The sequence below is a fragment of the Pteropus medius genome, unplaced genomic scaffold (genome assembly GCF_902729225.1).
Source record: "Pteropus medius unplaced genomic scaffold, Ma_sr-lr_union100, whole genome shotgun sequence".
In the NCBI taxonomy this organism is placed as follows: Eukaryota; Metazoa; Chordata; class Mammalia; order Chiroptera; family Pteropodidae; genus Pteropus; species Pteropus medius.
The window spans coordinates 16,013,854-16,085,942 of NW_024349519.1; the positions used below are offsets into that span (position 1 = coordinate 16,013,854).

The 72,089-nt window shown below is 36.1% G+C and overlaps 2 pseudogenes; both read left to right on the plus strand.

The window, feature by feature from the left end:
* The first annotated feature begins 28,292 nt into the window (after positions 1-28,292).
* LOC120618602 (60S ribosomal protein L19-like) lies at positions 28,293-29,018 on the plus strand (annotated as a pseudogene).
* A 30,518-nt stretch (positions 29,019-59,536) lies between these two features.
* LOC120618677 (uncharacterized) lies at positions 59,537-59,655 on the plus strand (annotated as a pseudogene).
* The last annotated feature ends 12,434 nt before the right edge of the window (positions 59,656-72,089 follow it).

Sequence of the window (72,089 nt, forward strand, 5' to 3'; positions counted from 1 at the left end):
CCATATGCTTTGGACAGGGATCTATGTACAATGATACATTAGCATCATTCTATAGATGTAAGCTTTCTTTATATACTTTACCTAGCATTGTAAATATACAATTTCTCTGAATTATGGAGAATCAATGGCAAAAAGGAAGCAGAATTTTGGCAATTTCACTTAATACGTAAGGTCTTGCAGACATGAAGAAACTTACATAAATTTTGGAGTGTAAAATCACTACTCATCTATACTAGTCTGACCAGGCATGAAATGGTTTAAATTTATCTAGAAAACTTCTATAATGAACCATGACATCACTACTTTACTCCGGAGTATCTGGCATTTCTAAGCCAAGTTATAATTGTTGCAACCGCATCAATAAGGTTTGGGTATGTTCTACTCTCTCTAACTTGCAGATTCAAACATTCACAGAAGGGCAGCCAAAGAGCCTTTCATGTCTGCTTCCATCTGTTTGGATATTAGATAACCAGCAGTACAACCTGCCCAAATATCTGTACTGGGAATTATTGAGGCCAGTGTTCTAGCACTGAATCCTATATGCATATATTATTCCAAACAATCAACCAACAACTATGAGTGAGTGTTTCTGTGCTGGGTATTGTGTTTAGTAATGGGTTAATATCAATAAAACAATTAGAAAAGTGCTTACTCATTGTAAGCACTTAATAAATGTTAACTATTATTGTTATCGGTATTATTGTTTTATACAAGTTCAAATGGCTCATAATTCCTGCACTCAAGGAGCTGTAATCTAGTGAGACATTTAAAATAGAGTGTGGTTAATTTAGAGTAGAAGTATGTAGAGTTGTCACAGAAACCACGAGGTGGGTCATGAAAGCCCATCTAGTGAGTCAGAGAAGGTTTCCCAGAAGAGAAAGAATAGTAGTTAGTTACAGAAATCAGGCAAGAGATGTGGCCTTTTAGGGAGGCAATTACATATGAAACACAACACAGTACACATTTGGGTGACTACAAATAGGTGAGTATGATTGGAACAAAGATCACATGTGAAGTTTGACAGAGATGAGGCCAGAAAGGAATGAAGAAGTAGATTATGACAAGTTGTTAGATGTTAAACTGAAGAGTTTAAATTTTATCGTAAATGCCACAGATTATTTAAAAGACTTTTACACAGGAGAGTTCTGCCACTATTAGCTACATAATTTTGATTTATTCACTTAACCCTTTGGTTTTGTTTTTCACATGTGGTGACCAAATGAATGGGTGGAGTTCATGGCTGTTGAGGTCTCATTCAGCTTGAATTTTAAAAACTGATTCCATTGTTTTTGTTTCAAGAATGACTAAAATAAGAAGGCAATTAAAAATTTCTCATTTTTACTTTGCAGCAGCAAGTATAATTGAAGAGATATTCATATGACTTTTGAAGTTTATATTTAGCTTATCTCTGAATGAAGTAAACAAATAACTTTCTGACTATGGCTTACAGCCTCTACTCTATAATAATAAAATAAAGGCACTTAATAAACAAAGACAGGCTTCTCAAAATTCCAGATATCGCCTTCAAAATAATAATCAAAACATATTTGAAGTCCCACTTATAATTTGCGTAAAATATTTTTTTGTTTTGAATTTGAAAAAAAGAGGAAAAAAACCTACAAATTATTGCTCAATCATTAACACAGTCAGGTACCACTTCAGTGGATGATATTCAATCAGCCGATTAAAATGATCTAGTCAGTTACCTTATGATTTTCCAATTTTATAGTCAGATCAGTTGGAGATGTAAGTAATTAGTTCAAGTAATTAATTCATATTTAAACTATCAACAGTTTTAGTTTTGTAGTGAGTCTCACTAAAATTCTAATTTTGATTGACAAGAATAAAATTTAACTTTTTAAGACTTGAATATTTCAGTTTTATTGAGATTAAAAGGGTATTTCATAAGCTATATCCAAGACTCAAGCAAACAAATAAAATCTGATGAGAATGTTATAAATGTATTCTGGCCACCTTCTTCTACATTTATTCCTTATAGATAAACGTGGATATGGACTAGGAAGAGCATAGTTGTCTGTTTTTTTTTAATTCATCTCTTCTTACAATGGAATCCCCCTTCTGCTAACAGTGGGGTGAAGTGGAAATGACAAGGTCTTTAAATTTGACAACTAAAGGTATTTTACTTACTTGTCAGGGTCTCATTTCCTGTCTTTCTATCCTGTTTTCCCATCTTTTCTCTTCCTCTAGTAGAAAGGGTGTTTGAGTGAAAGGGCGTTATCCTAGAAAAGAAACTGAGTTCTTTACTCTGTGATATCTTCTGTGTCAGCCAATATTGGTTCTCAATATTTTAAGAGAAGTTCTTTTAGAATTTAGGAAATTCCTTTCTCTTGTTGGGAATGTTTTCTTTCCATATAATTAAATTAAAACAGTATTAATTCAGAACACTGATCAAGGTCAATTAATGTCTTCACAGTTTTAGGTGGTATCCTTTTTCTCTTAAAGCAATAAATGGATACCTAGGTAATGTGTTTTATGAGAAATTTTAAAAATACATCAGTCTAATAATGGATACAGGGGATATGGAAGATTGGAGCAGAAGTGGAAATATGAAAGAAGAAAAGGAAAAAAAAGAGATAGAAAACAAAGACGATGATCAGAAAGGAAATAGGCAACAAAGGAGGAGCTAGAGAGAGCAGCGAAATTAAGAAAGAGGAGGCCAATGAAGGTCAGAAGATGGGTGCCAACATATTAATGTTCCTCCAGCCACTGAGAAGCTGGAGGGGCTGACTGCCGCTCTCCTTCCTCCCACCATCCACACTGCTGACAGAGCCCTCTTTCCTTAAGCAAATCACAGCATGGCCCCTGTAGGACAGACCTCCGGTGGCTCCCGTGGCCCACAAGGTAGGTAATTCTCCACGGAGCCCTGCAGGGTTGTGCCATAACCACACCACTCTATGTACCGTCATGTCAACATCAGCGACATACATTCCCTCTCCTCTGTACTCCCTCATCCCCCTGAGCTGTTGAGCCATTGTATGAATTGTTTCCAATGCCTTTCTTGCCCGTTTAGTCTACCTGTATATTTCCTAGTCATTCTTAAAGATACTGCTCAAATGGCACATCACCCAGAATGCCTTTTGCATCTCTCTCTATTCTATTCTATGCCCTATGACAACTCAGGAATAATTCTTACAGTTAGAAATATGCATGTCTGTCAAACCCTTACAGCTATGCTACAGTCACTTTATTCTCTGCAGCCCAGTGCCTAATTAAGTGACTTATACACACATAGTAGGATCTAGGTATATACTTTTAAATAGCTAATTTCAATTGATTTTCTTATTCCTTAAGAGTCCACCCCACTGCACTGTGATACTGATGATGAAATCTATCTACCCTGCTACTTGGCTTGATCCTTATCTTATCTTACCATCCTGATTACCCTCATTCTCTGACTCTTGTGTTGTGGTTCTAGTCCCACATTCCATGCAGGCCCAGGGTGATACACATTAGTTACTTTCTTTCATCGGACATGAAATACAGTTCTAACATTCCTTGTTGATCCTTCATTCTTTAAAATACAAATACTTTCTGTCTCATCTATGCAAACTGTGGCTTTCATTGCTAATCAGAGGATCGCAACAATTTTTTTCATGTGTGTGCCTTCAAACCATTCCCATACCCTACACACTTCCATCATCAAAACCTTTTATCATTTAGTGATTTTCAAGCAGGTGCCTGCACATTCTTGGGGAAATGTTTCAGAATCCCAAGGAGGGAGGGTGAGGTACATACACTTTGAAAATTCCCACTGGGAGTGTAGACTCTGCAGTTTTAAAATCACTAACCAATAGGATGACACAAGAGGAGTGTAAAGACAGCCTTCAGTTAAAAATTAGGCATAGGCTGGGCCAGATCTGACGCTAATACTTTTCTGAAAGATGTTAGTGCCCAGGAAAAAAAGTGGTAAGTTTAAAAATAAAAACATGTCTAAACTGTCTCCCTTCCAAAGGCACAACTTTTTCAAAAAACAGAAAAATCTAAACTCTTTGGGATTTGCTGGCTGTTGTGTGATCGAAAGAGCAAGGTGTATAGTGTCAGAAGGTCCAAATGGTCATAGAGCAAACCAGTATAAATGCTACAAAGTCTCTGTGAACAAGACTATACTCTCAAACTTCCTGTGCCTACAAATGTATCCTACAATTGCAACAACACGGAGTAGGATATCCCTGGATAAAAGTGGTCCTAGAAAAATTCTGGGGCTTAAAATTACATGAACAAGTTTCTTCTACTTTTCAAAATCTCTCTATGTTCATTTTTTATTTCCTATCATCAAAAACTCCTAGATTCCCCAACTTTAGGTCAAAGTAACTATCTCATTAATATAAAATATTGCCTTGTAAAGTTACTCTACTACTTTATGACCCCTACGTGTGTGTCACACCTCACCATAACAGAGACAAGTTTTATTTAAAAAAAAAAAGGTAGTACTCAATAGTTAAAAAGAATAAAGATAGGAAAGGAACATTTCAGAGTCCTACATTGTATTAAAGAAAGATTTCTTATTCTCTTTGGTAGGGATAAAGGAGATTTTCAAAACAAAGTAGTTGTTCTCAAATAGTCTGCCCCCTGCTGGTAGGTTTCCTACTCTGATATCGGTGAAGTCACCTGTCTTCAGATCTGGGAGTCATTCCAGATGAATCTGGGGTTCTCTCCAACTAGGTTGCCAGATAAATTACAGGACATCCAGTTAAATTTGAATATCAGATAAACAGCAAGTATTTATTTAGTGTAACTATATACTTATGCAATATGTGAAACATACTTATATTTTAAAATATAAAATGTGAATAATCTTAAATTTAAAATGTAAAATGTGCACTGTTGGGGGGAATATACAACTACTACGGAAAAGAATATGGAGATTCTTCAAAATAAATTAATTAAAAATAGAACTACTATATGATCCAGCAATTCCACTTCTGGGCATTTATACAAAGGAAACAAAAACACTAACTCAAAAAAAAAAATATCTACATCTCCATATTCAATGTAGTATTATTTACAACAGCCAAGACATAGAAACAACCTAAGTGTTCATCAGTGGATGAAGAGATAAAGAAAATGTGGTGCAGGTGTGTGCGTGTGTGTGTGTGTGTGTGTGAGTGTATGAGTGTGTATATGTTATTCAGTCAAGTAAAAAAGTAGAAAGCCCTGCCATTTGCAATAACAGGGATGGCCTTTGGAAGCATTCTGCTAAGTGAAATAAGTTAGATAAAGAAAGACAAATAGCAAATAATCTCAAACGAACAAACAAACAAAAAAATCAAACTCATAAATACAGAGAACAGATTAGTGGCTGTGCAGGATAGGAAAAATAGGTGAAGGTGGTCAAAAGGTACAAATTTCCAGTTATAAAATAAATATGTAAAAAAATCTGTTGCTTATCTGAAATTTAAATTTAATTGGGCATCTTGTATTTTTAATTTGCTAAATCTAGTAACCTTATTCCAGACACTCTGGAGATTTTGGACAACCCAGCCAAACCATTAAATATGGTAACAAAATCACACCACCACTAATATCTCTCAGATACGTAAGACTATTCTTTATTTGGCTGCTAATCAATATTTGGGTTTCCATATGATAAATATTGTTCATCATTGCAGGTCCCGGAAAAAGCTACTGTCTAAGTTGGTGTTTAAAGTTGGCTGTACACTACTGGGCTCTATTTTTAATTATACTTGGAGTGAGGGTAATTCTAGGATAGATTCTGCTGCAGAGATATGGGAGCTCATGATTCCTTCTGCTAGGAACTGAGATTATACCAAAAAAAAGCAAACTCAAAACTTTCCTAGGCAAGTCTTGTGCTTTCAAATACCTCTCTTGTTACCTCAAAATCCTGTGAATGCTAGGCTCCTTTTCAGAGAGAGAGAGAGAGAAACAGAGACAGAAACAGAAACAGAGACAGAGACAGAGACAGAGAGAAGAGTGTGTGTTTGAGGGAAGGGATGCATTTGCTCTCTGATTCTCCTTTGGTCAAGAAGTATGGTAAGCAGAGAACACCTGCCTGATCAGTATATGTTCCTTGGGCTCAGAGACTCCCTCCTGTCTCTCTTAGGAATCTAGAGGTGCCAAATGGAGTGTTGACCCATAGAATCACTAAAAGAAGGAGGACCAGAATACAAAAGAAAGCCAAAGAAATCAGAACCGAGAAGAGATAAAAGCAGAAAATGATATGCTCAATACAAATCACCTCTGGTCTTGGATGATTATATCCAGCAGGAGCTTTTCTCCAAGTGTCTTTTGTATCCTCTCAACATGGCGATGAAAGGTAGAAACAGCAGAGGACTCAAAGATGATGCAGAAAGTTGCCCGAATTACATGATACTCGATGTCATCCTATTGTTTACTTTGTCACAGCCTGGACCCAACTTTAATGATACAGAACAGGAGCTATTTCCATCTTCAGAAGCAGTGTTGTCAGGATTTTGTAATGGAGCTTCTTTATATATTTGAGAATGAGCTTAAACTCCTTTCCAGATTACCATTCTCTAACCATCCCCCAAAACTATGTCCTATTTCCTAAGTCTTACAATATTTTCGTTAGTCTTCTCTGGAATCTTTAATTTCAACATATACAGAAGCCTTATCAGATACTAGGAAGTTGTTGTTGTGAAGAGAGCATTGGGTTAATAATCAGAGGCCTGATTTCTAGCCTCGGGTCCTAAGTTTCTGGTACAGGGTCTCTGCTGTGCCACTAATTTGCTGTATTATCTGTGATCAGTCACTTAACCCCTTTCGACTTCAGCATGTTGCTTATAAAACAGAACTACTGACACTGTTACTATTAATAATAGCAAAAATAACAATATAATCGTAACGTATATTATTAATAATACCAATGATAAAATAACAGTCTTGCCTGCAAGTAGCAGGTAAGATGTCCTGGAACAGATGAAACATATTTTCTAGTAAACAAATACAAAGGAAAATGGCTAATGCCCAAGGCTTTCTCTCCTCAAAATACTGACCCCAGCCCATCAAGGAATCCCTCAGGAATTCCCACTCTTGGGAGGGCAACCAAGTGGGGCATCTGTGGTTGCTGTACTTTCAGAACTCGATTTGCCCCTATATGGTGATGTTGGTCCTTGGAATATAAACTGCAACACATCCCTTATGCCTTCTTGTTAGTACTTTTTTTCAGAATTAAAAATATCATTCTAATTACCTAAATTTTACTAACTTTTAGCATTTTAAAAACTCTTAAAGATGCTCATAGATCCATCAACATTTAAGTACTTCTCTTATATATCTTCTGTTCCTTTCCTCTAATTTTCTCCCTAGTTTAATGATATAATTTTTACCAAAAAATAAAATTAATACATGTATTCATGATTGAACACACTAGCCATATTTATCATTATTCATTTCATTGTTAACTTGGTTCTTTTAATTTCTTATGCATTCCATTGTTTATTTAAATGAAATCCTTTTAGTTTTAGTTCTTGTTCACTTTATTTATTTATATTGCCTTATCTCTCTTACTTTTAATCTCCAAAATTTGTGATTATCTTTTTGTTTTGCATTATTGTTATTAACTTAGCTCTTTAAGAAAAACAATAAGGACTTGGGACTGGAATAAAGGGACAACTATGAAAGTAACTCAAGTCCTAGGTAAGAAGGCTAGATTTCTTCTTTTTTCTAGTTAAACCAACAGTGAAATTTTTAAGTACCCACCCCTTATCATTTCTTCCAGACTTCAACTTCTGACTTTAAAACTTTCAGGCTAGTAGACTCACAAGTGAAGTCTCCAGGATAACAAATGTTCTCCCAGTGGCAATGCAGCCGAGCAGCTGAAATGGTATTGTCTTTTCATATTATGTTTACAGGGGAATACTTGGGGAAATTTCTGCCCAGGGACGAAATCCCCAAGTTTCTGACATGCAGTGATTTTTCCTTTCTAAGGAAACACGGATTGTAGCCATTTTTTCAACTGAAGTCACTCTGTCCATCCCAGTAAAATATCTGCACAGAGGGAGAATAAATAACGTGAAAGTCCTCAGCTAAAATATAAAATTTTCTAATCTATTGAGAAAAGCCTTGACCCTTTTGTTTGAAGTCAGATGAGACTTTGCCTGAGAGTAGAATTTAAAGGAGACATTTTATTTTTATTGGACCAAATGGGGTAGATTGTGGGACACTGAAATCATGTTACCCATTTTGCTTGCTGAATAGTGACCCCCAATTTCCCTCCTGGGGCTTGACCGTAGACGGCACCACTCTATCTTCATCCTACTCACAGCTGAGCCATGCCAGGCAGACAGGGAGGAGCCTATTATCAAACAGGGATTGAGCAAATGGATGGAGTATCTAATATTACACAGGCGATGCATACAACCAAGAGTAAAAGCGTATTGTAAATCCTTTTTTCAATATGGGTATGAGAATTTTTGCTACATATGATTTAAAAATTCTAAATATTACCTTGTCCAATGAAGGAAAATTCCTTAATTTTAAAAATCCTAAATTAATTTCTATCCCTTTATGAGTATATATGACCTCATCACTATAAATCCTACATGTGAACCCTAATACTCTGATAGAATAAAGGATGCAAGAAGCAAAAAAACTCAATGTTATAACATAGGTTTAATCTTAAAAACAATCAAAAGATCATGAACCTTCCAATAATACCCATTAAAAGGAGCTACATTAAGAGTCTACAGTCAAGCTAATAGATTGTTTTATATCATCCTGCCTCCAGCATAGTTTCAAAAATGATTAACTTCTCTTACTATATAGATCTCCTCAACCCCCTTTCTCTATTATAAGAGATAAAATATTGACAAGGCCTGAGCTTTTCCTCAAGAAGACTTTTAGAACTGAGAAAAAATACATTTAAAAAGTTCAGGACCCTAATTTAATAATCCAGGCCTGTTTAGAATTCTAGGAGCTAAAAGAACGGGGACCTCAATCATTTATGATTAGCAAAGTCAACTTTGCAAAATGAGTCCTCTCATCTTTGGTGAATAGGCTCTTCCCTATAACTGCTCACTCACCTACTGTTGGGGGTTGAATTGTGTCCCCTCAAAAGATATGATATGTTGAAGTCCTAAGTCCCAGTACCTCTGAATGTAAGCTTATTTGAAATAAGGTTTTTTGCAGATGTAATCAAGTTAAAATAAGGTCATTAGCATGGATCCTAATCTGATATGACAGGTATCCTCACAAGAAGAGAAGAGACAGAGCCCAGGGAGAACACTGTGTAGGACAGAGACAGAAGTCGGAGTGACGGAGCTGCAAGCCAAGGAACACCGAGGTTGATGCCACCACCAGAAGCCAAGAAGAGGCAAACAAGGACTCTACCCAGAGTCTGAGAGAGAGCATGGGCCCGCTAACCTCCAGAACTGTGAAAAATACATTTTTGTTGTTTTAAGATGCATAGTCTGTGGTACTTTGCTACAGCAAGCATCCCTAGAAAACTAGTACAACTGCCTAAGGAGAAATAAAATAACTTGCAAAGCAAGTTTGAATTTTTAATAAACAAGTTGATTATATACATAGATTAGACCTTTACAATGTATTGTCACCCACTAAAGTGCCCATTCACTGTGCCCTGAGGTCTATCCATCCACAGAACCCGCTCACCTTCCTGCTACCAATGTCTGAATGCTTGCAATCTGACAGTCGCAACGCTAAACAGTTTACATCTATTGTTTCACTTAGTCCTTACAGCATCACTCTAAGATATGTATTATTTTCTCTACTTGGCAGATGAAAAAAAAAATAGGGTTGGAGAAGTTAAACAAGTAATTTGCCCCAGGTCATCAAGCTAGGAAGTAGGGAACTGTGATTTAAACCAGATCTGTTTGATATTCATTTCCAGGCTCTTAACCATAATGCTTATTGATTTTACTTTGCATTTTGTCCAACAATATTTAACCTCTTCATATGTTCTTCTCTGTTCATGACATAGAACACCGTTTCTAAATTAGTCATAGGGAAGGGACCATAATCATTTCATGGGATACTTTTTCAAATCTTGTAACCCCCTGAAAATTACTGGTATAAAACTTGAAATATCTTCTTCACACACACACACACACACACACACACACACACATATTCTGCATAATCCCATTTTAACTCTTTCCTTTCTCAGGCTAAATACCAACTCACCCCTCTTTCAAATGTCCAATTAGATATCATTTATTTTAGCAATCTTTCCTTGATGGCACAGTCTAGATGAAACCTATAAAAATGCAGCCTCACGCCACCCTGCATTTCTCCTTTATGGCATTTATCACAATCAAAATGAAACAATTATTTGAGTAGCAGGTAAATGGTCTAAGGACCTGTTAGCATAATTCACATGGAAGGAAGCCTGGGTAACTGACTCTTATACCAGTTCCACCACTCTAAGATTAGGAAAATATGTAGGCTGGAATGCATTAGCCTGTGTATTCACGCTCAAGTGTGCTCTCAGTACTGTCCTCTGTTTTCATATCAAACATTTATAAAAATGAGATGGCTCAGTTGAAGGGTCCTGGTCATGTCCAGACTAGACAGGCTTTGCTTAAAGGGAGGCAACTGATTTCAGAGGTTGTGGTGTGACCCTCTCTCTTGTCTTCTACCACTAAGGTATCTCCAAGCTTATAGCTCGACTGGAGATTATCGACATTCTCTCTGCTATGTGTCTGCCTATGATGATTTTCTCCTGAATTCTGCAGAGAAGTAAATCTTATTTAATTCCCCAGGCGATGTTTACTCTATAAAATAAATTACTGCATTTCCCAAGACCTAGTAAGCATTAGATATTTTCTCAATAATTATGAGTCCTCTTTCAGAGTAAAGGAGAATGAAATGTTAAATATAGGTCAAAATCTTCTAACTTTATTCAGGGACCCTAAAAATTTTTGCCGGTAACAAACATGGATGATAGAAAACAAATTTCTTCTATGGGCATTAGGCTTACATGTATAAAATAATGCTGACAGAGGAAAATGTAGGCTAATCCTGTTAATCCAAGTAAATGACAGAAGTCTCTCTTTTCACTCATACATCCTCAATTATTTAGTTATATGCCTTAGTTTATATATCTCTCCCGACAAGGAACACAGAGCCTGTTTAGGTATCGGACCTTAAACTAATAGTCTCTTTTCTCTAAATATTACATGTACCCAACATTTGACATAAGTTTTTCCCAGAGGTTTAAATGCTAGGATAGGCAAAGATACTGGTCGAGATCTATCTCACAAATCTCAGGCTGTGGCCACAGGCTACATGCAGTCTATAGATTTATTTAACTTGGGCTGTGCTGCAATTTTTTTCAAGTTTAAATTGATCAGGATCTGCTGCATAAAAAACAACTCCAAGCCTCAATGGCTTACAACCATAAACATTTATTTCTTACTCATAGTCTTGACTATTAGCTCGGGCTCTGCTGGGCTCATCAGGAATCCACTGGCATCTACTAGGATTTACTTGGTTTCAAACTGCAGGTAAAGTTGCAGCCTGCTCTACATGTCTTCTCCATTTAGGGCAGCAGAATGAACCTATCGGGGCAAATGCAGGAGCTCAAGTGGGATGGAAGATAAAAAGCACTTCTTAAACCACACTTCATTTTTTTTTTCTCACATTTCACTGGGCAATCCAAATCACATGACCAAATCCAAAACCAATGATTTGAGTGATATGTATTCTATCTGTTCTATTGGGAAGCTCTAAGAAGTTTCACGGTAAAGGCTGTGGATGTATAATCCTATCACCAGGAAGGGACGAAGAGTTGGAAACAATAACCCAAATTAACACAACACATTTAAAAATTGGGGTAGTGTCCACGAAAGTCTGAAGTTCCAACTTTTCTTTAAAAATAAGATTTAGTAAGATTTGGTTTATTATGAGCACAAAGCTCAAACTTTAATTTATCCTATTTTCATAAAGGACCTATAGAAATAAGACTCCCAAAAGAAGACAAAGCGGCTCTTGTTTCTTTGAATCAAGATCTCTGAAAAAGTAATCACCCACACTAGCAGTCACTCTTAGTCTAAGGGAAAACCCACCGTGTCTGGACTTCAAATGTCTGGGTTCAAATCCTGGTTCACCACTTACTACCTGCAGAACCTTGGGCAAGTTACTTCATCTCTCTGAACTTGTTTCTTCATCTCATAGAGTTCTAGTGAGGACTAATTGAGATAATATACGTAAAAGTTGTTCTGTGAATTGAAACATGCTGCACAAATGTTGGTTGTCATTATTAGCAGGGCTCACCTAGTGAAACTCAAATTACTATTTAAGGAAATGACCAATTTGCATAGCCACCTGGATTTTTACTGTCAGTGATTTTGACTGGGATTCAAATGCTTTAACAGCAGGATTATTTCATTCACTGAAGATCCAGCTGGTGTAGCAGTTTGGGATGTGCACTAAAAGATGCTTGGAAATACCTGCTGGTCTTTCAGCTATTGTGCTATAAAACCAGGTAGGGGAATCCTTTTATCATTTCCACAGCTGAATATGCTTTAAACCCCCTAACAGAGCCAAAATTGTCAGACCAAATTCCACTTGTGATGAAATCCAACCAGGTTAACATGCTCTTTCCTTGTTAACCACCCAGGCTTTTCTGGATGAAATCCTGCAGCCCTAAAACAGGCAAAACTTGACTTAACTTCAAGGAAAGTTTTGGATTTCAATGGACCTTTGAAGTCCCTTTAAAAGAGATAAGGACTTCAATGAGACGTTTGCCTATACAGAGACCACAGAAGCAGGCCATTTGTAGAAATTCAGTTAATCTAGGAGCAGAAGTTGCCTGGTAAAAATTGGTTTGGTAAGGAGGGGTTAAGCGAGGCATGTAAGTTTAAACTCAGTAGAATAAAAATAAGTCTATTCCAGATGATGAAACTTTGCTGTTTTGAATTTTTCCTTATGAGTTTATAAAAGCAAGCCTTTTATTTTTACTGCCATGAAAACCAATCAATTTAATAAGTGTGGTTAAATTATAGCCACCGTATACTATAAGGTAAGAAATGCCTAGTGGTAAGTTTATATATATGTATATATGTATACATACATATATACATATATATAAAATTATTTAATTAACAAACAAGTATTTTAAAGTAAAGATTACCAAAAAGGCTATGAATACAGACTTCCATGAATAAAGACCTCCACTTTATATTGAGTGCATTCTTCGACACCGGGTAAACTATAGTGGCAATTCTTCAAACAGTATTCACCACATAATATTTTCCAAATCAAGCTAATAATAATTGCATATTGGGGATCTTTATCGCAAAACATTTCTGTCAGGGCACATTATGCTGTAACTAAATCATTTTTACTGTGAAAGTTATTGTTTTCTAAGCTGCAAGAAGTGTCAAATGGTGCCATAGGAAGTTAATTATAGCAAATGTATTTAACCAGAGCTCTCTGCAGAAGAGATTCCTTCAAATAGCTGCAATACATATATATAGTTGACATTCCATAAGAAGAATTTTCTTTCTGGAAAATGTGCTTTTTGAATATGTATTGAAATTTCTGTAGTCCTTTCAACTTGGAATACTGTAACTCTATCAGGTATGAACCAAAGGATGCTCTCTAGCTATGAAAATTGTTATTATACTAACCCATGTCTGCTAAAGATTTTTATAATGTTTTTCAACTGGAAGTTGTACTAAGATTCAACAATGGTCAAAACAAAAATTCAAAAACACAATATTTTTTTTCCAGAAAAAACAGCACATTGTATTCTGTACTGATTTCTAATACTTCTTAGGAATCTAAGGATTTTATTTAGTCCACAGATTAAGATCTTAGAGTAAATATAATAAAAATATTTTAAAGGTTATGTATCAACAAGGTGTCAGTGTGCATAAGGATGAAGTATTCTAGTCATAATTAAATTTCAAATCTAATTATAATTTGAGGCGTCCTTTTAATTGCATTGCAATATTTTCTTTTCCTAAGAAGATGAGTGGTATAGCATCTTTTATCTGTAATTTTCATTTAATTAAAAATGTAAATAAATCAAACCTCTTTCTTAAAAATATTTACTTTGCATGTAAAAAAGAGGATTTATAAAGGTGGGTTTTATCTAGTTAATCATATTTACTTTGAGCCATAAACATATGCTGTATGAATATATAGACGTAGAGGTCTAAATTTTTCTGAATATTATGAAGCAGAAAGAAAAAAGTGTTGCCAATAGTTATCTTTCTTGCCACTGAAAATTCTTACTTTACTTCTGGCAAAATCCTACTAATCCTACAAAGTCAAGTTCAAAGGTTACCTCCTTTGTGTTAAACATTCCCTAATTCCCAAAGCCAAATTCAGGGGTAGGCAACTGAGCAATAGCCAGTGACTTAAATCCATAAGGGGCACTAATCCCTGGAGAAAAGAATCTTTACCAGCACTCTCTCCAAAAGAGGACTGCATGTAGTTAGATACACACTTGAGCCCCTTTGGGGAGGATGTAAATGATATCCCTCCCCAAAATGGCATACATATGAGTATCAGGGAGCAACATTAAATTGTCTCCTAAGGATCCATCTCCTTGGCCAGTTTGATTCTCCTCTGTAGGATGTACAAGTTTAAAGCCAAAATGGAATTCTTGGACAATAGAGAGCAGGCTGGGAACAGGCTTGAGTGTTTTATTTCTCTTCTGCCTCACCCTCAGGCCGTGATAGACCTCTTTTGTAAGTTAATGTTAAACAAATATTTTCATATACTCTCTGGTTCCATTTTCTTACACTACTCACTACTCCAACATCAGATCATAACGTATAAACTAGGAAAGGAGGGATATGAGAACATGAAAGGGTAAATCACAGTGACAAGATGATAAGATTTATGAATAGCAATACCTATGGAATGGGAGAAATTTTAGCATGGAGAGTAAGCTAGAAACTTAGGAGAGCGTGATCAGAGAATGGGAACTACAACTGAGATTATAGAGAGGTTGCAATTATTAGTCATGATGAAGGTTAAGCTATGACAAGAGAGACAATAACTGAGGTGAAGTGGAGGATAAGGTAATTAGAGCAAAGAAGGCCAAGAGAAGCTAGGGAATGGAAAGACTGTCCTCAAGAATCATGAAATCACCAAAAATTATGATGATGTTGGAGACAGTGACAGTGAGCCAGGAACTCAAATGTTCAAGGAATTAGGGAGAGTGGCAATAGCAAGGAGAAGGTAGTAGGTACTTTGATAGTGTGATCACTTCAGACTCATAGCTGGTGTTCATAATCAGGAAGAAGGCCTAAAAGTAGCCATGAGGAGCAAGGAAGGCATCTAATCTACCTCAATGAGATTGAGAAAACAGATCATCAGTTGAAGGAGGAAGCAGTGCATTTAGGGGAGAATCAAGTTTTTCAGCTAGTGAAGTGAAGTGATGGGGATTTGACAGTAAAGGGAAAGTTCACAAAAGAGGTTGACGATAAAAGAAATTTTTGCTGATGGTTGATTACTAGTTCCAAGAGATGCACTGGAGGCATTGGTGCTATTGAAGAGAGATGGGCCATGGAGTCATGAAAGGAGATACACAGAGCTATATGAGCAATAATGCATGGAGTTGTAGGATTACCTTGCCATGTTGGGCTTCTTGGGTTACTGAAATAAATAGGGTTAAAGGATAAAATTAGGTTAGTGTTGATGGTTTCAAGACTGATGGTGGTGATTAGGCTCTAAGGGTTTGCATAGGAAAAGGGGATATGAGTCAGCCTTCTCTTTACTCCGGCCAGTGTGGAGGACGTGACGAGGTTGTCTCAGCTGAAGCACCAGGACCTCTGTGGCACTCATTTTAACAACTGGAACACTCATGACAGAGGATTTTACCTTGAACATCTGGGGCTCTCAACTCCTGTTGCACTACGCCGTTTATTTTCTTTAAAGAATTTAAGAAAATTCTTTATATTTCTGAGAATGAGAATGATAAAATTTAAGTTGTGTTTTAGGAAAATCCATTCATTTTCAGAAGTTGGTCTCAGAGGGCCAATGACCATTGAAAACTTTAATTTTGTTATTGACAGTGGAGACAAAGAGAAAAAAGAGAATGTAAATGACTAAAAAGGGGCCTCTTGACAGTTATATGTAGGAGGGCTAGAGAAGAGTCTAGAACAAGTACTAGATCTCAAGTTTGAAATTCTGAGTAGATAGTGGCTCTATTCATTAAGACAGGGAACAAAGGAGAAGGTGTTTGGCAGAAGTAAAATAAGATTTTAATTTAAGACATATTGAATTCGAGGTCTCTAAGGAACATTCAGATATAGATGCTTAAAAGGATTTGTTTATAAGAATGAAGATTGGCATGTCTAATTTTGAAAGACAATTCTCCATCGTTCTCCCATGTTTCTGTGTGTATTGTGAGCAAGGCACTTACTGCGCTTTGTTCCAGATGATAATTTTAAGGAAGTTTGTGTGACAAACGGCCTTGGAAGATAGCGTCTCCCTCCAGAGCAAAGAGCAGTCATGTTTACTGCTTATTGTAAAAGATTCAAGTTTCCTAAATTTGGTATTAGTTTCATGTAACACAAACTACTAAGTGTGCAGGTGTCATCTGGCCCTCTTTGCATCATTCAGGGAATCGATGCAAAAATGTTGACACTCTGGCTACTGCCATTGCTCCAATAAACTGTCCACTGTCTATGACCTAGAAGTTACCTGTCTTCTAATAGCACCAATGAAATTACAGCAGGTTAACATGTTAACTTGTCAGTATAGGAAAATCTTAAATCCTTCACAGTTCTTGACATTTATCTTTAAGGTATTGATTACAACACTTTAATGTATATGAATTATCTTACTTTTTTCAGTTTCAGACCTCAGCACATTAAGTTCTTAACAATTAACTGACAGTCTCCAACATTTTTCAGACTCTTAACAGGCTTAATACATTAATTCTGACAGTTAAGAAAATGATCTTCAGAATTCTGTGGAAGAAAATAATCAAGATATTACTCACACACATGGTTGTTTTAATATTACAATTATTTGGCACCCAGCACATTGTTTTGTATATGGGTTCAACAAAACGTGAAATGAATCTAATTGTTTAAGACCTGATAAAATTTTTAACCACACTTCTTCAGAACTCCAGAATCTACATTGCAACATGAATTAATGCTATAACAGAAGTCCAAAGAGAGTAAACATCAAGAAGAACCCTGTAATGACACCCCCCAAGTATGTCCATATCCTAACCCCAAGAAGGTGTGGATATATTTCCCTACATAGTAAAAGTGACTTTGCAGATGTAATGAAGTTAGGGATCTTGATATGAGGAAATTACCTTGTATTATCTGAGTGGGTTCATTGTGATCACAAGTTTCCTTGTAAAGAAAAGAAGGTGGCAGGAGAGTCAGAGTCAGAGAAAGAAATGTGACGATGGAAGTAGAGTTCAGAAAGAGAGAGAGATTTGAAGATGTGGCACAGTAGGCTTTCGAGTTAGAGAAAAAGGCTACACACCAAGGAATGCAGGCAGCCAGTAGAAGCCACAAATTTCAGGGATATGGATTTTCTCCCATAGCTTCCATCCAGAAGGAATGCAGCCCTACTAACACTTTGATTTTGAGACTTCTGATCTCCATAAATGTAAGAAAATAAGTTTGTGTTGTTTTAATCCACTACATTTGTGATAATTTGACAGCTTTAATAGAAAACTTCCTTGGTTATTTTTTATGCTTATATTGCTTTCTATTTCTAATGTATGTCTTTAGGCAATCTTGGGCTGAAATAAATTCCCCTTCTTATACTTGCTCTTTTTCAGTAAGAGGTAGAATCGCTTCCAGAAAAGTGGGCGAAGGAGAGAGAGCTGAGGGGGAAAGAGAGAGAGTTGCCTGAAGCAGGAAAAAAAAGAAAAACCACCACTGAAGTTTTCACAGTTAAAAAAAATAAACAAAACCAAACCACTTTCCAAGGATCAATGACAGGTCTACAAGAGGAAAATAAATGGAACAAATATATCTGTGCCGTGGCATAAAAAAGATTTGTGCTCCCCAATTCCCCTGACTGTCTGCTTTTCTTAGTAACCAGTCTAGCTGGGACTTTACCCAAGTTGTCTGGTCATTTTCCTCCTGCAAAAAGAGGTCTTGATATGGGGGTAGAAACTGATATCTGGCCAGGAAGGATATACTAAGGTATGCATGTGAGTGTGCTATTTGTGCCGTTCTTGGGCATACAAAAGTCTTGTTAGAATCCAATTCATGTGATGTGGTTTATCTAGCTCTCAACCCAGAAGAGCTAGGTTTATAAGGAGAGTGCAGATTTGAGTCACTGGGACAGACCAGATCTCCAGACGATGGTGGGATGGGGGTTTGAAAAAGATGTGGGAAGGAAAACCTAAAGTAATTCTTATGCTGTCACAGTTTTATAAAATTTCTGTGGTATCAGATGTAGACAAACTCTAAAGATTTAAAGGCAGAGCTTAGAGCTGGCCAGAGCTGCCTCTGAATGATAGACTTTGCCCAGTGCTAGAGCTATTAGTGTGAATGCACTATTATGCATTTTCTGCATATACTGCTGGGCATTCCTGAGCTACCTGTAAGGCAACCCCTAAACTGAAGCTCCCCTTATTTATGCTGCACTGAAAGTGCCCTCTCTAGAAAGCAATGTTCCTGTGGATCATCTCGTGCCACTAATATGTAAGGACTGTCATTCACCAGGCTCTTTTCTTATCTCCTTGCAAATGGTTAATACTCCTTATATGTTTCTGCCTCTTCTTGGTTTCAGTGAAATTGTGGATTTCATTTCAATATTTGATATTCCCAGAATGTTAACCTAGTCCAGTGTAACAGTGACCACTTACTACGTGCTAAAACCATGCTAGACATGAGGAGATCAAAGACGAAAGTATGCTTTTCGCTGTTAAGGAATTCACAATTGAATGCTTTTTCAGCTCTTTTCATATCATTCATCCCCTCTCTCATAAGTGGAAGGGCAGGGCAACTGCAGCCCTTCCCCTACACTCCTGCATGGGGACGGGTCACCTTCACGTTCCTCAGTTGGGCACAGTCCATGACTCAACCTATACAATCACCATCTATGGGGGTCTAATAGCCTCATTGTGTGAACATTCTTTTATTATATAAGTTTCTCTATTTGGGAGAGGCAGGAAGTGAGAAATCATATTTTCCACTTTGCCTTAATCAAATTTCATTGTTACCCTGGACTTCTGGGTCAAATGGAACAAATAATCGCAAGTTCTCCATTTTTCCAAGAAAGTGACACAGCTCCCAGGGATAGCAACACATGAAGTTATCACAAAGTCACTAGATTTTTTTTTTTTACTTTTAGTCAAAATACATATGTCATCATTGTCTTTCTTCATAGAAATCGGCATTGCTATATATTTTTCAGTGACAAAGCTCAGAGCTTGCAAGTATGTTAAAAGCAAAACCAAGCCTCCTGACAAAAAGGAAAAAAAAGCAATTTTTTCTCACCTAACAGGCCTATACATAGGAAATAAAGCACTTATATTTTTACCAGAATTGTCATAGAATAGATTCAAAACTTTTCAAGACAAATGAAGGATCATTTTATGCCTGGTTTTGGTTCGACATACTCACACAAGCAGTTACACCTGTGCCTAAGGATTTTTCTAGGCTTTATATTTAAAACCTCTGAAGTAAGTATTCTTTCTTCACTTGGCATCTTATTTCTGCACATGAAGAGTTTTGGATCAGAAAGACGGTGATGGTGGTGCTCAGTGGTAGTGTTCCTTTTCTAACTTGGCGTGTGTAGCTGCCATTCCTCTCAGTTCTCATGAAAACGCACATGATTCCATGATCCTGCCCCTTCTCAATATAAGGTACATCCTGCAGGCCTCTCACAAAGGTGCCCAGGACTTTCCTATGCTAATTGTCTTCCAGCCAGTGCTGCCTTTCCTGTAGCATCCAAGCCAGACTTTGTTGCAGCCTGTGAATATTTTCCACTCCAGTGTATAGTGCCAAAATCATTCCACAAGCCCTGCTCCAAGTTTTCCTGTCAAGATAAGCTTCCAGCCTGATGTACAGTACATTAGCATAGAGTATTAAGACCATGCTCACAGTCTTATAAAACTGGCAGCACAGCATCCTAAGTTGAACAATGGTATGGCTATATGGTCCAAAACTGAAAATTAAAACAGGTTTTCAGAAACGACATCAATTTCTATAAGGATGATTTGTTTAAGAACTTAGAGAACTTATTTAAAACATTTTAAAATGTGATTATTTTATACACGCAAAACATAGTAATCTTTCATTACATAAAGTTATCAAGCAGTAGCAGAATTTACAAATTTGCCCTTTGTTGATCAGATCTTATTTATTTCTACTGCTTCTTCATAAACATAAATATTTCTATTGTTTCTTCACAAAATAACCAAAGAGCAAAATCACACTGGGTTAGAACAACCTAGAACAGTAGCCTGATTTGGACAACAGTGACAAGTGAGCATTGTGACAAGAGATAAATATCTTCTATAAAGGCAAACTATGGATTAACAAATGTTTATTGTCTACCTGTAAACAAATTATTGATTTCTGAATCCCCCATGTCTAGTACCATGCCTGGCAAGTAGTATATTTGTTCGTTTATTTATTTACTAAATGAATGAGTGAGTGAGTAAATGAGAGAATGAATAAATGAATGAACGTGCCCCATTTTCCCTAAAACTGTTCATTTACACACTCATCCTTGAGTATACTAATTCTTAAAGACATTCCAGGTCCTTGGATCACAAGTTCTCCATATTGACTACTCTTAGGAAGTCACTTTAAATCTATGTTTAAAAACCCGTTGAGTTTTCATTCTGCTTAAGTTATATTGTTTCGTGCTTAACAAGACATAGATTTACATAAGGGCTACCAGACAACAATCCCAGCAGAATCTGAGATATCAGAGTCGCCAAGCTCTATAAAAGGAAGCTGAGCTGCTAAAAAGACTAGGAATGAATAACTCTAGTGTCACCTACTTCAGGAAGCTTCATTGAACCTCTACCTCCCTTTCCCCTGTAGTCCCGCCCCCGTCTTAAATGTTTTTTCTTGAGGCTCCCTAAATTATTGTATACAATATCACTGTCTTTTAATTGTCTGCCTTCCTGGACTGTGGACTCGGTGTAGGAAATGACTGGGAATTTTCTTGGTACCTTCCATTTCTGGAATAGATATTGGTATTCAGTGAGTGCTCAATTAGTATTTGAACAAATAAAGAAGGAGTAAACCATGATATTATATTTACCAAAGATATTTATTTGTTCATCTATAGGCTGGAAAACATTTGGGATCCTTTAAAAGTGGAAGGTTACTTTCTTCTGTTTAGAGAAAAGAGCAAAGGATTTCAGCCTGAGAAGAGGCCTCCATGTGGTTTTTATTGTAATCTTTCTTTTTTCTCATACTGATCAAAAATAAGAAAGTCAAAATAATATGAGAGATTGGCAGAGCTGTGAAAATACTGTGAAGCCATATTTTTTAGGGCCTTCTCGCAACCCTTGTCAACCCAGGAAAAGGTGGCCCAGGGTCTGGGACCATCGGTTTCTAGATTCATTGTGGACAGCTTGCTTCATGAAGGACTTGTTTCAGGGGCTTTTCAGAGGTTGCTCTGTTAACCCTGCTCTCTCTTCCTGCCAGTTACGCCTGCCCAGCCCTTGGAGGACGGGGGGACCCTGATGCCCTCTTGCTCTATGGACTTTACAGCAAAAGTTAATATCAACACTCTGCTGCTCTTGTACTAGATTTTGTCTTAGTTCTCACCAATCTCCTGGCCTGATCCCTCTTATTTTGTCTGTCTACCTATCCTTTTACTCTGAATTATTTGCGGAGATTTTTGACACATATCCATGTGTCAAACAGGATCCATGCTTTTCTTGTCCACAGATATATTCTACCTGAAAAATCCAGTAGATGCATCTATTTAAAGTAGAGTAAGTTATCAGACAGGTGTTAAGGACCATAAAGTCAGCAAACTCAGAATCTAGGAAGACAACCAGGGCAGTAGGAAATCTAGAAAACAGGCAGGAAGACTATGCTATGAGGAATTAAAAGCAACAAGAATTAGTGTCACAGAGGACCAGGAAGCCAAACAAAGAGCATGGGAAACAGCTACAGGGTTACAGCAACATGCCCTTGTTTCTGCATTAATTCTTGGCTCTGTCAAATAAATTTGTAGTTATGTCCTATTAGTGATAAATAAGAAGCCCAGGAGTGGACTGCTTATAGTTTTGAATCTGGACTCTCCACACTTGTGTTTTTTGTGTTGGACTAATTACCTAACCTCTTGCTTTGATTTCTTCTTCTGTAAAATGAAGCTATAATAGCATCTAAACTAGGAAGTTTTCTGGGCATTAAATGAGATAATATAGGTAAAGCATTGGAGTATCACTGTTCAACAGGAAGCTTTCAATGCATATTAGTTGTCATTATTCATTTCGTGAAGATGATAATGCTTAGTCTGACTAGCATGAGTCATGCTGGTAGAAGTTAAGGTAGAAGTTAGGATTCCCCTGAATAAAAACTAAAAGAGCCAACAGAATAACATTTGCTGATAGGTAGCTCTGAAATAAAAAAATATTAGAAGTTTTGTTATTGTTATTTAGAATTGTTCTTACAGCTTTATTGAGGCATAACTAGCACACAATAAACTATATATTTAAAGTCTACAATTTGATGAGTTTTGACATATTCATATACCCGTAGAGCCATCACTACAATCAAGATAATGAGCATATCCATCACCCCCAAAAATTTCCTCCTGCCCCTTTGTAACCATTCCCTCTCAATCCTCCCTGCCCTACCTCCCCTCCCCATTATCCTTAGGCAATCACAGATCTGCTTCCTGTCACTATAAATTAATTTACATTTTTCTGGAATTTATATAAATGGATCACAACTGTATAAATGGAATACAACAGTATTCTCTCTTGTGTGCATTCGGAGGGATCTGTCATCTTTGCCTCAGTGCAATTATTTTGAAATTAATCTATATCGTTTTTGGTGTCAATAGCTCATTCCTTTTAATTGCCAAGTAGTATTCCATTATATAGCATGATTGGCTTATTCATTCATTGGCTCATGGACACTTGGTTTTTTTCCACGGTTTGGAGCTATTGTGAATAAAGCAACAGTGAACATTCATTTACTAGTCTATGTATGGACCTTGACTTTACTAATATCTAAATTTAGTAACTTTCACTTTATTAACTATTTAGGACTAAAAAGGTTAGATCATATAAGTGTAGATTTAACTCTTTAAGAAACTGCCAAACTGTTTTCCAAAACGGAAAATGTACTTGATGGTCAGAGACTTATATTTTGAAATATTTAAGAATTTAAAGAAGTTTTGGGTTTTGTCTCTATATGGATCTAAGATTGCTGGCTAGATCTATGGGCATTAAGTTCTGACTTCCCTTGGAAGTTTAATTGATTGTTTTTTTCTTCTGGTAAAATAAACTTTCAAAAATGCAAACCTACAAAATTAAACAAATCAAATAATAAAAGCAAGCATCATAACAATTGGCTAAGGCATTCATTTGTTTAACTTAGAACTATGTCAAGATTTAATAGGGGAGGCCTGGATCGAACAGTCCAGCACATGCTGAACAAATCACCTATCAACACTCATCCCATAACCTTCCAGCCCATCCCCCTAGGTCACTGTCACCCTCTCGGACTGAAGAGTCAGGATGCAGTGCCAAGCCAGAGGACACTATTCCATATTCTTATTCTCGAAGTTACCTGCAGACTTCACCTTGGAGGGTACCATACGTAATTTCTCAAAATGCTACTCACCTAACTAAGATGGGGAGGAATCCTCAAATGAGTCAAAACAAGTTCAGACTCAAAGTACACATTATTGCTCAAAAGAACTGGTCATTTCAATTCCAAAAGGTTAAAAAAATCTCTATTCCAAGCGTCTGCTGTAAAGAGGAAAACTAAATAAATCCAAGGGTGCCAACTGGATGATCTAATAATAGAATGATCAATATTACCGCTGTTTGGGCTGGCAGCTGCTAATGTAAATGACACTTCTCTCCCTCCACAACCCCCTCCCACACCCAATTCCCAGTTCTCTGTGGCTGTCTGTCTGTCTTTCCCTCTCTCTCTCACTGTCCGTCTCTCTCTCTCTCTCTCTCTCTCTCTCCCTCTCTGTCTCTTTCATGCATAGGAACTCTGGTTTCTTAACTGAAGGAGAAAAAAAAAAGATTTTGTTGTGGAGAAAGACCAGGAGAGATGAAGAGGAAAACGAAAAGTAAAAGCTTATTAACTGTGTTTAAGAACCTTTTGTTAGTGGAGTGAATGCCAGAAGCTATTTAAGAGGGGCTTTATGAAACTCCCAAGTATAAGTCAGGCTTCTTTAGGTCCAGGGCACAAACATGTTGACTCACCGTCAGCCATGAGAACAATAACGGTGGTAACGCGAGAATGGAACCCTTGGGATACTTTCAGAGGCTGCTCCCTGGACAAAGACATTGGCCTACACAGCAAGAAAGAGATTTTACCATGTAACTTTGCAGGCAGTGGATGTGGGTTGTGACAACAATAGTACTAACAGTGATAAAAGGAAGAGCTAACATTTATTAAGCTCTGGTGTATATTAGGTATTGTCTAGGTGTCTTACAAGTAATATTTCATTGTACCTTCTAAACAAATGGATTGTCCTGGGTTTCATAGATGAGGAAGTGAAAGCACAAGGTTAAGTAACTTGCCTAGGCCACACAACTAGTATGTGTTAGAGCTAGAATAAGGTTCAGTCAGTCTGCTTCTAGAACCCATACTCCCAGGAAAAGGAGGATGGGATGGGAAGGGATTAGATACCTGCGGCGCTGTCATTGGCCAGCAATCGTATGTTGTATGAGAACATGTGATGCCCCCCAACTCTGGAAACGCCCAGGAATAAGGAGTGGGTAGTATGAAGAAAGAGGAAGGATCCCTACTATTATGCAGGTGCGGGCTGCCCAACATAGCCAACTGGGCACCAGAAAAATCTGGCAAGTATCAATGCCAGCAGAAGACTTTAACAATAGAATTGCGTCTATTACAGATTACACTTTCAGAAACCATGTTAGAATTTTAAAAGATGTTTGTAGTGGCAGTTTCAAGTCGGTCAGTTATCAGTGTTCCATAAACCAGAAAAGCAAGTTTAGTAATCTCAGATAGACTTCCAGCAAGAAGGAGCCTCGGTTGAAGCAGTTACTAGAGAGAATGTTCAAGCATGACTGACAGAGGAGAGCTGGCCCCTGACAGTGTCTGAACTCAAGGCAGGATGGCAGTCATCAAAAGCTCCTTCCCTGAAAGGGATCTTTTTAACCATAGGAGTCACTACCTCTCAGAGACATTTGAAGGTTTGGGAAACTATGGATTTCTTTGAGGCCTGCAAAGGAATCCGCCGCTGACCCGAGAGTTTCCAGCTTCAAGTCCCAACTTCAGGCTCAAGGAGAAAGCAAGTAATTAAGTTCTGCCAAGACCCTGGACAGAGCTCTGGTTCCACTCCCCTGGACTGAACTGATCCTCCTGCTCTTGCCCTTGGCCAGGAATGCCCCAGGCCTATTGTCACCCGGCAGGTCTCCACTCATTTAAGAAGACACACAATCAAGCACCTCCTTGAGAAGCCTTTCCCAACACTCTCCTTTATGCTTGCCCTCCCCAGCCTGTGGCTCTCTGGAGGTCCTATAACCAAGGAGCATATTAATTGGTTCTCCAGTCCATCTTTACGCACTGGCAGAAAAAATTTACAGGCTGGAATCCTGTATTATTCTAGTTCAGCATAGGGGACAATATTTACATTTTCTCTCTTTTTAGAAAGAAGAGATGACAATAGAGAGTTGGTATAAACTTCAGCAAAGGAAATCAGACTTGCTGGAAATCTTTGGCTCTTTGCTGGATTCTCTGTACCTTCCCCTGGGTCAGATTCGCTCCTCCCTAACCACAGGGTTTAGGAATACTGATAATAATATGTGACAGATGGACATTGTCCTCAGAATATCTTCAGCAAGCCCCAGGCCTCAGAGGCACCCAATTGACAGTTCCCATGATGGATGAGATTGCTCAAAAAGAAGAGGCCGGCCAGAGCTGGCAATGCTAGGGCTGATGCAGAGAGACCAGGGCAAATGGGAAATTTCGGGATGTCAGAACAGAGATTGTCAATGCAATCCCAATTCCTGTCTAACATACTGTAAAACAGGCCAGAGCTCTGTTCAGGCATGACTTAAATTTGAGACATAAAGATAAGACTCCCATGACAATGAAAGTTGGTACCACAGCATTGTCACCATCATCACCAAAAGCTTGGGCATTCTTTTGATGTGCAGTCGTAGGCTTCAGGAACAACTTTCTACATCTTCTTCTTAAGAACTGAGTGAAGAGGGCAAGAGAAGGATTATTTCAGAATATTTGTATCCTGGAGTCTTTTGATTTTATTCTCTCAGCCTTGCCAGAGTCTCATCCACAGTAGTAAGAGCTGTATCTCCCTAATTATTCAATTTGTAGGTCCATCAGAGTATGGGCCACTCCTGTGCAGCTTCCAGCTCTTAAGAAAAATATTTAATAAAGTGTAAAATACAATAAAAATAAAACCAATGCTAATTATATGTAAGATTTTCTAAAAGAGGATATAGGCCTTTCTGTGGCTTAATTATACCTGAAAAAGATTTTGTTGTTGGGTAGGAGGGAGGTAGATGTTAATTTACCATATTGATTCCTCTGCCACATCCCTTGAGCTATAAATTGACATTAATTATTCATAGCCCAGAGAGGTCCTATATTAGGAGAAAATTTTTCCATTAAGACTTAATGCACTAGCGCAACACTTTAAAAAGTTGATGCCTGGGTTATTCAGAGGTAGAAATGTACTCTAATCATGGCAGTGTGGAGATGAGTCTGACTCTCCTGCCACAATGATGAGGGAAAATAGAGTGCAATTGACTAGGGAGAGATGAAAAAAAAATAACAAAACTGTCCCTCTTGCCTACATTATTTACAGAGAGAATCATTATCATATCATTATCACCATCTAGATAAAAAGACTCTTAACTGAACCCCCAAGATCATCTTCCTCAATAATAAAGGACTTTGTTCCCTTTCCTCAGACATTTTTTGTGCCCACCTTTCTTGTTTTTATTATTTCCCAACTAGGACAGATAAGCTCACAAAAATATTCCCCAATCTGGCTCCTCCATAGGGAATTGACCACAGGTCATGGACCATGAAATGACATACTACATTATCATCCAATCAAACAAAAAATAATAAACAGGAGGAACTAGCTACGAGGTCTTGAAAGCATAGACCTCATAGCCAGCTCTGCCTTTGAAGTTTCACTTTTTTATTCAATACTGATGTGGTGTTGTTCTTAGCCTATGACCTGTGTGCCGTCCCCTGCAGATGGTAGAGATCTGAGGACCATTGTTGTGGAGTGTGTTCATTAGATATGAAAAAAGAGACTGTGAATGAATGAAATAAAATGTCAACTCCCTTCAGATTCTTTAAGAATAAAAGCAAACAAGCCAGATATTGAATACTGCTAGGTATTATGTGCATCAGGGAACTGAATTAATATTGTCTATTAAATGTATTTTGTCAAAGGGGAAAACAAAAACAGGAAGAAATATCCAAATTAAGTTTTTTAATGATGTTTGAAAAATCTAGGTGATATTGTTACAGCTTTTTAAATAAAATATCATTTCCACCATATGTAGAATATATACCAAAGTCCTCCTTATATGACTTTGAAAGGGGATGAAATTCCTCAACAGATGGAGGAAGAATGAATGCCATAGCCAGAGATGATCCATATGCTAGATAATGTTGCTAATTAGGTCATTTCATGGCATGGAAAGGTCAGTTGTTAGGATGGAAATTCAAATTTACCAGGCCCATCTCTGAGTTTCTAACTTTCTTCATTTTTTTCTTTCAAATATTCATAGAGTGCCTGCTATTTGCCGACACTGTATTAGGCCCTTTAGAAACAGCAGTGAGGAAGAACAGATCTCTACCCGCAAGAAGATGACGATCCAGTCTGGTTATGACTGCCTATCACATCTTCATCACTGTAATTATCTAGTGTATCACAGAGCAGAGAAGAAATCGTGCTTATTGAGGACACATAATAAATACTGACCCTCATTTGTGAGACTTACTGCTATTCCTTTATCAATTCCTTTCTTAATCCTCCGCAGGTCTGGACAGTAACATCAGCTCTCCGTCCACTCCCACCTGTTCAGGATGCTTTCTTTTTATGCCCTTAGTTTCTGTCCCTCTCCTACCCAAAAGAAGAAGTCTAGTTTTTTGTTCACATACTTTTATGAAAAAGAATTAGGAGAATGTGTAGAAAAGTGACTGGGGCAGAGAGTGGTCAAGGAAAGGGTGATGCGGAGAGGAATGAAGATCAATGTCTCACTCCAGAGTGAAAGGACAAGCTTGGGGGCAGTTTCCAGAGCCGGGTTATGAGCATTCCTTTCACCGAGGTGGCCACAGCCATGAGTACGCTCAGGCTTCAGAAGAGGCTCACATCCAGCGCCCTTTGCTGTGGCACAAAGAAGGTCTGCTTGGACTTCAATGAAACCACTGAAATAGCCAGTGCCAACTCCTGTTAGCAGACCCAGAAGCCTATGACTGTCCATTCCCAGGATCGATGCTGGCAAAACACCTTGACCTACCAAAGGACAGGCATATTGGCAAGGCAAGCAAAAGAGTACTGCCAGTGCTTGAATACTCGAGAAGATAACCTGAATGAGGAGGTTGAAAATTCTGCTCTGGCTACACAGGAGACACTGTGAATCTTAGAAGATCACCACCACATGGATCACAGTCTGTACATAAAAAATGAAGGGGAATGTGTTCCAAAACTAGCAGATTCTCATGGAACACACCCATAAGCTGGAGGGAGACAAGGCTTGCAAAATGCTCCTGGATGACCGGGCTGAGGCCCGCAGGTCTAATATCAAGGAAGCACGCAAGGGCTGTGAAGAGCAGCACTGGGCCAAGAAGGAGGAAACCATCAAGACTCCATCCAAAGAGGAAGAGCCCAAGAAATTAAGCTCCCCACTCTCTTGTCTGTACGTAGTGCCCTTGGCAATCGCATAGCTCAGCCATTCAGTAAAATAAGACCGAATCTGCCTTAAAAAAAAAAAAGGAATGAGGGGATAAGAGAGAAATGCTTCGGGACACAGGCAAGATGGGAGAGGTACAGATGACAAAGTGAAGGCAAAATTTTAAAATACTGCTTTGGGTTATGACTTTGATTCCTCTGAACATTATTCAAGAGATGCAAGTAACAATTGGAGTATGACTGCTTTTGTCTTTTCACTGTGCCATGTGAGAACCAAAGGTTTTCAACTTAGTAGTTGTTATTCTCATTTTTCAATTGAAATAACTGAGGCTCGGAGAAATGGAGGGATTTATGGGGTTGTGCAACTATTTTGGCAAAGGTTTCAATTTGAAATCTGGATCTCCAAATTCAAGGTCTTTTTTCACTAAAAGCACAGACTCTGAAGTCAAATTGCTTACATTCGGATCACAGCTCTGCTACTTACTAAATGTGCCTCAGTTTCCTTAATAATAGTTCCTACCTCATAGTATGACTGTGAGGGTAAACGGGTTAATATATGAAAAAATTTTACAACAGTCATAGTTAAGCCTCAATAAACATAGGTAGCAGCAGCAGTACTAGTAGTAATAATCATAACAGTAATAGTGATAGAAATAGTAATAGTAGTAATATTAGTAGAAATCACTTTGCCTTGTCTTATATTTTGCTGAAAAAAAGTGTACTAACTTGGTAATGGCTCCTTATACCTGGGAATGTTATACACCATTTAAGCTTACTAGAGATACATTATAATTTTTAAACAGTTTATTTCCCTTCCAAAATTACAGGTGCGGGCAAGCTCCTTAGCCAATGTATCAGAATACTGTCTCAAATGAACAAGGAAAAGAGTCTTCTAAATATTCCATGTTAAAAGGGGACCTGAGGGGCTCCATGGTTTGGTTATACGAAGAATAACTTCCCCATCCTGCTTTCCTGAATGGAATGATGTTCATAATTCTTGATCTTGACACACTTGAAAAGTGACACATTTTAAAGTAATTTTTCCCTAGAAAAGAAAGGGAATTTGGCCCACTTGTTGGAACCCAAGACCCATACTAATGAAAGGTTCACACTGACTAGACTTCCGCAATAGTAAATAATAGAAAGAGAAAGCTGTTTCTCATCCATCGCCTCTGTTTGTCTCTTGCAGCTTAGAAAAGTTTAAATTATCTTCTTCCTGCCATGATGCCATGGGCCTTCTGAGATGAGGGTTCAGCGACTGCTCTGTGCTCACTAATTTCATATATGCTATCTCTTTTAATCTTCACAACTCTGTAGCATAGGCATTGCTTATCCCCACCATAAAGTTGAGGAAATTTGGTCTTAGAAAGGCTTAAGTGCCTTCCCCAAGGTCAAAAGCCACAACTGGGTTCATCTAAGGTCACAAAGCTCAGAAGTTGTATGGGGTTCAAACCCTGACTCTCAATTCAGGCCTCTTTGCACTACCTCACAGTTTCCAGGGCTGGAAGTGTGAGACAGGACAGGACATCTACAAAAGTACAAAGATACCATTAGCTTTTATACCCTAGCCATCAAGCTACCCCCAAGTGCTGGTCTCCTGGATAGCCTTCATAAAGTTAATTTTCAATGTAAGCTTTAGTCTAAAATAACCCTTGCAGGTCAACAATATTTTCTTGCATCCAACCTATTCTTCTACAGCTCTTACAAGTTATTTGGTGAACTAATTTGAGTTTTACACCCTCCTCACTCTCCCATCTGGGTAGCATATGTTCATCTGGCTACTGAACATTTATTGAGCAATATCATGTGAAAATATCCTTGCTAGGTATCTACAGTGTAGAGGAAAAATAGATAAAGCAAAGTCCCTGTCCTACAGGAGCTTATAACCTGGTAAGAAAGTGAAGAGGAAAGAAATGTTCACAGCAGAAAGTACAAAGTGCTGAGTACCTCAGGAGCATGACAAATATAAAAACACATCCACAGGGACTTTTCTGGGGAGAATGCTCAGATTTAAGACTCAGATGCAGGGATGCTACAAATCAAGTCAAAAGCAGGTCAATAAAAACTCATAAAAATCTGCAATTATGCAAAAAAGGTAGGACACATAGGAAATCTACTGAATACGTGCAAAGCACATTGCTGTGGGATCTGTACTCTTTCCTGAGATAGAGCTTTTAAGGGCAAAAATAAAAAAAAGAAACAAACAAACAAAAGGCTTGCTATTGATCTAGCAACACTGCCATCCAAGAACAGCAGGTTATTTTGTTCCGAAAATCTATAAAGCTATCAATTTCCTGATTAAGAATTGTTTATTATTCTTTATAGAGACGATTTAGCGTTTCCACGTCCATAAAACAACTAATCTCCACTTATTCAGTTTGAAACAGAGATGTTGACTACAGGTGTCTAAAGAACAAAGAACACACAGAGATTAAGCCGAGGTGGTGTTTGAACTGTTTGAACGGGTTATTACGCTCTTTTGTCATGAAAGCATATTGCTTCAGTGCCTAAATCCCACATTTCTTTTTTTAACCTGCCACACTTGAAAAAGTCTACAGAAATGTGAATCTAGTTCTGAGATTGTCAAGTATTTTTTGAGGCCGGTTAGGAGAAACTGATGAAGGATGTCAGATACAATGATGCACGTGTAATCACTGATTTATGGATTTCCTCCTCTACCTGCTAATTCATTCTTGCTGAGAGTCAGGGTTCCCTAGGTCTTCACTTTTTTCAGATCCCAATTATTCAATGTAAACAAATGAAGAGGAAGTATGGGTATTCAGTGTGATTCATTTGAACAGAAGGTAGGAAAGATTAGTATCGATGTATTCCAGGACTTGCAAGCAAAGCACAACTAAATTTAGCAGCCAGTGATATTGATTTGATTAAAAATGGTTTAAGACTTGTAAATGTCACTGGAACTTAGCAAAATGAATATTATTAAATCCTTCTGGTGATGGGGAAAACTAACAAAGGGATTTGCAGTGGTTTCTGTAATTAATTGCTCTGTCATGATTTATATTAACTTACAGTACAACTCCATTAGCTCAGACCTGTCATCTCTGCTCAAGGAACCACCAAGTAATCACTAGCACATTAAAGAATAAATTAGTTTTTGGCTTGGAGCCTAGTTGTAGACTGTTTCATTTGTGTCTGCTGCAGACATATGTACCTAATAAAGTTGGGACGAATGAGTTAAAGTACATATATATCAATGTCAGCGGGTTTTATTTTAGAGACAATATGCTCAGCATTGTTCATTAGAGCTAATGAATCATGGTCTTTCAGATGCATCACCTTGTGTTTAGCAAATGCCTTCAGGTAAGCTGAGATGCAAGATTCCTTGAAAATAGGTACTTCTCCAGAGCTCACCCTCTTAGCAGTCTGTGGCCTGTGGTTGTAATAATAGCTTCATGTGGTTTTTGTTAACACTTCATTACCCTAAAGTTGGATAAATTATCCTCCTGCTTCTGCCCTACGTGCAAACACAGAGCCAAAGCCGTAGCTACTACTACTTACCATAGATTATGGGGATTTGTAAGGTTCTATCAAATCATCTTTGACTTTGATAGTTGGATGATGCCTTAAGCAATGCTTGATAGAAGACTGTTTTACATTTCAAAGAGAGCTCCAATTGCCTTGAGGGTTTCTGAGCTAAAACTTGAACCACTTCCTTTTCATTTCAGGCCCAGGAAAGCTAAATTGGCACTCAGCTGGCCAAGATGATAACTGACACAGAGAATAGAACCTGTGGGGCAATATCCTATGGAGGCTGTACACAGGAAAGCCTGTGGCCCCAAGAGTTCACCAAAATCTGCAAAGCTCCAAGGGCAAAGTCATTTCAGCTCAAAATCTTTGGGCACTACCCAGACGTTCATAATTTGTCCTGGATCATTTCTGCAATTTGAATCATCAGATGTCAGTGACTCCTTCACAGATGCTTTGCCTGCAGTGCAAGGAGCTTGCTACACAGGGGCTTCTCCTGCCTGGATGAATAGAGTGACAAATATCCAAAACGCAGAAAGATTGCAGCTTTAGCCAGCTGGAAAATGCATACATTATTGAGGATAAAATATGAAGATTGTGAATCAATTTATGAAATATGGGGAAGCTTATTTTTGCTCTTATAATGTGCCGTGATTAGATTTCATATTTGCAATGAGTGGTGCCGATGGCTTTCCATTTAATTGGAAGAAAACCCGGAAATACCCACCCCCCCCAAAAAATATTTTATTTGTGTCCTGCATAGCATTATTTAACCCTGACTTCACTGTAAATAGCTAACAAAGTAAAAACAAATATTTTCTCCTGAAATAAAATGATTTTTAAAAAGTGGTGGCAGGAGAGGAAGGACAGTAAAGAAAACACATGAAAAGACGTTAGGAGAGAGGAGAAATGATGACTGGGAGAATGGAAACATAAGTAATGGTTCAAGGAGGAGAGACAAGTTTTTTGAAAAATAAGAATTATTTCTAAGTACTTCTAAATATTGGTTTCAGCTAAGTAATAAGTGAAGAAGAAAACATTCCTGAAGCTCGCCTTTCCGTTTACTCACGTAATGTACTTACTAAAATCATCTCTTATATGTAAACAGGATTTGAAAATAATGTCTGTGAAATGATTTCTCAGCTACGTAGTCGCATGTTTATTTTTAAATAAAATTACAATGATTTACCTTTGATCTTAACATATCAGCAATTAGATACAAAAATATATATATGTCCCAAACTAGACTTTAATAATAACAGCCAGCACTTAACATTTGTTCAGTGTTGAGTGAAAGATCTCATCAAAGTAAGAATAAAATGAAAACGGGTGGCAGAGAAGGAAAAAAAAAAAAAAAATCAGTCAAATGGATTAGTTTGGCTGATTATTTTTTATAAAATTGCCTCATTATTTTCAGATCTTTCTTATTTTCAGTTGCTTTTAGAGCCAATCCAATGAATTCAGAAAGAATTCACAGACTCATGTGTAGATGGAATTAAGAGGCACTACATGTAACACAAAGAGAATTCTTTCCTTAGGCAATGCTTTGTGATTCCTGCCCTTTTGTTTATGCTTCCCCAAAAGATTTGGAAATATCAAATATAGGTTCTAAATCTATTAGAACAGTAGATTCCCTATGGACAAAAAAGAAACACATGCAGATCAAACATCCAGATTTTCTAATCTCTCCTAGATTGGTAACACATAAGCAACTGTATTATCCAAACACTTACAAAAATATGAGTGATTCAGAAAGCATCAGTAATCCCTTTCATATTCTTTCGTCTGAATCAACTAACTAATAATCTAGATAAAGAAATTAAATTTTTTTTTTCTTGTTTCACACATCTGATGGCCAGTTTTTGTGTGCTGGACAACTTCAAACAAATTACATAGCTTTCTCCCTTCTTTTTTCCCTCCACTTTGAGCTCGGGCGGAAGTTTCACATGCAGGGTTGAGCCCCAAGTCCTTCAGTAAAGCAAATGTTTCATTTTCAGCAGAGCCCACATATTCCATTCAGACTCGTTTCTTTCACTTCTAGATGTAAAGAGCAGCTGTGTCTCCCGAGTTGTTAAAGAAGATCCTATGTACAAAGTTAACAAAACACAGCTCCGACAATGGATTTGATCTCTACAGCAGGGAAGCCGTACTTTTCAAATTCAGCTTTTTCTGGCTCCAACAAATTACAGGTCCCTGAAAAGATCTGGTGACCCTTTTTAAGTGTGTTTGTTGAACAAGCTCAGAGGTGACCATATGATTTAGTGCAGCGTGTTAACATTTTGCCAAGCACTATGGACCAGGGTAGACCATCTATGGAGTACAGGCTCCCTCAGTTGGTGGCGTTTAGGGGATCCATTAACTCTGCACAAACAATATTTATTCAACCACTTCCAACTGATTGATGAAACTGTTTACCCCTCCACCGTAGGGCTGGATGTTGATGCTGATTTACGGCACCTTCTCTCTTCCCCTGACAAGATACTCTTTTATCTCCACAAAATGGTGTCCTTTAAATATTTGTTCTTCATTTATTTGATGAGACTGGGGAAAACAAACTTTTATTAGCAAACTTAAATAGCCCTGCATTTACCCACTCGGGAGACATATTCAAGCACTTAGAATATAAGTAATAAATAGTCATTCCCATGGAAAAGCATCATGCCCTATATTAATTAGTCCAGTTCACATTTTCCACTGACTTCAGATGATGGGCACTTATGGGCTCAGAGTTAGTGGTGAGGTCTATGCAACTTGCCCATGTATCTTGCAAAAGATATTCAATAAAGTCAAAGCTAGAAAAACATACTTATTAATTTCTACTTGAGTATATGGCAGAAACAGTACTAATTTTTCAGGTAACATATGTAGGAATACAAACTGAAGGGCGCTACGTCTGTTTTAGTTCACTGATTTTTACTGCCTCTTAAACATTGGTGCCCTGGCCAGGTGGTTGGCTGACCCGGGTCTTAAACGGTCTTTCTGTCTTCAGATTCAACCAAACTTGCCCATCTCGTGTGTTAGACCTGTCCCTACCAGCAGAGGGGGCACATTCCTCCTTCTTGAAGAAATAATTCCTACTGCATATTTATTTCCATATTTTGTTACCAATAGATATATATTTTTAATTCTTCTTATGAACCCACAAGAGATTGAATTATGACTTCTTTATTCTCCCTTTGTAATTAGCTCAGATTCTGGAACTTTGGGTAAGAACCCTCTAAGCATGAAATATCAGTTAATTAAAATAATTCAATGAAAACTAAATTTTAATATTGTGACAGGTGATATCCCACCTCTACTTTCAATATTTCCAAATTTCCTCACATTCCTACATTCTTACAGCATGTATGAATGCTGGCTAAGATGAGTGCCCTAAAAGAGGCACCCAACTGGCATTAAAATTGCTTCAGGAAGCATTAATAATGCCAGGAAAAATGTTTGCTGTATTAGGGCTAAAAAAAAAAAAAAAAAAAAATCTACTTAAGAGGCTTATTCATGCTCTGCACAATGGAAAATTAGTGCCCTTTGTCTAGAGTTAATAGTAATTTGATGACATTAAACTCAGAAAATGTCAAACCAAACAGGATCTGTTTCAAAATACAGATTCACGAAGGCAGGTAATAAATTTACTTATATAATGACAATAAAATTCAGAAGAGACTCTGAGTGTCTACCTTGAACTAATTAATCATACAGAAAGCTTCACATAAATCAAAAAGAAAAAGTGAAAAAGTAGAATATTCTATTTAATAAGTATATTAGAGCTCTCTATCTCTTTGCTCCATGTAAAATCTATACAGAGTAAATATAAAAGATCTGATATTTGGATTCATTTAAAAAGATGCTTTAAATTTAAAAAGCCATGAGCTTAAAAAATGCGTAGGTCAATCAGCTTTATCAGCTACAGATGAAGATGTCCTGGCCCAGGTGATTCAAATGTGGACTGTTCATCAGATAAGAATGTCAGTAGAAAAGTGTGGATGAATCAGCACAACAATATTTATTCCTACATTTTATCTTAATAAATAGACATATATTTTTAATTTTTCCCACAAGCTCACTACTATGAAGAAGAAAAAAACCTTTAAAGCACATACACTTTAACAATGATGAGTCCTATGTTAAATGCAAAGGGAACACACACACACAGGGATTTGGTATAACTTGGCATAGATCTTGGAGTCTATCCAACCTAAAACTGTAGCTACACGACTTTGGTCAAGTCACAATTGCCCTAAGGTAAAATAAAGGATATAGCACTTCCTAGTGTTGTTTTAAAAAGTGCTCTCTTTCTCTCTCTCGCCATATATATATATATATATATATATATATATATATATGTATATACATATATACATATATATATGTATATATTCTTATATGTATATACATATATATATATATATATATGTATATACATATATATATATACACACACACATATATATATGTGTATATATATATATATATATATATAACTTAAATCTTTCTATTTAAACAGGTAACACATTGTAGATGCTTGCAATACAAAGCTTCATCCTATTGTCCTTGTTTCTCCACTTAGGTAGTTTACCATATAAAGCGGCACCAGTGTGATTCTTACCTATGATTCGTTTGGACTATTAGTGCTTTGGAGAGTAATTTTGTTATTCACAACTTCAAAGACTTAAAACATCAATTATAGGATATCACAGCAGGTATATAACTCCTTGATAATGACTCACCACCTTGAGCGAGTCATTTACTGCTTGGGATAACTGCCTACCCTTGGGTCATTTTTGGATGCTTAATCAACCCTTCCTCCCCAATAATTTTACCAAAATAACTAAAGCTCCCATAATTATAACCATTAATTTACTCAACAAAAATTTTCTTAAGCAGCTAACATGTTCTAGAGACTAGAGATTCAGTAATAAATGACAAGGTCTGTCTCTGCCTTCAAAGACCGTAAAGTCTGTTGATGGAGATAGACACATAAACTTCTATTCATTATACATGGCAGAATAAACATAATTTAAGAGAGAACAAACCAAATGCTGAATTATAAAGGAAGGTCAGGAAAGGTTTCACAGAAGAGGCACAATGTGTGTCGGGCCTTCGATAATGAATAGAACTTTAAATGGCGGAGAAAGGGACTTCCACAATGAGCACACTGACTTCCACAAAGACTTGGAACCTCAGTAACAGCAAGCCATTTGGATTGGTGAGACCATAACCTGAATTGACAGATGCCATGGTAAATGAGGCAGGTCATTAGAGTAATAAGGGAGGGTGCAGGGTGCCATGCTAAGAAACTAGGAATTTTTCTAAGAGGTAGAAGGAATTCAAGGTTTGACGAGAAGTCACATAAACAAATCAATATTTTTCAAAAGAAAACTCTTCAGCATAGAGCTGAATTGGAGAGGCAAGGGCTTAGAAGAACAGCAACTATCAAGAGTGAATAGCTAGAAAAAGAGACTAGCAGTGGGCTTAGAAAATATGATATGCACTGGTAGAATTGAGAAATCTTAGCAGTTGGTTGGCTACGGGAAGGAGAAAGCCAAGGACTGTAGTGATACAGAGATTCGAGCCTGAATGCGTGTATTAACCAGGGAAGTGGAAAGGAAGAGCAGGTTTGGGAAAAAGGAAAATACCTAAGTTGATTTTGGACAGTGAAAAAAGGTAGATAGGAGAAAAAGAAAGAGGAAAAGAAGAAAGAAAATGGGAGAAGAAAAAAAGAAAGAAAAGAAAAATAGCCAGAAGAGAATTTAAACAGAAAACAAGGCTCATTTTCCAAAACAGAATCATTGAAGGTTAAAGTGTTAGTTTTAAAAAGTCTAATTTTTTTGATGTCATATGAAGAGGAAAACCAGCTGATTTTTTTAACCTGTCAATTGTATCATGATTTATCTCTCCCTTGCACTCTCATTCATCTGTCACTAAACTACTTAATTTCAGATTACTCATTCAAAACCATAATGTAATAGACCAACTACAAGTGAATTTATTCATTTATTTATTCAACAAATATTTATTGAGTGCCTACTATATGCCAGGCACTGTGGTAAGAACTGGGCATACAACAGTGAATGCAACAAAAATCCCTTCTCTCATAGATTCTATCATCTTTGAAAAAAGCATGTTCAAGGGAAATAAACTTGTCAAATTAAGATCTCGTTACTTGTTTTCACATGAAAGGAAGTCAGACACACTCATTAATATTTACAATGGAAGTTCAAGGACATGAGATTTTATGGCTGCAGGAAACTTCAACTACATTTAAGGAGTATTGTCTTTTGTTAATCCTGCCTCTGTTTCCTCTCCTGCATGATCCCTGTACTCGTCCTTGAAACTGAGATAGTTTAAATTAAAATCAGCAATTCATAACTGGTTATTTGTCAGGATCACTTGGGAGAGTTTGAAACACAAACAGACACTGGGCCCCACTCAGGCCAATTAAAGCAGCACCTCTGAGGGTGGAAAGTTTTCTTTCAAAAGCTACCTCAGTGATTCTAAAGGGCATTGCCAGAACTGAGAACCACCAATTATACTAAAAAGTTCGAGTTTCACAAAAGAGGAAACGAGACCCCCACTCCCACCGTCTACATTATAAATCTCATGGTTCTGCAAGACCAGTCTTCAGGCTCTTAGGTTTGGATACATTCACTTCTTTGAAGGTACATTTCATTTCACATTAGTAAGCTGTTTGTTCTTACAAGGCAACCTGTGCGACATAAGCTGAGGTGGAGAACTGGCACCTCTCCAGGAACTGGAGATAATTGTATGGCCAATCTAGATAAATTAGGACAAAAATACATTGCATACCTACCAATGATATCTTCTTTTGCTAACCCCTTAAAAACCAGGAAATACAGATTTTCAGTCCTTAAATATCGGAAGCCATTTATGTAAATATCTGTTCTACAGAATATCCTCAAAGAAATAGTACTGATGACCTAGTACTAATATAATGTTTCTTAAATATCTATATATGTAGCAGATTCTTGAATTCCATTAATAATTGATATCCTTTCAGTTAATACTGGATGGACTTTTCTAGAAAAAATTGTTTTCTTCAGGCTTTTAATTGAAACACCATTCAGAAGCCTAAGGTCATGTTACTCTACCTCTAAAAACCATGGTTAAGGAAGGTCTAATAGAGAATATGGTCGTGGCCTTAAACGAATGTGGAATTCTGTGGAATCCAAGATAAAAATAAGTCTTTCTGATTATAACTTCAAGTTGATGATGTTACTTTGCAATTCAATTCATCTAAAATGTCTTTTTTTATTCTTCTTTCAAAATGCCCTCACCATCATACAGCCCTAAGAACTCAGCACCTCAAATGGTTTGATTAAAACTGGTTGTTAAAAGTTAAGATCAGAGATTCCTCTTCACGCATTCACTCTCTGCTTTGGCGGCATCTTGGTTTTACAGGAGGCTCATTAATAGACCAGCTTGCCCAGTTTGTCATCTATTTCATTATGCAAAATATATACTTTTCAATTACTTTTCCTGTGTGAAAACCTCTTCATTCTAACCTAACATAATGATTTCTTTGGATTTCTTCTCAACCTCTGAATGGCACAGCTTTCCTAAAATCTCACCTGGGGGTAGGATGCTTAGAAACCCTGATGGGAATTAATTTCAGTGCAATGATCTTTATGTGCCCATTAAAATAGGAGTGAAATAGCTTGCAAAGCTGACCGCTGGGCAAACCCAGTATTGACCTCAAAGGAAGGAAAAAAAAAAACTATTTAAAGCTTTCTGATCATTTTGTTAATCTATTTAATATGAAACATAAAGAAACTATCCCTAAAATAAAGCTTTGGTTCACAACACTAATTTTATTTCAATTTGTGAATAAAGTGGAAAAGATAAAAATAGGATCCATTTATCTTCAATCATTTTATCTAAAGTTTAAAATTTTACATCAGTAGTAATTGGAGTCATACATGTACTAAGGAGCTGTAATAATTATTAAAATAACAGGTATTTGGTGGACAACTTTGCTCTTACATTTAAAACATGTTTATTCGTTTTTTTCATTTATCATGTATACTTCTCCTTCCATAGACGAATCTAGATACCTCAAGTTGTCCAAACAGATCTTTCTGGCTGTCTCCTAGGTAGACTCAGATGCATTTACATGCCACAGGTCTACTTACTGGACCTCACGTATGGGTACATTAATCTGGATATCTTGCTCCACCTCATCCCAAAATATTTTACTTCACAAAGCCTTACCACATAATAATTTTGTAATGTATTAATTCCCACAAAAATTAAATCCCACAAAAATTAGGAGCAGGCATGAAAAGCAAATCTGAAGATTTTCCTTTTTTGCCATGATCCTTCATTCTAGAAACAAGCAGGCAGTGCTGGCTAAGACAGTGCCTCTGTGAGATTAGAGTAAAGCTGCAGTTTTCAAAAGACACTTTAGTGTCATCTGTCTTAAAATTGCTGTTGATCAATATAACAATATATGATATTACAAATGTGAATGGTGTCCTCTAGAGGTGTGAAATGCACAATTTGCACAACTGTACAGAGCAGCCCTGGGAAGGAGTTCAAAGAAAACAGAAAATCCACTTGTGATTTTGCTTCTCTGAGCTTTCATCCTAACTTAATCAGGAAGTAGAAAGGAATGACTTTTATTATAAGGCACTCTATAAATAAGAAATCAAGACTACACACACACACACACACACACACACACACACACACAGATAAATGTTTGTGTGTATTTCCTCATCAAGAAGAAATCCTACTTCTGAATCCCTTGATTTGGCATTTATGGTTCAGAGGGACTAGTGTACATTTAAGGTGGTTCTTTTAAAGCCAGCAGTAGCTCAGAAAAATCCATGCTTATATACCACATTGTCTGAAACTTGGTTGAGAGCAGAACTGACCAAACCAAGGAGGGTTTGAAGAATAGAAAATAGATATGCAGGGGGAGGGAAATTAAGCTGAGAAGGTTCCAGAAGTAAGCCTCTGAGAAACTCAAGGTAGGCAGGTGTGGTCAAGGGATTGCAGTGGTAAGTCTAGACAGGCTATGGATGTCCTAGTAAGTGCAGAAAGTTATCACCTCAGGTTTCTGGAGTTATGCAAAAGGTAGAGAAGCACAAGGTAAAGAGCTCTGACGCTATATACACATAATTCAAATCTTGCATCTACCTTTTACTCATTGAGTGACTTAGAAAAAAAATTGCTTAATTTTTCTGATCTCAGTTTCTCCTCTGAAAACTAGATATAAAATACTTAGCCTTCAGGGCTACTCTAATGAAGTAAACAGCAAGTTCTCTGTACATTTATGCTTTGTTATAATAATGAAGTATAGCAGGTAATTAAACAGATCTAATATATGTATTTGTATATTTGATATTCATAATTTAGATAGAAGGTAACATCATTTAAAATAAATTCTTGTCATTAAACCAGCTTCATAATAATTCTGATGCTATTTCTCTCATTAAAAAAAAAAAAAATTCACTTGACCCTAGTGATTTTTTGAGCACATAGACTTAATAGAGTATTTGACAACATATAAGTGTATTCATAATAGAAATATTTCCTAGTAATTTATTAATTATATTTAAAATCGAAGCTCATTCATTTAGTACTTTGCCTGTCACAGCTGACCAGTGTGCACTGACAAATTTACTGACATAAAGTCACTCTGATCTTACATAAAGAAACAAGGATGTCAAAAATATTCTACAATTGCAAATGATAAAATAGACAATGTCTGGAAATGAGAATGTTATTACCAAAAGTGCCTCATCAGTTACCAGAGGAGGCTGGCAGTGTGTAGGATGCAATGACTTCACTGTGATTGACTATGACACATAAATGCTGCAAGAACCAGCACCCACCCAGAGATTGACCCTTCGTTTTCCCAGCAAATTATTGATGGCACTTCTATTTGACCAGAAGGAAACTTTGCTTGACTTCAGTTTGGCCAAATCATACAGAAGATCCAACTGGGACAAGTCTGGAGGAAGAGGGGAGAAAATGTTTTATCAAACCCCTTCCACATTTTCCCTGGGAAATTGGCACAGAGAGACTGCAGTCTGGTTTGCCAGATCTGTCTAAAATTGGCAGAATTTACACAAATGACAGACACCCTATTACTCTGAGCTAAACAATAATGTTCCTAAATGTACAGATGTCAAGAGTATTACAATAAAATTAATAATTAATCAACAAATATTTATCAAAACCCCAGTACATTAGCGGGATTCTGCTGTTTTGTTTTGAATTTAAAGAAAAAGAATGTGTTGTTTTTGGAAATTTAAAATTTATATTGGGTAGACCAACATTTAAATGTATATCCAAGGAAAGAGAACCATCAGCCAATTTAGGTTTAGCTATGCTGCGTTAACAAACGACCCCAAAATCTTAGTGGCTTCCTAAAACAAAGGTTTATTTCTTGCCTTTGTTACTGTTTATTATCATTAGCTCTGACCCCGCTCCACATTTCTTCAAAGAACCATTCACTAAATTCCTGTCATTTGTCAGACTCTATATAGATCTGGAAATCTCAGAGACAAAATGATATTACTCTTGTGGAAAATTCTAGTGGGAAAAGAAGACATATGCACCATAATTGAAGTGTCATGTGACGTCATTAAAATAAGTTAACCGGGCATCCCTATTTGCCCAAGATATACCAGTTTAAATCTGTTGTCTTAATGTAATTACTGAGAAAGCCTCCTTTCACTCTCAAACATGTCCCAATTTAGATGAAAAATTATATATTCTCCTGGGGATAATAGAGAAGAAAGTAAATTCTTGGTAAAATCAGAAAAGATTGCCAAAGGAGAGTGATATATAAGCTAGGTTTCAATTGATTAGTAGCTGTGTGCTGGGTGGAGAAAGTAGCAACCAATCATATCAGAGAAAATGTTTGCGCGCGCACGCACGCACACACACACACACACAGAGTAAGCCTGAAACAACATAGTTGGGAAAAGCTACAAGCAGTCAAGTATTGCTAGAACTCCAAATGATTCTTCGTCGTCCTATAGATAAAGTTCATTAATTTTTACTGCCCCAAAGATCTTCATGATCTGACCACTGTTACATCTTTAACTTCATCTTCTACCACTCTCCCCTTGCTGGCTCTACTTCAGGCGCACTGGCTTCCTAATTATTCCTCAAACATAATCCTCCTCGGTGCATCTGTACTTCTCTCTTCTTGGAGCATTTTTCTCCCTATTATATCTGCATGGCTTGTTTCCTCATCGCATTCAGGTCTTTGCTTAAGTTTCTCCTTGTTAGAGAAGCCTTCCTATCTAAGACAACATACCAACAATTCTCTATACCTGCTTCATTTTTATGCAGAGCACTTACTATCATCTAACACGGTAGAGATTAATGTTTTGTTTATTGGTTGCCCCTTGTACTTCCATGCCACCTCGTTGAGGGCAAAGGCTTTATTTATTTTGTTCACTGCTATATCTTATATCCCTGGCACATAGTAGGTGCTCAATAAGTATTTCCTGGGTAAATAAAGTACAGGAATCATGAAGACAATGGGAGGTGGTAGCAAGAGATGTAGTTAAGAGAGTTAAATGCTTTCCAGAGAGTTGATGTGCATTGGGTGGTGGAGATCCATAATTGGCATCCATTATTACAGATCTCCCCCAGGACATCATAACCATTATAATTTGATTCTTATTTTTCTTAGCTGACTGAGTCTTAAAATGGAAGTGAATAAAAATATCATATTTGTCCTAAATTTTTATTTTTCCATATTAATGAATTTAATCAATAGGTAGCAAAAATGATGAGATCTAGTGAAACTCTTAATGGCTACCAGAAAGCAACCTGCTTTCCTCTATTGATCTTTTACAAAAGGCCCTAAAGAAAGTGCTTTCCAGACCAGCTAGAGTAAACAAGGGTATGTTAGTTACCTATTGATATATACCTCAAATCTGAGTGGCTCAAAACAACAATCATTTAATATTTCTTATAAGTCTATGGGTTCATTTCTGATAAGCATTTAGGCCAGGCCTGGATGATCTTTTTTGGGCTTGCTTATTATAAATTTGAGTTGACAAGTCAGCTAAAGACTGACTGATCTAGGCTAGCTTTAACCAGGATGGCTCAATTCTGTCTCATGGCTCTCACCACTCAGTGAGTTACCCCATGCTTGTTCTTATGGAGAAGGGGCATGTGACAGAAAGAGAATTGTGCAAGGCCTCCTGAGATTTAGGCTTAGCACTAGCACACAAACAAATCCACTATATCCTGTTACTAAAACAAGACACAAGGCCAGTTCAATTTAAAGGGTGGGGAAAGAGGCTCTACCTTTTAACAGAAGGAACTGCAAAGTCACATCACAAAATATAAAGAAACAGGAAAAGGTGAAAAATTAGAACTGTTTTTCCAATCTATCACAGTTTGCCCTCTGGCCACAATATAAGTCATATTCTTCTCATATGTTAAATGCACTCACTCACTTATAACAATGGAACACCTGCTCACTGAATTATCGATTAACTTATACTATGATCACTTTTTAAGTTTACATTTCAAAAAGCATAAAAACGTTTGGCACAACAAATGAGTTGGTTTAGGAAGAACCCTGCATGCATATGGAGCTAACTATTCATAGCCCCTGAGATTGAGCTGTCAGTGAATAATATTTTCCAAGGAAAAAATAGGGCTAGAGAATTGAACACCAGCTATGTCCAGCAGATACATAGTCCTGTTTTAAAAAATTGAAGGTTTGGAAGATGATAAATAATTTATATATAATATATTTATAATATTTTATATTCCCAGTTATTTCAGTCCACGGTAGAAGAATCGATAGTCTCTCAGATAACCTATTGGGAGTAATCAGGGAACTAAACTATAAATTATCTTTGCAGATATGTCCTTTCATGTCATTTAAAAACTTGGCAAATAATAAAATTATTTTACAATAGTAGCTTAACACAAATTGAAAGACTAGGCTTCAATTTGAGGAGTGTAAATGCAGCTAGTTTAAGCAAGCTTAATTTTCTGCCCAAGCATTTGACCACCCAGAGGCATGTAATAAAAAGCAATTGAACTTGTTTCTGTAAGACTATTTACTCCCTTCAGTTATTGGGTTTATGGACCCATTGTTCAGTAGTTCTCTCTTGGATTTCAACCCATGCTTGATTGGTTGCTAAGCAAAAATATAAACAATGCCAAAAAGTGTAGTAGGTATTTGGACAGATTAGGTGATAAAGTACCATAATTATGCAATCAACAATTAAAAGGCCAAATTGAAAATTTAAAAGGCCAGGACCCTGATGTTTGTTTGCAGTTATCATCCCAGTATATGCTTGGAACAATGTACACCAACAAGTGTGGGTAGCCAATTTAAATCGTTCAAGCAGTGCTACCACTGTATTTCCTTATCTAGAATGCACTATAACGTAGTGAACCAATAATAAAATATATATCATGGACGAGAGCTGCCACTATTATTCCAGGTTCATATGAGAATTTATGGCTGGTAAAAAATTGAACTCTCAGAAGCACTACTGGGAAGACAGTTTGAGAGGAGCTACTAAATAAGGGGTAATTAATTGGACTAGAATTTTAGCTATATTAATTCCAAATCCTAGCAACTCTCTTTATGGGAATTAAGAGCAACAACCATCACTACTGTTATCACACAATGTAGGAGCTGTGGAAAATTGGTATAGTAACATGCCTTAATGAATTATGCCCGCTTTATTGAGACTCTTGTGTCACTCCCTCCCACACTGATTCTGAGCCTTGGCCTTGTGACTCTCTTTGGTTAATGGAACATTGGCCAAATGACATAACCAAAGACTTGAAAAGTGTTTGTGCATTGAGCCTTATTCTCTTGGAATGTAACTGCCACGTGAAAAAGTCTGAATTAGCCTCTTCGACACATGGTTTAGTCAACAGGCAGCAACAGCTGCTAGAAATGGGAGTAACATCATCTTAGACCTTCCAAACCCAGTTGAGCTGCCAGACAATTGCAATCACATGAGTGACCACAGCCAAGAGTTACAGAAGGACTACCCAACTGAACTCAGCCTAAGTTATCAGTCCATAGATTTGTGAGCACGTTAAATGGTTATTGTTTAAGCTACTACATTTTGGTGCAGTTTGTAATATAAGAGGATGTAACTGATATGGCAGTAAACTGTCACTGCCTTCCTTTCTTCTCTTAAGGTTTTATCATAGCTTTGCTCATATTTCCAATTCTACCTATCTTCGGCTTCTCAGACTATTCAGTCCATCCTTCACTGTACCTGTCCTTAGTGTCCGAGATGCTATCAATTCGATTCAACTCAATTCAACCAATATTTGAGCACTTATTCTTTGTCCAGCCTTCTATTAAATTAATGAAAAGGCTGTCAGTTACTCATTCACTAAACAGACTTCATTCTGGTCTAGCTTCTTTGTATGAATATAGGTTAGACAATACAAATATTACAGAGTTAATTTATATGAAAAACACGGTTGATTTTTAAGAGGGAATTACAGCCTATAAAGGGAGCTTAACGGACTCATATGTGAGTACTAGAGAAAAGGAAGTGTGGTGAGTCTTTAAATGTGTAACTATGGGTGGTAAGACTGAGGGAAGGATGATTAGAAGGAAAATAAAAAATCCGAAAAAGAGCCATGAGAATCAATATCAACAAATTTTATGCCTTTGCTTTATATGTCCAATTGTCTTCCTTCCTGATGTCTTTTCTTATAATTCCTTATGTTATTTACTTATCATTTTATTATTATTCTTTTCTTATACTTCTGTCCTCTTCCAGGCCTATTTTAAATATCATAAAACTTCAGTATAGACAGAAGACTATGTAAAATACATTATTATTTTTTTAATTCTCACAGAGAAAAGCACAGTAATCCACTGGCATCTCCCCTACCATAGTGTTTTTATCATCATTAGCCACAAAAATCTGGTTGAAAGTGCAACAAAAATAAAGTAGTGGATGAGGATGAGCCACATGGCTGGACATGCTTCAACAGCAGGCGTCTGGCCAGCCATGTCAACAAATGTGGTCCACATGGCACCGAGTTGTTTCATTGAAACGGGCCATGCAGTAAGGAGAAGAGAAATAGCCAGTCCTCTCTCCCACTGTAGATGCTGTCCTCAAACATATACCACTCTATTTAGTAAGCACATTATACAATTTTAGGCAGACTCACCTGGAATAGTGCAGTGTGGCAACTCTATTCTGTCATAGGAATGGAAATTTAACCTTTTCTTATATATTATGCCTTCTTCCTTGCTTAATTGGCTGTGTCTACCTACTACCATGGAGAAAGACATTGCTTCTAGATAGCATATAACCTGCATTGGTTCCTGAAACACAGCAAAATAACAGGATAAAATAGGAATTGTCATATTGAAAATTGGGCAATAGTCGTTTTATGCCACCAAATTTTGTTGAAATTCTTTTTGTTCAAGCAAGCTTAGCTACAGTAGCCAAAAACCAATGCAGGGCATGGTTAGATTGTCTTAGCACAGCAAATGAGAGGCATTTAGTTTGGAAATTCCCAAGGTGAAATGGAAAAGTTATAATTCAAAACATAGTATCTCGGTAATTCATCTCTATCTACTGTGTTAGTCTAACTCTTTAAACCTTTTGCAGATAGGTATTAAAATATTCTCAGATAATTCCTTTTTTATGCAAGAAAAAATAAGAAGCAATTTTATTCAAGGAAATTTATTGAATAAAACTATAAATTAAAAATCTGTAGTGAACTATACTACTGTGCTGATTCCAAAACAGCAAAACTAAACCCTCATATAGTTATCTACAAACCAAAATTACTTTTAAAATTACTTTAATTTATAAATATTTTACCTTTTCTAATTTCATTTAGTTTTTTCTTTACCTTCCTCTCTAGTTCAGTAGTATAGTTAAGCATATGCTTTTCTAATAATACTTTGTATATATTTTGTCTTTCTAGTTATCCAAATAATTTTTGAAGTATTTTCTTATTGAATGCGCACAGAACTTTTAGGGCATTTTTTAGAGGTGGGAATGAAGATTTGGCCCATTTTAGCGATGTGGCCATGCTCACAAGGGGGAGTAGTGGCCATGGGCCCCAAGTCCAGGATAGATCCTACCTCTCTCTGACTCCCACATCAAGTTTCTCCCATGTTCTCAGGTGCTTTTGCCCAATATGGCCATTTGACTGCTTCATGTGACAGACCTGGGCAACGTTTGTCCATGGATGTTGTCTATGGAGGGTATCTTTTCATTTGCATAGGTTCTATTTTTTGTTTGTTAGTTTTTACTCTGTTTGTTTCTCCATCCTTTTATAAGTAAGTTGTACTTGGAATTCTTAGGTATGGGGACCTTTGTAAGAGAAACAAATTTGTGAGATGTCAAATTTAAAGTGTAAACCAAAATAAAATACGTCTTTTCACTTTACTATTATGATTTTTCTGGAACCTGAATAGACCAATAATTCTGGTAGATAAATAAATATGAGAAAAGAATGTGTTCTTTATCTTTATAACTGTGGAAAAGATTTTCAAAATGGGAATTTGAAAAATATCTAAAAATTTATTTGGGGACTATATGCTATAATTCATTTTTAATATCTTATTTTAATTAATATCCAAAAAAGAATTCCTATAAAATATCCTTTACATTTATTTCTAAAAATATTATTTTTTCCATAAAACCAGTATCTTTTATAGGTCATTAAAATATTAAGCAAAAAATGGCCTGGAAACAGTAACAGTCTAAATTATCAAAGAAATTTGATTTAAAGATCAAAACATTTCTATGCTAAAAAAGAAAAATACATATATTCTTTGCCTAAGAATATTTTTGTTTACATATTCTCAATATGGAACTAAAGTATGTAGTATGTCTTATCTAACATGTTATTATATATGTTAGAACTATTGAGTATAACTAACATAACTATTAAGTATGTGTCTTATATATAGTTTTTTATATCCTTTAGAGAGATTTAAAATCTACAGTAATATTTAAATCATAAAATCAAATTAAAAATTATGGCGTACTTGTTAATTTTTTTCCTTGAGTAAACTAATTAAAACCTACATATTTTTAAGACTCTCAATGGTAACATGAAATATTTTCTGATATCAACTTGAACCAACTATGTCATTTAATCCTTAGATAATGAACACAAATAGGCAAAATTCTCATGCTACATTATCACTTACAAAGTAATAATCTAAAATAAAGCTTATTTTCTAATCTGAGGATAAAAGCAAATATTTAACCCTGAATTTTTTTTTCCCTTTCATATTGAAAAAATTTAAATTGAAATATCTTACCTGGCTTCAGCGTAAGTGGCAGCTAAAAGAAGATAGAAGAAACAAGAGAAATGAAAATAGAAACAGAGATTGTAAAAGAGAGAAAGAAAAAGTACTTTCGCAAGACAGGAAAATAAGAAAAGAGGTTTAATGTAAATGTGATACAGTCATGATGATTTAACTCATACATAAGTACATAGGGCAAAAAAATGGCCACATAAATGTGCTGGGTAAACTTTAAGGACCCAGAAAGGAGCCATTTATTGCTCTGTAACCTCAGCGGGAAGCAAAAATTATTTCCTAAATAACAGATTTCCAGTCTTGCTGAATTATTGTGCAACAGAGGAGCAATAACTTGCACTGAATCTCTCCCTTGGCTATCTGTAAAATGAGCAGCATGAACTAGATCCAGGTAATCTTAGGTGATGTTTTCAGAAAACTCAATTTATGGAAACTTTCTGTGAAAAACAGAGTCACAATAGTTCAGGTTATGAGAGTTTTAATTAATTATCTAAATGATTAAAATATAAGAATTGAAAGAAAATAGCATCACTCTAATTAAAACTTTTTGGTAACAACTTTGTTATTTTCCTTTTTACACCCTGTCATCATGAAGAAGAAGTAACTTGTTAGGTCAGACATTTTTCAGAACTTCTGCTGCTAGAAAAAGTTAACTCAGATGTCATATTTTCTCTCATGGAATATTGAAATTTTCGAAGAATACATAATTTTCCTAACAATGTCATAAGTCAATTTTAAAATGTGCTTCTACCAGTAATGGGAACGATAAGTGGGAGATGACAAATTTATATTGGTTTTTATATTAATTCATTTATACATATATTTAATAGATATTTCACTGATTCAGACAAATGGGTTTAGCCAATGAAGTCCTTTATTTTTTCTTTTAGTATTTAGCAATTTCAAATTCAATACAACCTACCACTATGGTTTACTGGTTGGTGATTATCTTGCTAAACATTACAATTTTTATTTGAGAATTCTCATGAAAATAAACTATTTATATATAGATTCAGATAATTGTACACATGCTCTTAATTATTGATAAATAGAGTCAAAAATTAATTTTTTCTCTGAATGAGGTCGACTTATTTTATAGCTTCATATTGGTACATTAAGTTTTTTAAATAAAACTTCAAAAAGCTGGAAAAAGAAAAAATTAATCTTATATCGTATATCTTATAAATGAAAAAATTAATTAGTTATTTAATCTGATAAAAATGTTATTAGTTAGATGTAACTGTTGATTTAGCCTGTTAAAAAAAAGTGTTAAAACTTTAAATCCCTATTTCTAATTCTAGTTCAAGAAGGTAAATTGGTCACACACTGTGGCCAACCATATTCCCTGAGAAAACATTGTAATATAACATAGGAGTTATTTTTTTAAATAAAATAATGGAGAAAAACCGTAAGTGAGAGCATGCTATCTTCAGAGCCACAGAGGAGGTGAATGTTGATCTGCCTGTCGGAACACTAAATAGACTTTAGGTTCAGAATTGAGAGATCCTATGGAGGGAAAGAGTTACAAATGAGGTTAAAACCAGAGATTAATTAGGCAGTTAGCATTTACCCCTGAGAAAGGGGGGAAAAAATAGGTGGTAGAGGAAGAGTTTTTCTGTAAATAAATGGCAGAAGATGTTGGTAGAAAGCTTAGAATTCAAATAAGGATATTGGTCCTCCAGAGTAAATACAATTCTGGAATTTGGAAAGCCTCAATACTACCTGGCTTTTTGCCTACTTATTTTACAGTAAAGCCTTCTAAAGGAATTGTCTCACCCCATTCCACTCCACTTCACAAAAGATTGCTAGTTATGAGAGAGAATTAATGGGAAAATTAATTGTCTTACATACAACAATAGAGGAAATCCATATCATTCCATGTATAGTCTTTCTTCTTATTAGAGTGGGCAACACAAGGCATATTAAAAAATCAGTAGTAGCATCATAGAAGAAAAAGATAGTAGCATCATAGAAGAAACAGAAAACCTCCATAGAGATAATTGAAAGAATAGAAAATTTATAAAATCTAATAAATATTCAGAGATTTGGACAGATGTTAAATCCATGAAATAAAATTGGGTTACAATGAAAAAGGCTCAGTCAGAGACCAGGAAAGAGTCCTCAAAAATTAAAACTAATTGGAGATAAGGAAACTAAATATGAAAGTCAAAGAAATGGTACAGAATATAGAACAGAAAGACAAAAGGAAAAACTAAATGAGGAGACAAATAATGAAAAAATATATCTATATACATTTACATTTGCATATATGTATAAATACCAACACAGGAGTCCTATAGAGAAAGAATGGAGAATGGAGATGGGGAAAAATTATCAAAGAAATAATAGAAGAGACTTTCTCAGACTAAATATGGTCATAAGTGTGCAGTTTGAACTTATATAATGTGTTCAGCACATTAAATGATGAAAGGCTTGCACCTAGACACAACCTTGAGAAATCTGAACATCTCAATGAAAAAGAGAAAGTTCTAAAAGCTTTCAGAGACAATAAGTAACTACAAAGGAAGAAAAATCAGATAAGAATTAGATTTTTTATCAGCAATACAGGAGGCTAAAAGGCAATTGAACAACAACCTTAAAATTCCAAAGGAATATTATTTCCAACCTAGAATTCCATACCTAGCTAAACTATCAATCAAGTATGGGTGGGATTATGACATTTGCATATATGCAAGGCCTCAGAAAATATAATCCCCTTCATATTTCTTAGAAAGTCAGCTAAAGATATACTCCAATAAACTGAGGAAGTAAACTATACATCCCGCCAGAAGAGTAGAGCAGTCCTGAAGAATGGCAATACAACTGACCTTAGAGGGGAACCAGCAGAGTAGAGGAGGACAGAGAGTAGACTTCATAAAATGTGAAGAGTAGCTCTAGGATAAAAATGATCAACAGCAAGGATAACCTGTAGGTTTCAATAAAAGTAAAATATGCCGAAGAGGTAAATTGAAAATTTCATTGAATATAAAATAATTTTACGAGAAACTCTCAGACTAAGTATTAAACAAATAAAAATGTGGGCATTAATGGGATATATAAAAAAGAAAATCCACTTTATTTGGATGCCAGCAAAATTATCTTCCTATTGCCTTGGGACATTGGACTTGACAAGATCTAAATGTGACTTTAGCAAATTGGTCCAGGAGGAAACAATATTTGCAAAGCCACAATAATATACATATAATTATTATATGCACATCTATATATAATAATTGGTTTTTAAATTTAAGACAACACAGACAGAGCCCAGAAATTTTGACTATGATTACAGGGCAAAATGTAAATGTTGACAACCCTGACAATATAAAAGTAAAAATGTAGTTGACAGACTATGGGACATGGAAAATAGTGCAAAATTACCCTCAAATTTCAGTTTGGGGAATGAGGAAATATTGTCAAATGTTGCTAAAACAAAAAAATAGAAGTTTTAGTGTATTTTTAGTGTTTTATATATATAAAAAACAATAAAAACATGTAAATATGTAATAATATATAATTAAAATGTAACTAACAAATATTGAGAATAAGAATGAGAAAATGTACAGTTTTCTAAATATGTGACTTTAACAGGAAGTACTCAATGGATGTGACATAAGATGATAAATCAAGAAATAAAGAAATATTGTCCAGAGATACAAAGATAAAAATCAATAGAAAATCTAAAAATGAAAATGGTTGACTTAGCCTCTGTGGAATGGGCCTGGTGATGGCTGTCTCTTTGAATGGTATGTCTCTTATACTATTTGTTACAGTGTTCATATGTTACTTGATAAAACACTTTTTTTCAAACTTAAATAAATAATTTAAAATCATACATTTTTGATTTTGCTGAGGCATAAAAAAGAACTGTCAAGAACATAATTCTGGACTGGTCCATCTGCTGAAGAAAGTGATCATAGCTACTATTTCCTGAGCACCTACTTTGTGCAAGATAGGATGCTAAGCACTTGTTTCTAAAGATCATCATTAGATAGGAATTATAATGCTCATTTTACAGATGTAGAAACCGAGCTTCAGGGAACTTAAGTAACTCATCCAAGGTAACAAAGGGGTTGAGTAGTAGAGCTGAAACAACTCCAAAGCCAAAATGAAATTTAAAAACAAAATGAAAGAGGTCCTGTTAGACCATCCCTGTAAGTATATTTCAAATCCGATAGTCTCTGATTCCAAGAGCAGAATGAGACTTCATTTTTCATGTTAACCTAAAAATCTATGAAGACATCCAAAAGAATGTGGGCACTAGATAAGTTTTTATTTCTAGGGGTTGTGTATAGGGTCAAAATGTTCATTATCTAGTACAGATGCAGGGATTTTTTTTTTTTGTAGGCCCTTCCAATCTCTGCAGTGTCTGCACTGCATTTATACATATTTTATTCAGTTAACATTTTCTTGGGCCTACAACAATTCTGCATACAAAAGTATTGCACTGGTATCGTATAACAGTAAATCAAAGAAGAAAAGGGTCCCTTTATCAAAGCTTAGTTTATGTTTATTTTAAGAGTGTTCAAAAATTCACTCAATGTGGTTAGGTTTTACAGCTCTTAAAAACAAGCTCCAAATTTACAGATATTTCATAACATTCTTATCAGCATATAAGAGCTTCTTTCACAGCTGGCACAGAGTGTCCTTTCTTCTCTCTCTTCTAAATCGGTAGGATGCTCCTTAGATCTCCTTTTGTGAACATTTTCTCTCCTGGCAGTGGGGAATCACAAAGGGGATGCTATTGATCTGGCACTGAAGTGAAAATTTCCACATGATGAGATAGCTAACATAAGTACAAGTTCAGGCAGGAAACCAATGATTTTATTAATTATTGCTGGTCGTGTCATTATAAAAAAATACTCAGGCTAAAAGGAAAAATACAGAATGTGAGTGTGAGTGCGTGTGTGTGTGTGTGTGTGTGTGTGTGTGTGTGTGAGAATAGGAGAGGGAGAGAGAAGAGAAAGGGGACAAGGAATGAGAATGAATGCCATCCTGTAGACACCCCACCAGCACTCACCAGAGGAAATCAAGTTGCCGCCAGTTTGGCTGGGGTTCAGCGCCATCTGCATAGTATTTAAAAGTGAGAGCCAAGCTCTGAGCTATTTTATTGGAGTTAGTAAGGAAGCTCTCCAATCTATATCTGAAACTCAACCGTTCCAGCTTTTGAGCATCACTAAAAAGAGCTTACGGAGGTCAAGGAACTTAAAAACAGCATGAGGAGCCTCTTTGCAGTCCTTATAAAACCAGGAACCAGTAGCTTAAGCATTTGCTTAGACCATTTGGTCTCTAAGGAATGGTGGGAAAATTCTGAGGCAGTTCCTAAGGACAAAGGTATGAAATAAAGAAAAATAGTACTAATAGATAAAGTATACAGAGTACTTAGGGCCAGGCACTCTTTTAAGGTTTTTATATTTACTAATCATTCAATTCCCGCAGTAACCTTGTGTGGAATTATTATTATTTATATTTTGCAGATGAGGAATCTCCTTGGATGAATTCCTGGAATATAAATTTTCTTTTAATGTTGGTTTTCAATTTTTGATCCTTCAAAATCCAGTACTAGTTTTGTTCCCATGTGACTAAGACGTTTGCAAATGTGATTCTTATTTTCTGTCAATATCTACGAAGCATTTAAGAAAAAAAAAATAGCTTCTTTGAAAAAGAATAGATTAATAAGATTTGTCTAGACATGTAGTTAATTGTAATGTTAGTTAACATGTATTGACTGGCTTCTGTTGCCAAACTCTGCTTTTCACATAATAAATTATATTAATCTTTGCAATAAACCCATAAGGTAGGTGCTATTATGACACCCATTTGCAAATGAGGAAGCTAAGGCCTAAACCTAGGTAACTTGCCCAAGATCACAAGGCTAGCAAGTAGCTGAGACCAGACTTAACCGAAGACAATTGGCTCTTGAGTTTATGCTGTTGTTCTGGTATCTATTGCTGCCTCAAAAATTAGTGGCTAAAACCAACAATTTCATATTATTTCTCTCAGTTCTGTTGGACAACTGGACTCAATGAGTGCTCTCAAGCATAACAATCAGATTACAGCTGGGGCTGGAGTCAAATGAAGGCATAACTCGGCTGGACATCTAAAATGACTTTTTACTCACAAAATTGGCACCTCAGCAGGAATGGTTAGTATTGCTGAAGGCTAGCTGTCCCTCTCTCTCTGTGTCTCTGCACAGTCTCTCAGTGTGGTTACCCCGGGCTTCCTCACAGCATCATGGTCTCAAGATAGTCAGATTTCTTACATAGCAGCTGGCTTCTCCCTGTGTGAGCAATCCAAGAGACCTAAAGAGAAGCTGGAAAGTTTCTATTTACCTAGCCTTAAAAGTCAAACAGCATCACTCCTCTACATCTTATTGGTCAAAAGCAAGTCACGGGGCCCACCCAGATCCAAAAGAGGGGCATACACAAGAGAGTAAATATGGGAAGCATGATTCACTAGGGGCCGGTCTTTGGAGATCAGCACCATAGCTCTTAGCTACAATTATTTGTTGCTTATACTGTAAACTGCAGAGCTGAAGATTTGAGTCCAGTTTGAACAAGGAAAAGAAATTCTACTGAAAATAAGCATGGAGGAAGTCCTTTTTAAAATAACTGTCTTTTTCTACTAGAAAAATCTGCAGAGAAGGCACTGAGTTACCTCCAGATAATATCAGTGAGAGGAATTCCAAAAATGTCTGGAAAGATTGTAAGCCTCATTAGGTAAGATAAAAATTAGCGTTTTTCTTATTCCTTCACTCTTAAGAACAAAGTTTAAAGTTTCCCCAGAATGCAGGCATCTTCCTGATTCTTGTCCTAGCTCTGCTGATAATTAGCTTTGGCCATGTCACAAAACTTCTCAGCAACACTTTCCCCTTCTTTTAAGTGTGATTATTAGTATTCTGCATCATGGAATTGATGGGGGGATCAAATGAGATGATGAACATTAAGGTACTTTGAAAACTAAAAAGTAAAGCTGTCATTTGGGATCTTGCTATTGGTGGTTTAATGGTTTGATGTATATTTCCTCTACTGGGCTCTAAGTTTCATGATATCAAGGACCATCTTGTGCAATACAACCTCCTTATTGCTGAGAATGGTGTTAAGCCCATAGTTAAGAAGACCATATGCTTTATCATCCAAGCAAGAATATTTTTAAGTATGAAAGGGAACATTTTTAATAATTATGTTATAGACCAACAGATGTAAAAAGGACATATGTTCATTCTATTCTAGTGGGCTCTCTAAACATTTGTTCAATATAAATATTATTTATATTAATTATTTTTATTATTTATTTTTGTTCCTTTTTTATTATGAATCTTGTCATTCTTTTATCCCATCCTTTCTTCACTATCATCCATTTTTATCTTTATTTCCAATGTCAGAACTCATTCTTTCCTCCCTGTAATGACAAATTGACTCTTTCATTAATAGATTATCACCACTTTAAATGTCAAGCTACCTCCCAGGAATCAGAGTTATATTTTATTAATTCCAAATATAATTGTTCAGTTCCTACTACATAGCAAGATCTGTCTCATATGGGCCTGGCAGCAAAGACCAAGATAAGCAAAATCCCTGTCTTCAGAGAACTTACATCCTTGTAAAATTAGACAATATAAATACAAGTATAACAATTTCAGATTGTGGTAAGTGCTATGAAGAATATAAAATAGAAAAATTTGGGAGTCAGTGATGTGGGTTTTAGAAAAGTCTAGAGAATGAAGACTTTTAAGCTGAAATCTGAATGAATGAAACCAGGCATATGAAGTGCTGGGGAAAGTGCTCAAAGCAGAGAGACCAGCAGATAAAAAGGCGTGAATGCACTTGTCAGCACATTGAGGAATGGCCAGGTCATAGGGCTGGAGCCTAGAAAGCATGGGGGAGAGCGGTATGGTCGTGGTTGGAGAGCATTGGCTTTGAGGTCAGATAGACCCACATTAGAATGGCTGACTCTCTTTATTTCATTGGTATGACCTAGACATGTTATTTAGATTCTCTGAGACTACTTTTCAGAGTTGATGTGAGGATTAAACAAGATAAATGAATGTGAAGGGTCCTACATGTAGTAAATACCATATAAATGGGAGATGCTATCAAGCCACAAAATTACTTTAAGTTTCTCAAGTGAATGGTCTTAATATAATCATAAATAGCTGTATTTGTAAAGTAATAACCCCAAAACCAGACTTAAAATTAAAACTACTATCATCTTTAAGTTTTGTTTTGTTTTTATATTTCCCTGATGGTCACTGAAAATTCATGTATTCGATCTGCATATAGATTGGGCGGACTAAAGACTAAAGTAAGTCACATCATTTCTGGAAACTCCTCTGGTATCCCAGGCCTGGTGCCCTATACCCGTTCCCTAATCCCCTTGTCTCAGTGCCCCTTATATATCGCTACTAATACAAGCAGTGCTCAGTCACCAGTTTCTCTATCCTCTTTTTAACCCTCTCCACATCCTACTTTGTATCTTTCACAGAATAAAACACTGCTGTTTATAAAGAAATCCCAAGCTAGTCAGTCCATGGTGAAAGAGTTTAAGCTTTCTAGTTAGAACTTGGCTCTTTTGTGTTCGTCTTGAGCTGCACCTGTTGTGCAGGTGCCAGTCCAGCCGCTCTCCACTGAAATGGACAGCGTATGAAGTCCTCTGTGCAGCTCTACAGGTACATTAATTATAGACTACCTGGATCCATCTAGAACACTTGGCGGTAGCAAGACGGTAGTTAATGTTCTGTTAAACAATGTCTCCAATAGTGTGTTTTGTGGAGGATTATTAGAGATAGTCAGATAATGGTTTAGTATGATCAGGAGTCATTTGATCACCCCAATTGTGTCCATACTCAATTTTGTTGCAAAATAAATCTTTTTCCTTGATAATAATCCTCCAAAATTGATAATAGGTATCAGCCTTGGAACAAGGAATGAAGAGAGTTATATTTACTGCCATGAAAATAATCTCCAGTCAGGGAAATTCATTAGCATTACTGAAATGTTGGCTTTTGCATGGATGAGCCCCTAGTTCCTCTCTGAAGCCAGCGATCCCAAAGGCATTTTCTTACTTTGATTTCAAATGTGGAAAAACTCAGTACTGCCAAAGATTGCATTTTTTGAAAAAGACGAATGTGAGTAGATTTTTTTTTTTTTTACCAAATGCAGAACAAACGGAAGCAATTTGAATGACCTGTGTTGAAAATTAAAAAGCACTCATGTAAAAGAATCAGCATGTGGATCTTTCATTTAAAAAAGAATGAAGGTAATTAAATCATCCTTTTTTAGTGTGCCCAAGGAAAACCTACTAAGATGAAACCAGTTTGCCAGCTCATTAGGTAAAATACATAAAGGTGGTCAGAATTATCTTAGCTTCCTTAAAGCTCAGGGTAAGGGAATGGACCAACCAGTATAGAAAAGACTGGTCAGGTACATGACCCCACTCCTTGGAGAATATCATCTCTAACAGAGGGATAGCCTGTTTTTCTAGTCTTATTTTTATTTTAACTGAGTAATTCCTTGACTCACGGAGGAGGACGCGGATGATGGCAAGGGCTGGGAGTTTTCTTAGTAGAAAGAAAAGAAACCTAAGGAATTACACTGTTGTCATCACCAGTTCCAGGGAAAACTGGTTTTCGATTATTTAATGTCATTCATCTTGTAATAACAACAAAGAGATATCAAGGAAGGATCTACAAAAGAAAGTTTTTTATGGCTGAGTTTTAGTAGCTCCTTCAGTTCCCTCATCAGGCCCTTAGTAACTAATGAAAACAGCAATTTAGATCACGAAAAAGTAGTCTACAGCCATGTCACCCTGTACACACCCAATCTCATATGATCTCAGAAGCTAAGCAGGGTCAGACCTGGTTAGTACTTGGATGGGAGACTACCTAGGAATACCAGGTATTGTAGGCTTAAAAATGTAGGCATTAATTAATTAATTAATTAATTTAAAAAATATGAAAAGGGGTAAAGTAGAGAAAACTGGAAAGAAATTTCTTAGGAAGGGAAACAAACAGACCCATGCTAATACTTAATGTAATGCTCATTGTGAACTAGGTCCTTTTTTTGTCCCTCCCTGTTTACTGCTTCCAAAGGACATAACCCAAGTTTCATGAGAACAAAGCTGCCTTTCATCCCTTTCAGTAATTTTATTTAAAATTCCATCACATGACTTGGGAAAATATGCTGACTTAAGGGAAATAGCATAACAGTATTCCATTTACCTCTGGACTCCCAGAATCACAAATATAAGAAAAGCATTTTTCTTAAAGTTAAATTTTTAAAGTGTCCATCATAAACCACAATCATATTCCCTAATCATTAGTACCTATCTTTATTGAGTCCCATGTGTACAATTTCCCATAGGATGTTGCCACTGAGAAGCCTCTTACACCTTAGAATTTAAACTAGATCCATAACCTCTTTAGTTTATGGCATAAATAGACTTCCAGATTCTTATCCTTCCACCCTCAGAATTATTTTGGAGCTATTTCTCTTCTTCTTTGTAGTGAATTCAATTCCATTTATTGCATAGAATATATATTGGACCCTAATAAGTGCATGAGATATAAAGCTAAATAAAAGAACAATCCTACCTTCAAGAGACTCAAGAGTGTGGTGTGAAAGAAAGACACATATGCAAGTGACAACACAAGTTGGACTAAGATCAGTTCTAGCATAGACATGTAGAGTGAAATGACTGAGGAGTAGAGTTTCAACAGGCAGAATGTGAGGGAAAGCATTCAAAGCAACTGTGACAACATGAGCACAGCAAATATAGTGAGTATATTCAAGGAAATGAAAGCAATCAGGACAGGGAACGGATGGTGGAATGTGGTCAGAGATGAGGCTAGAAAGTGGATTCATTGCCCTTGATCAGCGCAGATCAGCAATTGTGATTCTTCCTTTACCCTGAATTGTTTTAAAATATTTTTTTATCTTATTCATATTTCCAAGATATTTTTGTCAGTTCATCTCTTCATGTTTGAGCTGTTTAATTAGATTATAAATTCTTAAGAAAGAAAAAAAACATGTCTTCTATATTTTTTGTGTACTCCAAATAAGAACAAGTATTGTACACAAAAAGCAGTCTCCAATTTCTTGGTGATTCTATGTTTCACTGCACACATTCCTTCAGTGCCCATGGTTTTACAGGCAATTTTCTTCACAAGTGAGGACTCCACAAAAGAAGTCAACATCTCTAGGAAGTATCACTAGTTACCAAGGTGGGGACAGAGGCAGGAACACAGATGAATAGGAGGTCTGGAAGATTATGACATTCACAATTCTCTGATTATCAGAAAATGGGAAATATATTAAGGTGCTAAGAAACTCCTCCTGCCCAGTCCAACAACCATCTCAAACTAGACACAATGGATTATGAAAGTCCAATTTCAAGATCTACTAAAAATCATCAGCCTGAGACATTTTATTCTTTTTTTATCTCCTCCTACAACAATATTTCACAGTTCAAGTTTTGTCTTTACTTGTCCTTTTTACAATCTTTTTCACAATTTTAAAGAATGCAACATGCATTCTGTGGAAGAAAAAAAAAGACAGGATAGCACCAGATTTACTCTGACCTTTTTAGGGTTCCAAATTTAGTTAGTTAGCCATTTCTATCCTCTTAGCTCTTCAGAAGCTCATGTGTTAGAGAGAACTAAAAATGGCAAACCCCTCCAAATTACCAGCATTTAAAAGGTTAAACAGTTTATTTTTATCCCGCTAGCAGAGAATTAAAACTCCAATGTGTTCGGGCTTACCATGACAAAGATCACAGCAAAAATCGAGAAATTATCTGTTCTTAACCCTTTCCATTTACAGACCTCAGATCTTACTCTGAGGGGTTTCTTGCCAAATTTTACAAACTGTTGAACTGTGGCTTTCAGGATGCATCACAAGGCAGCACAGCTGCTACCTTTCTTCCTCAGAGTTGATCATCTCTGTCCACAGGAGCCCAGAGTGCAGGATTCAAAGACCCTGGAATACGGAACTCTCACCAGCAACAAATAAACTCCACCCTCTCAGCTGCTTCAGCAAGCATAGGATTTTTCTATATAGGCAGTTTAACCTCAAATGAACATCCTTATTCAGGTTGATGGATGACTTTCTCTGTGACCAGAAATAATTATTTTCAGTAATATCAAGTGAAACAAGAAGCAGACTCACATACCTTTCGTGTAAAGAGGCACAAGGGCATACAAAGACAGCCAGGAACTTTGGATATAAATACTTTATCATTTATAAGTTATATGCTTTACTACTCTCTCTTTCCTCTCTTCTCTTTCTCGGAATATTAACGCCATGTATTGCTTTTCTAAATACCCCACTTTGGGGCACACGTGCATAAAGTGAGAATCCCAACAGTAGATAGTGGAGGATTTGTCTTATCACCTACGAACTAGGCCTGTGTGAGACTTCTCCTTGTTCAAGAGAAATGGGGTCACCAAGAAACATGGTTTAGCAAAGAAAGAGACCCGTCCAGTACTTAACAGCTTTGATCCTTTCTCCCTCTCCTCCAGACTACTCTCAATTTTCTAACAAAAATAGCCATGGCTTGTCTTTTCTTACCCATTTCAAAACCTGCTTTGATAACACATAAATGGGTGGCATAATTTCCAAGCATGAGAAAAATGACCTATCCACTCTCACAAAACAAAGACAGCCCGCTGGGCTGTTAAAAAAATGAAAGAATTAAAAATGGAGTTTTTTGTTTCTAACACAAGAACACTTGGTTTGGCCTTTGGAGGGGTAGTTTAGGCTTTTGTGACCTGCACTCTGAGAGCTAACCCGAAAGCATAGTCAGAAGGTGTGGTTAAAATACAGGACTTAGATAAAGAAATTCACTACTTATGTAAAAGTGATATTCTCTAGGGTCCTAAAACTATACTCTATTCTCAGAAAATGAAAATGTAAGTGACACTAATGTGTTACATTCCTTGAATGTATCAGCCTTACAAAACCTGGCTAACCTAGGTTTTAAGAAATGTATTTGCTCTCTTCAAGGGATTTTCTTGCATAATATAAAAGTTCTCCTTTACGCCATCTTTAGAGCACAAAGATGATGGGAACACAGGGGAGTCAAATCTTATGTGGAGTTAAGGTTCAAATTCAGCATGTAAGGTGAAAATTACATAGTCAAAATTACCCTTGAAAATCCTTCAAATTATCTATAAAGTAGAGTATACATATTTTTGTATATATAACATTATATAGTAATTTTTATTCATGCTAAATTGTGGGAATTTTAATGCTGGATTAATGAAAGGAATAAAAGGAAAGTCTATGAAATCCGTACAGCTCTGTGGGCATTCAAACTAGGAAAGGCAGGAAAAGATAGAGAATTGTAAATCTGGTTTGTTCTATTCTTTATTCATATTTAGTCTCTATAACCTTAGTACATGTTAATAGAATTTTCTTTTGGCGGGCATTAAATAAGGTTAGTAGAGTCAAATCATAGCCCCAAAATTGCATATGTAGGCTTGTTGTGACTCTCCTGTAATCAATTATGATTTTACACTCCTAATCATTTTATAAATGTATTTGCACCTCTTATGTTATTGGACTCTTATTAGGTAGGTAACAGGGACAGATATGAGCGTTCTCAATTGAAGATGAAAAGATAACCTATAGTTTAAGCCATTTGTTCAAGGTCACTCTGCTCGTTAGGGTAGCACAGGGAATTCAAACCATGGATGAATATGCTGAGAATAGAGGAGGGAAAAAGATCATCTCATTCCCAGTGTAGTGTCTCTTCCCCAGGATCCCCCTGTTCAGAAGGTAGTCAACACGGGAACAGTGTACCTTTATTCAGGAGACTGTAGGGTGCGAAAAATAAATAAATAAATGCAAAGAGGAAGGAAAGAAAAGCAATGCCTGATGTGGTCACCCACTTTGGAAAGAGAATGAGATTTGTGAATAGGCAAGAATAATATGGTTTTTAAAAAGTTATGGATGGTTTCTGAGAATTCTAGGGAAAAAGAGTAAATCAAATCCTAGTAACCTGGCAATATTTGGATCTTCAGTTACCTAGAAAGACTTCCCCTGACACTGACCACAGCTGAAAGACAAGATTTGCCCTTACTCTAAATACTTCAGAAAGTATACCAAGGAGGAAGAAGAAAAAGGAGAAGAATGAATAAAAAAAGGAGGAATAGAAGAAAAACATACCAAAATATATTCAGGAGTCATTTCCTCAGACTGGAGCTCACTCAGAACCCTCTCTCCACTCAACTCCTTTATAACTCAACACCCACACTTATGTTAAGACATGTGAAGTAAAGGGAACTCTGCTTTTGGACTATTGAATAAAAACAATAAAAATGGCATTATGAACTAGGCAGCCAAGGGGATTGTGTTTGATAGGATGGTTTTGTTTTAAAGATCCCAAAAGAAAAAAGACCAACCTTTGGTATTGAGGAAATCCATTTAGAGTTTTATATCCTGCTTTAATTTAAAGAGAAAACAGTTAGTGTTAGGAGTAACCAAAAGAATTTTTTTCCCCCAGATTGGGATGAGCTGGCAGCAGATGCTAATTCATTTTATAAATTAGCAGCAGATTTTTTCATTCTCATTCCCCAAGTAAAATGGAAAAATTAGTTTTTTAAATAACAGAACAAAACTATGTTTTGATGAAAAAAATAATAAGATAAATACTTTATTACCCAAATAAGCAATTGCATTATAATTCGTCTTAACATGGAGTTGAAGGGAATCTCTCACAAGTCAATGTTAACCACTTATATTTGTAAGGAGGTAAAGATTGTGTCAACTTTATCAGAGTGCTAGAATTCCTCTGACAAGAAATTGGAGGGGGGAAAAAAAACCATGGATGAATATGCTGAGAATAGAGGAGGGAAAAAGAGGAATTAGCAAGAGATCAAGGCAGGGAATTCGTAGGGAAGTGGCCAGTGAAAATTCTACTATGGTAAACATTTAAGAGTTTAAAAAATTTCTTAAGATTTTAAGAACATTTTAAGAATGGAATTCTCTAATGTTCAATTTATCGTTTCAATTTCTTCTGTAGTGAAGTTCTTCACTCTCTCCCTATCCCAGTGTGTGTGTGGGGCGGGGGGCGGGGAAGGGAGGGGCGGTAAAAGTTAAAATCTATCATCTCTATGAATGTTTTGCATGAAAGAGTTTTCGGTTGAACTCAGTAAGGGTTGAGTTTCTCATCTTAGTTTTCCAAGTGTAGGATAAAGGAAGCAGATTCTCAGAGGCAATAATTAGCATTCATTTCTTCATTTAATCAGGGATTATTAATGGAATACTCACTATGGATTTGCTTTATTCTGGGCAAGGAAGATAGAACAGTGAACAAAAACACAAATTCCCTTTTCTCATGGAGTTTAGATTCTAACAGGTAAGAAAGATAACAATAAATCAAAATACAAAATAATGTCAGTGAATACTAAGATAGATAAAGAGAATGTTTTGAAAGAAAACCAAAAAAAATGATATATTATGTGCAACAATAAGTATTTACACTGACTTCTCTTCTGAAAAAGGGGATTCAGAAGACAATGGAACAATATCTCCGAAGTGCTAAAAGAAAATAATTGAAAAAATAATAATAATAGTCATTTCAGAATTTTTATCAGAAAAATATCCTTCAAAAATGAGGATGACTAATTTGAGAAGGCTACATAGTGTATGGTTCCAACTATATGAAGTTCTGGAAAAAGCAAAACTTGTAGACAATACTAAGATCAGTAGTTTCTGAGGGTGGCGGGTATAGGGATGACTAGAAACAGCACAGAGGAATTTTAGGGCAGTTAAAATACTCTGAAACCATAACTATGAATATCTGTTGTTATACATTTGTTCAAACCCATTCAGTGTGCAACACCAAGACTGAACCCCTTAGATAAATAAGAACTTTGGGTGGCTATGGTGTCTCAATGTAGGTTCATCTATGATTTTTAAAAAATGTGCCTTTCTGATGAATAAAGCTGATAATGGGAAAAACTATGCGCGTTTGGGAGCAAACCTAAAACTGCTCTTAAAAATAAAATCTTTTTTTTTTTAACAATAAATAGGACTTAGTCTTAAACACCAAATGTGAGGCCATTTTAATGAGCAAAATGTGGAACCTCGAATCTAGTCCTGATATTAAAAGACCCAAGACCCAATATCCAATGGGGAAATGGAGTTGACAAAACACAGTTAAAAGCTATGCTTAGGAAAATAAAAATAAAACCACTTCCTGTTTATACTTCTAACCAGTTTTTAAATTCTTCAATACATATATTACATATTCTAAAAATGGGGATGAAATAGAAACTTTTACAGATAAAAGAAAACTGGAAGAACTCATTGCCAGTAGACCTGCATTAAAAGTTTTTCAAGCTGAAGGGAAATGATAGCAGATGTAAAGTTAAATCTATATAAAGGAATGAAGAGCACCCAAAATGGTAATTAAGTGTGTAAAACAGGAGATTTTGTTGTTTTCTTACTGAAGTTTTTTAAAATGATGATTGACAGATTAAAAAGAAACTGTGGTAATGAAAGTCAGAAAATAGTAGTTATATTAAGCAAAGGAGTAATGGTACAAATGTTCTATATTTTTATATATAAATAGGATTATATGAATATATATGTTCATTAAAATCCATCAAACTTATGCAAGTCATATCTCATTTTGCTACAGGAAATTCAACTTCAATAAAATAATGTTAAGATGAAAAACACATGAAGACACAGAAAGGTTTGAGGTCATGTGATGTACAAAGATGTAACAGGAAAATAATAATAAAAGAGTATAGCTACATTAATATTAGTCTAAATAGTTTTAAGAAAAAATCATTATAGATAAAAAGTATGCTATATAATAAAAAATGTTTAATATATCAAGAAGATTTTTAAATGTAGCCTCAAAATATAAAGCAAAAATAGAATTACAGGAAAAAAAATAGAAAAATCTACCTTCAAGTAGGCCATTTCAACATATTTTTCTCAGGAATCGATATTTCAAACAGAAAAAAAAATCAGTAAGGTTATATAATATTCGAACGGTAAGATTAATAAGCTTGATCTAATGGACGTAGATAGACCATTCAACCCAACAATTGGAAGTTCACATTCCATTCAAGTACAAAGGCCGACCATGTAAATAGTATTTCCTATCCTATTCTATTATTGTATCATGCCACAACTATAGCAAGTCTCAACCAATTCCATTTACACCAATAAAATTAAATTTAGAAGTCAATAATCAGAATCCTATAAGTTAAGCAATCTTTAAAAATTTATTTCTAAATGACTCAGTCAAAGAAGAAATAATAATGGAAATAAGGTTATCAGAGGTGGAAGTTTTGCTATCAATCAGAGCAGACAAATGGTTGTTTTGGGAAAAGAATATAGAGTTTTAAGATTTTTATTTTGTTTTAGAATGGGATATATAACAGCATGTTTGTGCAGCATGATGGGGCGGATCTTCAGGATATGGGGGAAATAATGCTGCTGGTTGGGTCAGGGGGTGCATAATTCCAGAGACAATGTCCTTAGGAAAGTGAGATAGATAGAGAGAATCTAGTACACAGATGGAAAGGTTTCCTTTATTGTCCATACATTATAACAAGAAGTAAGGCAGAGGCTGCAGAAACTCACATAGGTAAATGGAGAAATTTGGAGGCAGACAGATTAGAAATTACCATCTGATTGCTTATACCTTCTCAGTAAAATAAGCAACAAAATAATCAACTTATAGTGAGGAGTAGGGATGGGGATGTTGGAAGTTTGAGGAGAAATGACAACGCATATGACCTTTGTCTTGGCAAGTGGGATTTGGACTGGACAGGGAAAATACAGTGAGGTTGTCATTAGGCCCCCTTCAGATTTCTACTTACAGATTTAAAGAGCGCCCAATCAACCAGCCAATGTGTGTCTTTCTCTAGTCATGATAAATTATTCTCATACCTGGATATACCTAAGGGTTGAGATTTTGCCAAAAGAGGAAGAAGGAGAGATAAACCAGCAACACAAAGCCAAAAAGGATCACAAACACAGACAGCAGAATCTAACCTGCTAAGTATAACACAAGGCTCAGGGAAGGTAATAAACAAGGTACAAGATTGGATCGAATACAATCTGAAGATATAAGTCCACCAATCCATTTCAGAAATCTTGAGAAGCTTTTTTAATTTTCTAAAATGATCCAACATAGACATATCCAAGAGCGATGGCTTCCAAAACTTTTGGACTGTGATCCACTAATAGATATGCATTGTCTTAACCACCTAGACTGTTAAACAACAACATTTATTAGAGCTTCAAAATATGAATTTGGGGGGAACATAAACATTCAGTCTATAGCATACATATTACACCACAACCCAGCATTTGCATACACACATACACAACACACACACACATACACACAATGGAAAAAGTTTCATGAAGTAATACTTGTCCTGACTTATAGGTACTTGCCCTTACTTATGAGAAATAAACCTTGATATTTCCTATCCTATTCTATTATTTTTTAATGTTGGTAGCCACTAATTAATTTGATTTCACAACCCTAGCAGGTAGCAATCTAAAGTGTGCATAAGACTACCATCGAATGACTTCAGTCCTTGCTATTCTTTATCTTCTCCTGCTTTCCAAGTTGAAGGATGTGGTCTCAACAGTTTTTTATAGGTGGGAGATAGCTCATAATCACTGTCCTAATAACAGCCACCTTCCATTTATAAAATGCTTTAAACTTTTGAATGCTGACTCCTACTTTCTTTCCTATGCAACAGCTTGGTGATTTAAGCAGAGAAATGCATTATCCACATTTTATAGCTTAGGAAACTAAGATTAAAAGACATTAAATAACTTGGCCAAGGTCACAGAATCAATTAGCAGCACACCTGTAACTGGTTGTTGCTCTGTCTCCAAATCAGTACGCTTAACTGTGCCTCAGTCATCAAAAACCAAAATGCAGGATGAGACCCACTGAATTCTACCACATTTCTGGGAGACCCAAAATAAAAGAAACTGGTAAAGTAATACAAAGGAAAAAGAAAGGATCCTGGTTGGAAGTCAAAGGAGTAGGGAAAAGTCTATGAGAGGAAAAGTAAATGCTAATTGCCCTATAGAAAAAAGGATATTAATATGTATGTGTATATATACATATAAAGTAGGATAGCTTATCGCCAAGATCATATAAAACAATAAGACCTTATCCTTACTTACCACCTAATTCATATGGGACTAGCATGCAGACTTAAAACAGATGTCTTTATACTAATTATCAAGATAATCTAGGCCTGGTTTTCAACAATAAAACATGAAAAAAAAAAAGGCTATTCGAAAACTCTCACTTTTTTTTAAAAAGCATGCCTTCATTCTCCTTGGTATCATGAAAAATATCCCCTCAGGAAATTAAAAATTATACATCATTGCGTGCTTATCTTACAACCATGTTACATTACAGAAGCACTGAAGACAAAGGCTTAACTGTTTTTAGAGACAAATTTATTAGCTGTAAAAACATAGACTATCTCCTGTTATTCATATACACCCTTCAGATCGTAGGCAAAATAAATGATGATAACAAAAGAAGCCTCTATTTAAACTGAATAATAGTAGAAAGTTAACAAGCACTAGATCCTGATAAAAACAAAAAACAAAAAAAAAACAAAGAAAAGTACATGCGTTTTCCTTACAGCGCTGTCTAATGTTGTTGAAAAACATACACAAAAGTTATCCACCCTAGAAGTTTTTTGTTCTGTTTTGTTTTGTTTTTTGTATTTGCCAGCCTTGGCAAAGCAATTTCTCTATAAGATTTATTAAGTATAAAGTTGGACCACTTCTGTAAGAGATGAACTACTCTGGAGATGCAATACTACTGATCATAAAGTTGTTTCAAAGAAGGTTTTAAGAATGCTTATTGGAAGCCAGTGGATGGGTCAGAACGTAAGAGCTATCTTGAAAAAATCTTGAATTAACAACTTTAGGAAACACCTTCAAGGTGATTTGAAGACAGTACTTTGGAATCGATTTTAAATAACGAAAATTAATTCAGTGTCTCCATATGGAAAACTAAAGATTTAATTGCAAAAGCCCTTAATGTTCTCTAGTATATTACAAATCTTTTGTTGCACAGTGTTTTATTATTTTCAACTACTCTCTTTGTATAATCTTGCTCTGTGTTTACTCTACAGTTCCCTTTTGTTTCTTTGTGAACACACTAACTACAGATAAGAAGATTCTATTATTTCAGCTTACTCTGTGGCTCTTAGATTGTTCATTCAGAAGATCACATCACATCTCACCACAGCTGTTGGCAACATGTCTCGCTTGAAATAAACAAACAGATTTCATTTCTTCAATATAGAGTTCAGCTAATTGATTTTACCAGTGAACTCAAACATCATTTTAAAAATCTGAAAGGTTTTAAATCTAAGATGCATGAGTATGCCAGTCTCTAATGTCTTTTCCTAGGGTTAGGAAAGGGACATAAATAGCTATAATGCCATTTACACATACAAGCTGGATTTTTTAAACTAATGAATATTCTGCGTTCCATGAATTACTAAATTCCCACAACTAAAACTGTTATACCAAGTGGAAACTTGGAAGTGCTTTTATTCCCAGTCTATAGGCTTAAGGTCAGGTTACCTGCTTTTGTTTTTGGAGTGACTAGAGTGCACCATCCTGTTGGTCCAAAGTTGGACATATGATGCTGCTAGGCCAATCAAAGGGATTTTTGCTAGAATGTTAGAAATAGGGCATTCCCCCAACCCCTTTTTTTCTGAAAAGGTACCAAAGACCAAGTAATCCTAGAGCTGACAGACAGGTACCATCTTTACCAGTGCATGGGGACAACCTGTCTGAGAAGAAAATCAACCTAAAAAACAGCAAAGGGAGAGATGGAAAGAGCCATGCCCCAATAATATTGGTTCAGCACTGGATCCAGCTGTGCTTGAGCTGGATATGAACTTTGAGTTCTGTTTTTACATACCCTGGGTTTCTGTCACTTGCAAACAAAATGGCTCTGGTAAATGTTACAGATACCAAAAAGGATGAAGTGTTGCCATTTATTTTATAGTATATTCACCGAAAGTGACCAAAACAAAAATGGCAAGTTGATTTTTTCCCTAGCCTCCCATTATGCTCATTCCTCTACTCTAGGTCTCCCCTCAGCCCCATGCCACTGCCCTCCTCAAACTCTCCATGCTCTAGTCTCCCCTATCCTGAATCCCAACCTGCTCACAAGCAGGGTAATGATAGAAATCAGTTATATCTTAATGTAAATATATTCACTTAACAGGCAAATATTACAAGTCTTAGAATCATATTAGAGTTTTTCATGTGATTTTATTTCTGCCAACACCACCATTCAATCTCCAAGGATAAAAATCTCAAGCCATATTTCACTCTATTTCTTCTTCCAACCAATCTCAAATCAAGCCCTATTTTCTTTAATTCTTTTGTATTACTTTAACATTTGTCCTTTTATCTCATTCAAATTCTTATCATTTAGCCCTAGATAATTTCAGCTGACTCCTAACTAAAATCTCTATCTGGCCCCCTTCGTTAGAGTATTACTATCAAAATAATATTTCTCAATTACCATTTCATCAGATCATTTAACAGTGATTTATTTCATCCTCTCAATTACACATACCTAAAATTAAGATGGAACATCAATTCTTCTTTCCTTATTCTTCATATGAAGCTGATCGTCAAGTCCTGTCAAGTCTACCTCCATAATGTCATCCTTAAATATCTTTTTTGAGGGCTAATATACAGGGATATCATTTTTAAAAGAAAGAAATATAACTGGTCTTTAACCATATGAAATCATACACAGTCTCATTAATAATAAAAATTTATATTAAATTACAGACCTGCTAGAGTATCTATTATAAAAAGGGAAAGGAAAAAAAAAGACGTGTTGAGGATGTGAAGAAATTACAATGGGACTGCTGTACATGGCTGGTGGGAATGTAAAATGGTGTAGCTGCTGTGGAAAACAGTTTGGCAATTCCCCAAAAAGCTAAACATAGAATTTACCACATGACCTAAAAATGTCACTTCTAGGTATATACCCAAAAGAATTCAAATGGATTCAAACAGATATTTGTACACTGGCTTCACTGCAGCTTTATTTACAATAGCCAAAAGGTAGAAACTATCAACAGATGAATAGATAAACAAAACATAGTATATACATGCATTGGAATATTATTGAACCACAAAATCCTATAAAATGGATGAACCTTGAAAACATTATGTTAAGTGAAATAAGCCAGTCGCAAAATGAGAAATATTGTATGATTCCACTTATATGAAATATCTAGCATATGCAAATTCCTAGACAGAAAGTAGATTAGATTGTTTATGTGAGAAAAGTC